General features: G+C 37.2%; 9 protein-coding genes and 1 non-coding gene across 13 annotated transcripts in view; 6 read left to right on the plus strand and 4 right to left on the minus strand.

Moving 5' to 3' along the window:
* Positions 1 to 203: 203 nt before the first annotated feature.
* LOC147862538 (transducin family protein / WD-40 repeat family protein) lies at positions 204 to 9,039 on the minus strand. The gene is made up of 7 exons (XM_087321374.1): positions 8,658 to 9,039; positions 7,385 to 7,736; positions 3,224 to 3,380; positions 2,748 to 2,792; positions 1,386 to 1,545; positions 930 to 1,303; positions 204 to 737 (listed from the first exon to the last, which is right to left on the minus strand). The coding sequence occupies exons 1-7, from the start codon at positions 8,865 to 8,867 to the stop codon at positions 416 to 418; spliced, it is 1,620 nt and encodes a 539-aa protein (XP_087177500.1). The 5' UTR covers positions 8,868 to 9,039; the 3' UTR covers positions 204 to 415.
* A 3,589-nt stretch (positions 9,040 to 12,628) lies between these two features.
* Positions 12,629 to 16,602, plus strand: LOC147862539 (putative pentatricopeptide repeat-containing protein At3g15130). The gene has a single exon (XM_087321175.1). The coding sequence runs from the start codon at positions 12,712 to 12,714 to the stop codon at positions 16,015 to 16,017; it is 3,306 nt and encodes a 1,101-aa protein (XP_087177301.1). The 5' UTR covers positions 12,629 to 12,711; the 3' UTR covers positions 16,018 to 16,602.
* A 5,206-nt stretch (positions 16,603 to 21,808) lies between these two features.
* LOC147862540 (leucine-rich repeat extensin-like protein 7) lies at positions 21,809 to 23,397 on the plus strand. The gene has a single exon (XM_087321486.1). The coding sequence runs from the start codon at positions 21,901 to 21,903 to the stop codon at positions 23,380 to 23,382; it is 1,482 nt and encodes a 493-aa protein (XP_087177612.1). The 5' UTR covers positions 21,809 to 21,900; the 3' UTR covers positions 23,383 to 23,397.
* Positions 23,398 to 26,188: 2,791 nt separating this feature from the next.
* On the minus strand, positions 26,189 to 28,354 carry LOC147862541 (U-box domain-containing protein 17-like). 2 transcript variants are annotated; one of them, XM_087321749.1, is made up of 3 exons: positions 28,220 to 28,354; positions 26,898 to 28,125; positions 26,189 to 26,722 (listed from the first exon to the last, which is right to left on the minus strand). In XM_087321749.1, the coding sequence occupies exons 1-3, from the start codon at positions 28,250 to 28,252 to the stop codon at positions 26,700 to 26,702; spliced, it is 1,284 nt and encodes a 427-aa protein (XP_087177875.1). In that variant the 5' UTR covers positions 28,253 to 28,354; the 3' UTR covers positions 26,189 to 26,699. The 2 variants fall into 2 exon arrangements, with proteins under 2 accessions (XP_087177875.1, XP_087177876.1); XM_087321750.1 differs by having other exon boundaries at positions 26,898 to 28,137; positions 28,220 to 28,350.
* Positions 28,355 to 31,234: 2,880 nt separating this feature from the next.
* Positions 31,235 to 34,487, minus strand: LOC147862542 (2-oxoglutarate (2OG) and Fe(II)-dependent oxygenase superfamily protein). The gene is made up of 9 exons (XM_087321592.1): positions 34,295 to 34,487; positions 34,027 to 34,169; positions 33,057 to 33,191; positions 32,727 to 32,884; positions 32,519 to 32,621; positions 32,334 to 32,429; positions 31,927 to 31,992; positions 31,700 to 31,819; positions 31,235 to 31,596 (listed from the first exon to the last, which is right to left on the minus strand). Exons 2-9 carry the CDS (start codon positions 34,150 to 34,152, stop codon positions 31,513 to 31,515), a joined length of 888 nt encoding a protein of 295 aa, XP_087177718.1. The 5' UTR covers positions 34,153 to 34,169; positions 34,295 to 34,487; the 3' UTR covers positions 31,235 to 31,512.
* Positions 34,488 to 40,148: 5,661 nt separating this feature from the next.
* LOC147862543 (uncharacterized) lies at positions 40,149 to 46,439 on the plus strand. 2 transcript variants are annotated; one of them, XM_087321466.1, is made up of 4 exons: positions 40,149 to 40,258; positions 40,722 to 40,903; positions 42,108 to 42,166; positions 43,592 to 44,284. In XM_087321466.1, the coding sequence occupies exons 1-4, from the start codon at positions 40,178 to 40,180 to the stop codon at positions 43,636 to 43,638; spliced, it is 369 nt and encodes a 122-aa protein (XP_087177592.1). In that variant the 5' UTR covers positions 40,149 to 40,177; the 3' UTR covers positions 43,639 to 44,284. The 2 variants fall into 2 exon arrangements, with proteins under 2 accessions (XP_087177592.1, XP_087177591.1); XM_087321465.1 differs by lacking the exons at positions 40,149 to 40,258; positions 40,722 to 40,903; positions 42,108 to 42,166 and adding exons at positions 43,201 to 43,477; positions 45,627 to 45,951; positions 46,059 to 46,439 and having other exon boundaries at positions 43,592 to 43,663.
* Positions 46,440 to 49,547: 3,108 nt separating this feature from the next.
* LOC147862544 (B-box zinc finger protein 20-like) lies at positions 49,548 to 52,846 on the plus strand. Its single transcript, XM_087320686.1, has 3 exons — positions 49,548 to 49,736; positions 50,703 to 51,425; positions 52,083 to 52,846. The coding sequence occupies exons 1-3, from the start codon at positions 49,548 to 49,550 to the stop codon at positions 52,362 to 52,364; spliced, it is 1,194 nt and encodes a 397-aa protein (XP_087176812.1). The 3' UTR covers positions 52,365 to 52,846.
* A 697-nt stretch (positions 52,847 to 53,543) lies between these two features.
* TRNAS-AGA (transfer RNA serine (anticodon AGA)) lies at positions 53,544 to 53,624 on the minus strand. The gene has a single exon. It is a non-coding gene; the product is annotated as a tRNA-Ser (tRNA).
* A 7,755-nt stretch (positions 53,625 to 61,379) lies between these two features.
* Positions 61,380 to 63,075, plus strand: LOC147862546 (aspartic proteinase nepenthesin-2-like). The gene has a single exon (XM_087320685.1). The coding sequence runs from the start codon at positions 61,393 to 61,395 to the stop codon at positions 63,070 to 63,072; it is 1,680 nt and encodes a 559-aa protein (XP_087176811.1). The 5' UTR covers positions 61,380 to 61,392; the 3' UTR covers positions 63,073 to 63,075.
* Positions 63,076 to 69,768: 6,693 nt separating this feature from the next.
* Positions 69,769 to 70,969, plus strand: part of LOC147862547 (Transducin/WD40 repeat-like superfamily protein) — a 4,696-nt gene continuing 3,495 nt past the window's right edge. Inside the window, exon 1 of one of the 2 annotated variants that reach the window (XM_087321247.1) lies at positions 69,769 to 69,851. In XM_087321247.1, coding sequence (XP_087177373.1) covers positions 69,779 to 69,851 — 73 coding nt within the window. In that variant the 5' untranslated portion in view covers positions 69,769 to 69,778. The remainder of the gene's footprint in view (positions 69,852 to 70,969) is intronic. The other variant, XM_087321248.1, reaches the window with a different exon arrangement.

Consider the following 70,969-nt stretch of genomic DNA (forward strand, 5'->3'; position numbering starts at 1 on the left):
TAGAGATACGGCTCATCGGCTTTGTGAATTATATTGTGTGTATAAATACTCTTAGCTCACCCTGGATGTAAGACTCAAAAAAAGCTTAATATTTTCTCAAAAGACAATCTGACAACTATTCAACTAATAAATAAATTCGATGGGCTTGGAATAATCAAAATAAGAGTAAATTTAGTGCAAAGTACAAAGACAAATACATGCTATAAATAAAATTGATTATATAATGAAACAAGCAAATTGCTATGAAAAAATTTCTGAAGTTGGATCACTGTATATATTATTTCTGAAGAGTTTGTTGTCCACATTCATGTGGGCACTTAGTGCTGGAAAATATAATGGGCATCTAAGAATGATATAGAAAAGAAACCTTATACTGCACAAGCAATATCAGTGATATCAGAACGTAGAGCTATGTTCAAGCAAAGTACCTATGAAGACCGATATTTAGGTCTGAAGAAATCGAAATCAGCAAAGGAAGAGTATGATGCCAACAAGCTTTAAAGACCCTCTTCTGATGTGCTTTGATGCTTTGTGATGGCTCCTTTGAGTTGTATCGTATATCAAAGATGTGAATCTTTGGATCGGTTGATCCAGATGCAATATAGTAACCATTCGGAGACCAAGTTTGGTCGATGAGAGCTGATTGTGAATCACTTGTTTCTTGCTTCCAACCAAAGGTATGAAGCTCTGTGCGTTGGACCCGTATATCGAAAAGCCGCAGCTGTTGCCCTGGAGTTCTGTCAAGTCGAACATTTTTTTTAAGGTCAAGATAACAAAAATGCAAAAATATCAAAGTTTTTGTCCTTTGTAATGGGTTTAAATTTATTGTGTAATGTTGGGATTTGAGTTTCAGGTTTTCAAATTTAAGTTTAAGGTTTGGGGTTTATGTTCAGAGTTTTTGGGTTTAAGTTAAGGATTTTAATTCATACCCAGTTTGCACCATGAAAAGATTGAAGTCTGCTGGATTTGGTAGCACCCCCATAGCTTTACTTTCAAGCGTGTAGCGGGCATCGGACCTATTATAGCGGATATCGTGTGCAACTACACGCTTGTCAGCTCCAGCTGATATTACAAGCTCTTTTTGCTGCAATCCAGCAACACCCATAACAGCTGAAGAATGTTGAGACCTATGTAAGGCCCTAGCTTTCCATTTCAGACCCTCATTGATATCTTTTTCTTCCCACAAGCATACAGCATGATCACTGCCACCAGTAACAAAAACATCGTTACCCCAAGGCAAGAAGGCTACACTGTTTATTATTCCTTTGATGTGAGGCTTATCGTCAAGGAACTTGGTCTTCACCTGCAAACATTTCATAAATGTTCAGATATACAATTATGATGCATAGGAAGTTTACAGATAGTTAAATGTGGATCAGCATTACTTTTGCTGATGAGTCTATAACTGCTACTTGACTATCTTGTCCATCTGCACTATAACAAGCAATTAAGCAATTTCCATTAGGGTGCCAAACCATATCTTCAGGCCACCTTCTTTGTTTTGGAGAAAGGCAATCTACTGAGCTAAGTGGATAGAGGTCATTCCTGTTAAGTAAAAAAAGCTAGCACTGTTAGATGAGAACAAACAAAACAAATAAATGCAACTGTCATTTCTCCATGTAAAAATGATGGAAATCCAACATTATGCTTAAAAGCATGCTCCAATATTTAATTCAGACACTTTTTTTCTTGCTCAATTTGGGATATTTCTGTTTGCACATGTAATATCTATCACATTCTTTTCTTTTATGTTTCATCTGGGACAGTTGCTATATTGGCAACAGTTACGTATATAGTGAGTGATTAGCATAAGCACTATGTACACTCTCTCTCATACAAAAGAAACACATTAAATATACTAATGGTAGAACATAGGGTATTGTGATTGTAAAGACAGTGAAAAAATAGATGTTGAAGTTGACCCCTAGTTTAGTGCTAGAGATGTACCATATTGCAACCCCTCATTAGCAAGCTGTAAGATATTAAATGCATATAATCCTAACTCACACACCATATAGCTGAGACCTCATCATGACAAGGAAACTGAATATGGAAATGACATGCTAAAAAGAAAATGTATCAAAAGGTATGCAGAATAAATTGTCTAAACACAAACCATTTTCACAATATGAGAGCTATATGTCATTGAGGGAAAAAATAGGCATGCTGATGAAATTGAAGTTAAAGTCAGAATTGGCCAGGATAATGGCATTAAGTACTGAATAGATAGGAAATAGATATAGGAACAGAATTTCCATTGAAACTGAACTTTCTTCATATTATGGCTTGAAATGTGATGGATGGAGATGCCAAATCCACCATTGCAAACTCTGAATGGTGCAAACATGTGGGAGAAACTATGAAAGCTTTCCCTAGTATAAAAGCAGCATTTTCTACAGTGCAATTTCTCCTCTAAAATAATTATATTTCATGATATAAGAACTAAAAGTGCAATGTAGATGACAACATGAGATTTGGCATGTCCAATGCAGACATCCAAAGTAATATTGTTTTTCCTTTTTCTGACAAGTACGTGGCATGGAAAAGTAATTAATGAAGTGTCTCTCTAATGAATTTCAAGCATCTGTATTGAATTTCATTGAGATGGAATACCGAAAGCCACCATACGCACACCAAGACATCATTGGAGACAGACATAATACAATCATCTAAACATACGCACACCAAGACATCATTGGAGACACCATGAAATCAAGAAATTAAACATAGGAGTGAAATCTTCATACCCACTGCCGTGGATTTGCCACAAACTGATGATGCCATCCAATGCACTGCAACAACAGAAAAACTTAGATCATACCATGTAATGTGCAAGCTCTTTTAAAATGCAAAGACACTTGGTCCAGCATTCAATCTTATTATACCTACTATTAACTTCATGACAACTATTCTATGTTCATCAATTTGCATATTATAAAATTGGAAAGTCAGAAACAGGAACTCATTTTCCCAAAAGAAGGTAACAGAATCAACCTTCTCACAAACTGATCCAGCATGGAAGCTGATGTAATCACTTAATGTATTAAGTGGCAGACATCAGAAGGTTCGCCTTTAAAAACATGCTGAGGTATATATGCTGATGTAAAATGTGTAGAAAAATAACTAATGTTTTCTCACCAATAAAAGCACTATCATAGCTTTTTCCATCACATAATTAGGGATGACAAAACATTTCCCACATCAGAAAGACATTGATAATTACCTTGTTGCACAAATCTGTTCAGAGGTGGGGTTAATAGCCAGACTTCTCAGCTTGCGTTTATGTTGACTCATAACATAACTGGTTTGAAGTACTCTTAAAGCTTCAGGCGCACTACTTCTACGAATAGAAGGGACTAAATTAATAGTTTCTCTAGGTTCTGCATAAGCAAAGAAATGTAACAAATAATATTGAGTATGCATATACATATTCCCAAAACAAGAAAAAATATGCTTATTGCCATATTTGAGTTTAAAATATTTTCATTGGTTGCCAATTTAAAAACATCATTAACGCAGAGAGATAAGAAGGAAACTTACCAAATGCAAGGTAGCAAATTTTACTACATCAATACATCTAGTGATTTATGTAGCAATAAGTTACATACATTGGGTTTTCAACAAGTTCAGCTGATTTCACTTTCAAACATTTTACAGACAAGTTGAATATTCTGATCACACTTTCCATTTTTATCTTTATTATGATTTCCAGTTTCCTTCGTCTCTTTTTATCGTATTTACTTTTATATTTACGGAGTAATATTTATTTTATTTTGATTTGTTGATTTGTTGTTCTCAAAGACGAGACAACACTTAAGATGTAATCTCTTGTTTGGTCTTATAGGCCATTTTGGCCTCTTAAAAGACGTTAATCTCTCTCTCTCTCTCTCTCTCTCTCTCTCTCTCTCTCTCTCTCTTCTACACTCTCTACTTTCAGTTTATGCCAGCATTTACTGCAACCGACTTTCTGAACCTCCCACTACATTGTCTTTTCCCTCTCCACTACTTTATCTCAGTATGCTCCTATGCATATTTTATCCCCCAACATAAATGCACTTTCTACAAACCCTGAACTCAATTTTGTATTTAAGGGCTTTGAGCCTTGCTAAGAACTACAGTTCTTGTTTCGTTTATTTTCCTGCTGCTGCTAGCAATCTTCGGCACTTTACCACTTTTCATAACAGCAAGTTCAAAAAATCAGATCTAACAATATTGATGGTTCTATTTCACATGCCTTCCATACTTTCTGTTTGCAAAGAGGTATTGCTTGTCATTTTCCATACCCAATTCTCCAGAACCAAATGGAGGGGTGGAACGGACGAATAAACTGGTCAAAGAAATGGCTCGATTGATGTTGTCTCAATCTGATCTTCCTCAGCTTTTGGGTTGAAGCTGTCCACACAGCTGTCTATATAATCACTCCACAAGTATAGGAAATCTTCAACTAAAAGAGAAGGCTTATCGCCAATAGAAAATGTACCAAAAGGCATTACATTCTTGCCTCTTGAGATTTGGCTTTTCGTGAACCATCAGTATAGGGGACTTAAAAATGAAAGAGAAGGCTAATTCCCAACAGAAAATGTACCAAAGGCATAACAATCTTGCTGCTTGACCCTTTTTGCAGCTATGATACTTTTTCATATTTAATCTCATTTATTAGCATTGGTAATCAGGTACATCATATGCATTATGTGTGTGTGACTGTGTCAAAAAATATATTCTTTAAAAGGGATTGGCATTTCATTTTGTTTCTGTGATTTGGATCTTCTTTTCCCTGTTCCAACATTGCTGTTTCCTAACATTTCAGTTGGTGTGGCAAATATGGAGCAGAGAAATATGACAAATGTCCCAAAGAGGCAATGAGAAATATATATAACTTCATATGCAAGTGAAGTTGATCACGATTCATGGTAAAGCTGGTAAACTGGTTCTTGACTTGGAGACACCAAATGAGCGGAAAGAACCCAAGGGATCATACACCACATTGGCACACAATGCAGAAAATAGGAATACATGTCCATCCTTTGATTTTTATATGCAGAGGGATATCCTCACTAGAAGATTAGATGGACATGGTCAAGAGAATTGGACAAATGTGTTCTAGCTATAAATCCCCTTTATGACAATTGCATAAGGTGAAATATATTGATATCTATTTGCTAGAGATAAGATATACATGGGGGACATAAGGCAGTATTCAATTGAATCTAATGGATAGCCAGATATAATGAGAAAGATAAGATATACATGGGGGACATAAGGCAGTATTCAATTGAATCTAATGGATAGCCAGATATAATGAGAAAGCTTATCATCAATATCTCACCCTCCAACACGGATCAATTTTTTTCTTTGATGTTGGATCTAGGTGATTTACATATGGTATTTTGAGGAAAGTAATAAATGGACAAACAGCTGCCAAGTGCAACCTCCTAAAAAATGTATCTCTAACTTAACGTTCTCCCTTACCTACCTGTAATTTTTACGCAAAAAATTATGCCTAGATTCAGTTTGAGTGACTTTATAAGGCACATCTTAACAATTAGATGCACACACCAGAATCCAATTCTAGTTGGACGGAGCACATGGCCAATCATTGGCCCTTGACTGTTTCACACTGGCCCTGCAATATTGTCTTGCTCAATTTCAAGAGTTCCAAGGAGGAAGTCAAAATAAAACAAAATAAAATCATAAAAGAAAACACAAGTAACACTTATTGGTCATATCGTTTGAACATGCCACCCGAATGTATTCACAACGTTTAAAAAAATATCTCCCATGAATGGAGGAGGTTAAGACATTGATTACAAGACTATCCAATACAACTGTGCATCAACATTTTTTCTACTTCTCTTCCACCTCCAACTACAACCTACTAATATTTCACCTATCAACATTTAGTGTGCAATTGATCATGTATATAGTTAAAGCTGACTTGTCAATTTGCCCTCACCATTTCTGCTCTCTTTTCTGCATTTCATCACGTTTTCTAATGTGACTGAAATTTTGGGTCTTTCTCTTGGCTCTTCCAGAGATTTCTGATATTTTCAAAGTTTCAGCTCCATGACTGAAAATGCCAAAAAGAGGGACACACATGTGATCAGGTATTCCATCCCATACATGTGGGTAATACTTGAGCTGACATTTGCAGATGTCTCAGGAATCTGTCCCGTATTTGTAAAGTGACATGAGCCCGTTCTAATCCTATTTTTTTATGCAATTTGCAATCGCAAATATCTACATAGTGTGACATAAGTGAAGGAATAAAATAAGTTTTAGTAGACATGTTTAAGACCAAAGAAACTTCGAATTTAAAGGAGACTCGGCAAGAAAATCAATTTCGGAAATTTAAAAATTAGCAGAACGAGTTATGAGAGATTGTTATTTGAGGAATTCGGGGACAAGACGATGGCTTGGATGAACAAGTGTGTGAATTTGCTATTATAGACAAGGTTACTGCTACCATTGAAGAGAGCTTTTGGACTTGGACAAAAGTAGACAAGCGATGTCAAACTTTTCTGCAGTATGAGGAGGTGAAAGTAAACAATTCTGAGAGTTATGGAGGTAGGAATTCTATTATGACAGCAATGAATGGATCCTTTTCAGGAAGACTTCAGTGACATCTCCAGTCAAAATACAGTGGGTTCCTAAGATAGCATTAACATTAGACGTTCAGCACAGTGAGAAGAATGGGTTGATGCTCACCATGATTAACCAAGTATCTTGGAAAGACCTCTATTGGGGCTTATATTTCCCTACAATCTTCAGGAAACGCAAAGAGATGGCAATTTTAAAGGTTGATAGTAACAATCATAGATGGAAAGAACTCTAGCGGGACTTAGATCCTCACCTAAGCTACTAAACTCACAAAGAGACAAAATTGATAGATTTTGGAACAGCGTTCATTTCAAACTTATGTGTACAATCACAGTTAGTTTGCTAAATACTATAGTGCCACTTGCTAATAAATGTGCGACTTAAAGCACTAGCTTCCTTGAGCTTCTCTAATGGTTTTCATTCTTGGGTCATTCCCAGCATGAACCTCCTTCCATATATTATGATCATTAAATTACATAACAGGGAAATTGGGAATGACTTGAGATAAGTTGTCTATATTCTTCTGGTCTGTTTCTGTGGCTCTTTTCTGCATTTCATTTTCACAAGGATGTTTGTTGCAGTTGTGTACCATCCTATACCTCTTTCATTTCCCTCGAAACTAGAGCTAATCCAATGCAGTTTTCTAGAGAATGGAGACAAATACTTCTTACCTCAAGTCCTCCAAATCACAAAGATCTAATTAAAAATTCTAGACAAAATAAATAAATAAATATATATATATATATTTGTACATGCATAATGCAAATGAGAAGGATGTTTTGTATACCTGGGCGTTTTCTTACAGGACGCTTTTCTATCAGACTCCCACTTTCACTTTTTACCACCTTCATCTTGCTTAATGTAGAAGGTTCAGTCCGAGGTGCCGCTGGTGAGGTGTGGGGCTCTGGAATCTTTTTCACCAATCCTCCTTTCACACTTAAGCTAGAGGACCCATTTGACCCAGGTACTATTAAAGATGAATTTCTATCCATCTTTTCTTTTATCGGAATGTCCCTATTTTGCTCTATTTTGACTTTTGTAAGAGAATCGGAGGTGTGAGTTCCTGATGGACTAAGACAGCTTTTTGCACTAGCCAATTGAGACTCAGCATCTGTGAGTCTCTTTCTAGCTCTTCCTAGCTGCACAAATTTGGAGTTTCTATAGATTATATAAAATCCTGAATTCAGGATCAGTCGTATAGATCAGTAGAATAGGAAATTTCCTTCACATTATTGCTAAGCTTTTTTTTTTTCATACAAATTTATTACAAGTGTTCCTCTCCCATAGAGGTTGAGGAACCATTCAATTGGATAATATGGCTATAATGCAATCCCAATATAAGTTTTCGCTGTATATTATATACTATTCTAAATTCAGGATCTGTCTTATAGAACTTTATAATGGTATTCGACTTCAATTACATTCTTGTTATGCATTTTCTTTCTATACAAACTTTTCAGTCGTTTGATCTTCTCTTTAAGGTGCTAATCAAATTGACAGGATGGCTATAATGCAAGCCCAAGACGTTCTCTTTAGATTACATACCATCCTGAATTTGGGCTCTATCTTATAGGCCACTAGACACATAGCAAACTCCAATCACATTCTTACAATACATTTCCTTCATATAAAGTTATAAACAGTCAGAAGCTTTTTCTTCACCTTTGAGATCCTTTTCAAAAGAATACTATGGCTAGTTTATGCAAGCCCAATAAGTGGAAGAAATAATTGAAAAAAAATACAAGGACTCCACTGAATAGTTTACAACATTGTGTACAATTTACTTAAAGCATCCTTAAGTTGATGAAAACATTTTATTTCTCTCCTGATTAATATTGTAAGAAATCGTTTTTCCCAATGCTATATATGGAAAATGGAATATATAATATACATATGCATCCACATTCTACTTCTCGATGCATGATGCACTTAAGCACACACACATACACACATATGCGCATAAATATGTACACGCATATACATATACAACAATTTCAAAATGTAAGACAGTATCCCAAATAATTAGCAAAAACACACGGACAAGAATGCATGATGAAAACCTGTAATTCAGCTTTCCGAGCTTCAGCTTCGGCCTTGACTAATTCAGCACGACAATCATTGACAAGCTGAGACAGAGCTTGTAAGTGTTCTGGCATTGGAATCTTCACACTTTCTCTTCCTTCATCATATGCAGTATCTCTCTTGGGTCGTTTAGGCTCAGGATTATCTTCTTCTTCTTTAGGAGAGGAAGGGGTCCTTGACCTCATCATCCTCTCTTTTCTTCTTCCTTCCTTCCTTCCTTCCTTCCGTCTGCTTCTTCTTCTTCTTTCTGGATCTGCCACACTGAAGAATGAATAGATGAATGAAGCATGAATCGATTGTCCTTGTTCCTTGGCTTGTTTCTTCTTGGGCGATTAGTTGGCACTCACAAGATGTGTTAGTCTCTCTATGTTACATAACATAACATATATCTAATAACCTATCTATCTATGTGTATGTACTATGTATGCCTCGGCATTATCGCTTTTTCGAGATCTTCCTTAGCGAACAATCTCAGATGCAAGTGAATCTGATTCAATCCACTTGCTACGTTCGCATGGGAATCTCCTCGTGCTATACTACCTAAGTTGTTGTCGTTGCTATGTTTATATGTGCATATATGTCTTGACATTATCGCCCTTCAATATCTCCCTAGAAACTCAATTTCCTTAGATGATGTCCTCTTATCTTACTCAACTTGTGTGTGTGTGTGTGTGTGTGGCGATCACCTTGTAGTCCCTCAAAGATTAGAAGCTAATGGCGATGGTCTCAATCAAGACTCAATTTACACAGGTTGAATCAACATACACAATCAAACCCACCCCCCGTCGATGGTAGAGAATAGCAATCAACAAAGAGTTCACGAGTCTGAGCATTAGACTTTGATGCAATGATCCACCTTAGTCCTTCAACTACATTCGAGTTTGCTTTCCACATACTATTACTTTAGTCCAATCCCTGTGCGTACTTCTCTTGTAGTCACAATGCCAACTCTGAACTTCAACTATTTTTAGTAAAATTCTTAAGCATTAAGAGTGACCACTCAACTCCACACATACTACGAGATAATGTTTCACTTTTAGTCCCATAGGTAATATCTGACCCCATGGACGATACTAGCTCTCTCTCTTTGGTGAAAACACACAATTATATTAATAAATGTGTGTGAAAAACATTGTAATGGTACCACAATTCCTACATGTGTAGTGGGAAAATAAAAACTCCTTTGAGGGAAGAATTTTGAATTGTTCCAAAAACTAAATTGGCCACATCAATACTCACATAAAGTTTCATAAATAAAATGCTCTGACCCCATGCCTATCAATAGACAAAAGCATTATGCACATCCCAATTATGATGCAATCCCCCATCTCTCAAAAATAGGAAAACAATCTCCATCTCTAATTTTGGGTTGAGCAATGTGAATTGTGCATTACCCAATGTCTTGGCATGACAAAACATGACGAAACATGCCAAATCTAAGAAATATAACCCTAAAATTGAGGAGCAATCAAACATTTGTTAAGGATCTATGTATCAATGGAGTAAGGTCCTCGATGTCGTGCGGGATTCGGACCGACGTATACCCTCTTGATGGTGAATCGGGCGGAGATGGTTGTCGGATACCTCCGAGCCTCACACTCACTTAACGATTAGTAAATGATTAAGCACGATATCTCTCTCACTCTCTCAAGCTCTCTCTCATAAACAATAGATCAAGAGTATAGACAATAAGAAGCAAGAGTATGTCTATTATTAACCCTCTTTGCTAAGAGGTCTATCACCAACAAGGAGAGAGATTAGTGTTCCCTAACTCAACACTTCACTAATCTCTCTTAAGTTCAAAGGTTTACAAGAAAGAGGAGAGGAAGCTCTAGCTCTAATCAATAGGAGATCTTTACAAATGGGAGAACTGTCACAAAGCCACTACTATGTGGTTTATATAGCTTTCACGTTTAGGGCATGGGCCTTTCACATTTGGCCGTCTCTTTGCTTTCCTTTCCTTTTGTCGTTTCCTCTTCGTACTACGTCCTTGTTGATGCGTTTTTATTCGTGACTGGTTGTGTTGTTATCCCAACGCTTAAAAACATTGAATCATGCATAAGAAACAATTGTTTGTTGCTAGTACATGTCATTTTAGAGCTAATCCCAAAGGTAAACCCCCAATCAATTATCAGCAAATGAAGATCTTTGCTTGAAGTGACAATTTACAATTCAACTACGTCTCAAATTCTATTACAATCCATAATCTGAGTTACATACCAAGATGCACAAGTTCCATGCAACTCTCTGTCTCTCTGTCTCTCTCTTTGTGTCTCTTTGTCTCTGTCTCTCACTAGACACTACAATAATGTACACTTGCACAAGTTTCCTTAACCAAAAGATCAAAGATGAGGAGTATCTTACATTGCCACAACCATCCAATTAATTAAGAATAATCACATCCACCGATTTCCCACGATTGATCCAATATGGACATAGTAGGCCCACCTTTTAGGCACATGTGTATACTCTTGATTGTCTTAAGCATAGAAGCAACCTTAAGAAGCTTTGAGATTTAGACATCAATACATGAGCCACATGTGGCTACAACCTTTCCATAAACAAAAGAGACTCTAATGTAACACCTTATTTGTGACTTGTAGTGTTTCTAGGCTCTTGAGGACAATAAAATATCATTTTCATGGTTGTTGTCACAATCCATTACTCTCTCTGAAGTCACTCAACTTGTCTACGAATAATATATTTTGAGCATGGAAAAGATTGATATTAATAAGGTTGATGGGTCAATGTATAATTTGGATTTTTTTTATAAAGATCCTAAGAGCAATGACCTTATCCATTGATTTTGCATTTAAATCCCCTCTATTGTGGTGAGCTCAACTGCATATCGTGTAGTGTTTGGACATATTTTGGGATAATAATGGGGTAAGGATGGAGTATGTGAAATATTAGCGTTGGAAGAAGGTATCCACATTCCATGCATATTATGAATAGGTTAGCTAAACATGGATTATTCTACAAAAGCGTGCAATATACAAGTCATATATTGGATGGCTCAAGACTTTAACTCAACCTTCCCTCCTTTGTAGTTTGAATATGTGTCATAACACATGGCTCAACATGTGTGCTTTGTTATGGGCATGGCCATATAATATCCCGTGGTAAGATCATACCATAATATTCTATACACGTGGATAAAGTGTGAGGGTTAAATGAGAGTGTAAAGAAGGGAAGGATTACTTTTAATCCTTGGAATTGAGACAACCTATTAAGGTCAAGGGTGAACTTGCATGGGGGCCTTAGATCTAAAAGAAATAAAATCACCAAAAGAAGGGGAGGTTAAGACAAGTTAATCGAAGAAAGAGAGGTGTAGGAGTGAAGGAGAGTCATAAATAAACTTCAATAGGGGAGTTGGGGCAAGTAGACAAAACTGAAAGGGACCACAACTATTTGGTACACAAGAAACAAAACTTGAGTTAGGAATTGGAACATGGACAATTATTCAAAGGGCAAGTTGTACTGACCCACACACTGCCCGCTTTACTAGATGCCATTGGAGTGTGTAGGGGCCGAATACACAATGATCTTATGGTTTGTACCAGGCAACCACAGTTGGGCATGCAACACCTGCTTTACTAGATGCCAATGGAGCGTGTAGGGGTCGAATGGGCTGAATACACAATGATCTTATGGTTTGTGCCAGGCAACCTCAGTTGTGCACACGGGTTCACATCACTACTATAGTAACGACCATATTAGATGCCACTTTGGAGTGTCGGGGTCGAACACGCGACCTTCTGATCTCCGACAATTTTACGCTACTGGCACCCGGGGGGGCTGCCTCTCCAATGTTGTTTTCTTTCTTTTCTCAAAATAAAGTGCTTCAAATAGCAATAGAGAATTCAGAATCTTCCATGCTACTTGGACCCTCATGGCTCTCTGTTTTGATGTATACTGAGAAAGTGTGTGTACTTGTACAGTCGTCTCAAGAAACAGAGCAATTCTAACACACGAAGAGATATAACAAGGGAGAAAGAGCTTACTGATCCTATCAACACATGGAATTTCTCAATGAAAAGCATTAGTGCGAGGGGCAATGCCGGCCAAATGGATGCTTTCACTTTTGTGTCCTTGGTTAAGGCATGTGCTAAGAAGAAGGATCTTTCTACAGGGTCTAGATTGCATGCTGATATCCTCAAAAACGGTCTCCTTGAGAAAAGTCCTTATTTAGCGAGCACTTTGATCAACATGTATGCCAAATGTGGCCAGCTTTCTAAAGCAGAAGGAGTTCTTAAAACTGTTCCAACCCGAGATGTTGTATGTTGGTCGGCTTTAATTGCGGGATATGTCCAACAAGGACATGGCCATGAAGCATTGAATTGCTTTGAAAGTATGCTAAGAGAGGGCGTCTCCCCTGATGCTATCACATTCACTTGCATCTTAAAAGCTTGTGGTAAAATGGGCGCTATTGATAAGGGTAAGAAAATCCATCATGAGATTGTGAGAAGGGGCTTGTTAGAGAAAGATATTGTGCTTGGCACTGCTTTGGTGGATATGTATGCCAAATGTGGTATGTTAAAGAAAGCACAACAAGTATTAGAAGACCTTCCTTTCCGGAATATTGTATCTTGGTCTGTACTCATTGCTGGGTGTGTACAACATGGTCAGAGTCATGAAGCACTGAACTGTTTTGAACGTATGCAAAGCGAGGGTCTCCCCCCTGATATGGTCATTTTTGTTTGCCTCTTGAAAGCATGTGGTAGCATAGGGGCCATACATAAAGGTAAGCAAATTCATGATGAGATTGCCAGTAAGGGATTATTGGCTACCGATGTTATGCTCGGAACTGCTTTGGTGGATATGTATGCCAAATGCGGGATGCTTCTAAAAGCAAAGCAAGTACTAGAGGAGCTTCCGTTTCGAAATGTTGTTTCTTGGTCAGCTTTAATCTCAGGGTATGTTCAACAGGGGCAAGGCCATGAAGCATTGAATTGTTTTGTGGAGATGAAACGTAACGGCATCTCCCCAGATGTGATCACATTCATATCAATCTTGAAAGCCTGTGGGAGCACATGTGCAATAGAAAAGGGAAAACAAATTCATGAGGATATTGTTAGTAAAGGATTTTTGCATAAAGATATTATGCTTGATAATGCTTTGGTTGACATGTATGCCAAATTTGGTATGCTTGCAAAAGCACAACAAGTGCTAGAAGATCTTCCCATTCGAGATGTGGTCTCTTGGAATGCATTAATGGCAGGATATGTCCAACAAGAGCAAGGGTATGAAGCATTTGACTGTTTTGAAAGAATGCAAAGGGATGGTGTGTCTCCAGATACAGTCTCATTCATCTGTATCTTGAAGGCTTGTGCAATTGGTAGGCTGATGGACAAGGGAAAACAAATACATGAAGAGATTGTCCATATGGGCTTGCTAGAAAAGGATATTGTTCTTGGTAATGCTTTAGTGGATATGTATGCCAAATGTGGTATGCTTGAAAGAGCACAACAAGTTCTGGAAGGTCTTCCTGATCAAACTGTTATCTCTTGGTCTGCATTGATTTCAGGATACACCCAACAAGAGCGATGCCATGAAGCACTCAGCTGCTTTGATCGAATGATGAGCGAGGGTCTCTCTCCAAATTCTGTCACTTTTATTTGCATTTTAAAGGCGTGTGCCAAAACGGGAGCGATAGACAAGGGCATACAAATTCATGATGAGATTTTGAATAGAGGATTATTGGATAAAGATATTGCCCTTGGCAATGCATTGGTGGATATGTATGCCAAATGTGGTTCACTTTTGAGAGCACGACAAATGCTTGATATGCTTCCTGTTCGAGATGTAATCTCATGGAATACTCTTATTGCAGTGTATGCAAATAGTGACCAATGCGAGGAGGCACTGAATTGTTATGAAAAGATGCAAAGGGAGGGCCTCATACCAGATGCAGTAACCTTCATTTGCATCTTGAAAGCTTGTGGAAATGTTGGGGCTATAGATAAGGGCAAACAAATTCATGAATCAATTGTGAATACAGGCTTGTTGCAGAATGATGTTGTACTTGGTACTGCATTGGTTGATATGTATGCTAAATGTGGTATGCGGTCAAAGGCACGACAAGTACTCGGAGACCTTTCCGTACGAAACACAGTGTCTTGGAATGCTCTTATGTCAGGATATGCCCAACAAGGTGAAGGTCATGAAACATTGGATTGTTTTGAGAGGATGCAAGAGGAAGGCATCTTGGCAGATGCAATCACATTCATTTTCATTTTGAAGGCATGTGGCATCGTGGGTGCCATAGACAAGGGAAAACAAATCCATGAAGAGATTGTAAACAGGAACTTGCTAGGGAAAGATGCTATACTTGGTACTGCTTTGGTGGATATGTATGCCAAATGTGGTGCATTGGATAAAGCACAAAAGGTTTTGGAAGAGCTTCCAGCTCGAAACATGGTATCATGGTCTGCCCTTATTGCAGGGTATGCTCAGCAAGGGCAAGGTGATGAAGCATTGAACTGTTTCCAAGAGATGCTGTGTGAGGGACACTCTCCAAATTCAGTCACATTGCTATGTGTTTTGATTGCATGTAGTCGCTCAGGGCTATTGGAAGAAGCCCAAATGATATTCAGAGATATGACTGAAAGATATGGTATAAGTCCCGGGATAGATCATCATACAAGTATGGTTCTTGTTTTCGGATGTGCTGGGCAATTTGATAGGGCGATGTCAGTGATAAGAGTGATGCCATCTTCTGACCATCCAGAGGTTTGGCTTGCATTGTTAGGTGCTTGTAGAAAATGGGGAAATGTGAAGCTAGCAAAGTTGGGATTTGATCAAATAATCCAGCTTGATGATGCTGCTTCCCCAGCTGCTTATGTCCTTATGGCTAATATCTTTGCAGCTGCTGGTATGCAAAAAGATGCTGAAAATGTCGAAGCACTGAGACGAAAAGACTTGGCTTTGAAGAATGAAGGAAATAGTATCTGGGTTGATGCAAGTGGAAAAATTCATTCATTTTCTCACAGACATAAAAGACATTCTCAGATTGGAGATATAAAGGCCAAGCTAGAAGTCCTCTCCCTTAAAATGCCACACTATGGATATTTCCCAACTATGCATTGGTTATCGAAAAGCATTTCAGGTCATGGAAAAGAGGTGGGATGCCAGCATAATGTATTGTTGGCCATTGTGTGTGCCCTTATCAATACAAACCAAGGTGAAACTATACATGTTACAGATAATTTGCATATTTGCAATGACTGCCAAATAGCCACATCAGCTATATCAAAGATAGAGAAACGAAAAATCATGGTTAGGGGTCTAAACTGCTATCATGGCTTTGAAGATGGAAAATGCACTTGTGAACATTAGCGTGGAATACTTTGATCAATCAATCATATGTTACATGTTGAAATGCTGTTAAACTGCTTTCATGGCTTTGAAGATGGAAAATGCACTTGTGAACGTTAGTGTGGAATACTTTGATCAATCAACCATATATGATATGTTGAAATGCTGTTTGATAAGGCATAAATGCCAGCATGCATCCTTTCATGTGTGCTTTTCTGATCGAGATCAAAGTCCTGGACTTCAAAAAATTTATCCCATTATTATTCTTTCATCTCTATCCATTTATGAGGCATTTGGTCTGAAGATTTGACAAAACGCAAGTCTGGGATGATTCCTGAAGATCTTGATTCGCATCCAAAGTCAATCGACTAGAAAACTGCAAGCAAGGGTAATGGGATACTGAAGGAAGTAAGAATTATGCCATGCCATAATAAACCTGATTTCAAAAGTGATGCTTACAGAGAAAATGAGGGGGTGTATGACATTCTTAGAACGGCCTTGCACATACATCATCATATTTGGACAAGTTGTGGGGAAAAATTAAGTCCTTGCAACCATATACATTATCCATTCTTTGAATCAATATTTGTCAAACTTCACTCTGGAGTGGAAAGTGCAAGAAAACAATGTGGGCTCTTGATAACATAAAAATGTCCACCATCAGCTTATAAGCCCACGGTACAGTGCCAAAAAAGGCCCAGAACTATTATTTTTGCCATGTTGACCATGCACACACACTCCTTTGAAGCTTACTATTGTAAAGAAAAAAAATTCAAAGTGATTTCTATAATCTCATGCATGGCAATTATTTGAGAGACGGGCTAACTTTGATTGCAGCCTGAGTAATAAGTTTTACAGCGAACTTTTTGTACTAGTGATCGTGCTATTATCCAATAGAGATTGTGCCCATTGGGTTATGATACCAAGTATTATAGAGGACAAAAATTGAGGATTCCATTAGAAACCTACATTATTAGCTACCTTACGATAAGGTGAAGACCCACAAAAAAGTGCATACGCGTGAAAACCATTTTTATGGGACCATTTTCTAGTAGTAGGCATTCAATAAAGACATGCTTGAGTGCAAACAAATTGTGTGTTTCAAAATAATTTAGAGCCAAGCTGGCAAGACCAGTATGTAAATGATTATGTTAGTTTGCTTGACACGATGCGACACGCCATGTCTTCTATTTGTACATAATAACATTTGAACCCAAGCTGGCAAGACCAGTAAATTATTATGTTAGTTTGCTTAGGATGATGCTACACGCCATGTCTTCTATTGTACATAATAACATTTGGACCCAAGTTGCCAAGAATAGTAAATCATGTCCTAGTTCTTTTGGGGTGGAACTACATGGCCCATCTTCTATTGTACATGATCACACTTATAATGAATTCGAGTTTTGTTAATTTTTATTAATGGTCTCTACAATGGATGTTTTCTTATAAGATTGGTTCCATTACACTAATTCTTTCTCGTTATTTTGATTTAGTCCTAGTTGTGAAGTTTGATAGTAAAGAATTCTATTGGCTCTTGATAGATGAATTACAATCGAAACAATAGTCAAATATATAATAAGATCCTTCGGTTACACATTTCATGATTTTTTTCCCCACATAAAGCTCTCGTGCTTAAAAATACACTAGGCCCTATGGATGAATATAGTAGGTCCAATGTATATTATATTGATGATGATAATGTATTCTCTGGATCCCATATCATGACCAAAGGAACTTAATGAAGAAAAACACGCATTAATAGGATTATACTTTGATGAAGCAAAGGGAGAGTCTTTGTCACTCATATGTGATTCACAAGTGATTGTCGTCAAGATCTATGTGATTTGATGTGAGAGAGGGATGTTATTATCATCATTGAAGGTCAATGTTGACATGTCAAACCAAATGTGTGTGGATTTGATGAGTGGTTTTCTAATATTCAAGGACTTCAACAAATTCGAATGTTGTAATTAAGATTGTATCTTTAGGAGAGAGAAGTGTGTGTAGGATCAAGCCGAGGATAGAAAAGTATATAAAGCAAAGGCTCAAATGTGATCAAAAGTGGAGCATCATGTCATACTTGGAACTCCAATCTTTGAGTTCTTCACTGGTGCCCCAATGCTCATTTCTCATAGCAAAGAATGTGAGCTAAGTCATAGGAAAACAATGTTGTAGGTAGCGGACATAGAGAGAAATGTAATTGAAAATGTTTCCAAACTAGAGGTGCATTTCGTGTGCCTAATTGTGCTCATTCTAATCAAATCCTCTCTAAAAATAACAAAGTATATAGGGATTCACTATTTGCACCTAGATGCAAGGAAAAAAAGACAAATTTCGTTTTTTCCCCATAGATGAAAAGTTTTCAGAACATTACAATTTCTCAACATTTTGACTTGAATATATTATTATTTTACCAAAGTTGCTCTCCAAGTACCTTGTGTGAAGATTAATCTTCTAAGTTTGTTACTCGTTGACTAGGTTAAGTGAATCATTGCACATGCATAAAGGCTATGTAACCATTATTCAAGATCATTGTGCTACACAATAGTTTAATGCTATCAACCATTTCATGCAACAATAGAATGTGTAAGTTGTTGGGATGGGCATGCAAATTCCAACAAAAGACACTGATCACTTAATAAAATCAAGAAGAATTAAGGGGTGAGAAATAGAGAGAGAGAGAGAGAGAGAGAGAGAGAGAGAGAGAGAGAGAGAGAGAGAGAGAGAGAGAGAGAGAGAGAGAGAGAGAGAGAGAGAGAGAGAGAGAGAGAGAGAGAGAGAGAGAGAGAGAGAGAGAGAGAGAGAGAGAGGTTGCCCAGATGGATGTAGCTCAATTGGTAAGGTTGCCCAATGGAGACCAGGTGGTCATGGGTTCAACCCCTACATTTCACAGTGGCATCTAGTGAAATAGAGATATGAAGTATATAATAGAGAGGTGAGGAAATTGGGTTTCGAACCCAAGACACAGTGCTTGTAGTGTTATCGACTTACCAATAGGGTAAGCTAATTACGATAAAAGAGAGAGGCATTTACTTTCAAAGAAATTTTAAAAAATGGAATCTTTATGTTCATAAGCAATTTGGTTATTCGGACTTGTCTTATTGATAACATGTGTTACATCCACAATGTTTCCAACAACCAACCTCTTGATGTATCTCCTCGTAATGTTCTAATTGTTCTCTTATTCCTTAGCTTTAATATCTTGGGTTCATATATTATGCCTTGTTGTGTATTTACTCCATTTATAATGAGCGTTCCTTTAAATTTTGAATGTTAACTTAATTTATGCGCAATTTGGTGTGCTTTTGCTCCCAAATTGAATAATGAATTTCAATTACATTTGTTATGAACTTACATTAACCTCAAGTAGGTTTAGACTCTAGAGGGATTAAAGATAAATCTCAAGTTCTTTATGTATTTGATTCATGAGTCTTTAAGTATGGACTTGTATAAGCTAAGCCAAATTTTTCATCAATGCACACACACACACACACAACATAATACATATAACGAGAAAGAAATCAAATTTGAAAGAGAATCATGACACTAAGACATGATTGCTTGGTAGGTGAAATGTTGTTATTATGTGCACACAAGTATGCCTTTGACTAGTAGTGGCATTGTCACTACTACATATATTGGACAAGAAACTTAATTTTTAAATGATAAATATACCTATTAACTTTGAGCCCCATATAATATTTAAGTCCAAATGTGTGGATAAATGAATTGTGTAAATGAATGTGAATGCTTATCTAGAATCTTTCAAAGGAAGGATGGAATGTGTTATTTAAGAGTCTAGAATAGAACGAGTCCATATTTTTGGATATTTCACAAAGTACGAGCAATGCCTTCATTATTCCTCGTGCTTCTTTTAGTTGCATTGTCTATGAGAGAATCTTTGCTTAAATACGCCAATGGATTAAAACCCATGAAAATGAAAGATGCAAGTAGAACAATATGTTTCATGCTCATGAACATATCATCCTTATTACCTCACTATGTGAGGAAGAATATGGAAATCTTTCACCATCCATGAAATCCAATACAATGCCAAACCCGAATGCATGTGCCCATGATGTGGCAATTCATGTAGGGGCCACCCTAGCTATAAGTAGAGTCCCATGGCAATAAGTAATCCCTAGCACACATGCTTGTCCAACATATTCCCATGCAACATGAATAATCATGTCATCTATTGTAAATACAAACTACTTTGGTCATATTATGATACAAATTTCTAAAGCTAGGAAGAGTCTATTGGAAGAAAATGACTTTTTTGCAAATACATTGTACTTCCAAAGAAATCAACCAAATATTACTCATACCATAAACTTTTCATAGCAATAGCCAAATTTGGGAGGTTTGCATCTAAACAAAATTGCTAGAACTTGACGGTTTATAATGCCATGGCTTCTACTCACGACACTTGACATTTGCATATAGAAGGACAAGCCAAAGACCCCTTAGAATGGATCCAAGAAACAAGTTGAAACATCTCTCCCTTTCTCTATACACATACAAAATTTATCATTAGCCAAAATACACCTAAACTCTTGTAGACATCCTTAAGAGGTTTATATGGATGCTTACACCAAGTTCTTACATTTGGAGTGGAAATTTAATGCTTACATTTGATAGAAGAGACAAACATTTTGGCCCTGTTAATTATGTATGAGGGGGCCTAGAGAGCATGTTTGCCAGTGCTCACATCTAATTGTTTGTTGGCACTTAATGTATGTTGGTTTTAGCAATGGGCACAACACTTGGCATGCTAGGCAAGTGGTTCCTAAACCCATCATTTCAATGTCATATCTCCATATGTTGTTGGGAGGTAGCTTCTTCATAGTGATGTACGTTGTATTCATATGAGCCAACCAATACTTTCTAGGAAGTTGGCTAACAAGACTTCCATTGTATAAATTCATTTGGTCCCATATCTTATCCTTGTAATCCCTACAAAGTGAAAATTGTTCCATACATAAGGACGTTGCAAGTGTTTGTGTATATATTGTGATGATTAGGTTCATCATTGTACTATGTTAGGAGAGGTGTGTCATCATTGATGAATTCAATGTATAGGACTAGGGTGTTTGTCTTGAAGAAGGAAAGTTGTCCCTATATTTTGTGACCAAGATGCCATCCTTTCAATTTTCCTCCATGACCTAGATGAATTGGTAGTGCTCATCTCGTTATTTTTAGAAATGTATGCTACAATCATTCCTACTTCTTCGGATGGCATAGTTCATGTGGTTGCAAAAGTGATGTTTGAGGGTGTTATTCTTATTCATTGCAAAGGAAAAATGGTCTTCTGCCTTGGTCGTGTCATTAAACTAGCTTGGATAGGATGGTGCAACATAGTTGTTTTCAGTGACAAGGTTGTGTGTGTATGCGTGTTAAATGTGCATGTATGAATACACACGATGCTTCTCGGGTCTTGAATTAACCCAAGGAAACACAAACACTTGATTGCTAAGTTCAAAGGTTCGGCAACAACTTGGATTGTTCTCGGTTGCAATGAATGATGCTTAGAAGTTGGTTTTCACGGCCTTCCCAAATGTAGAGACATGATCTTAGTGTAAAATCAAAAGAGAAAGAAAGTACGCAGAAGACACACACATGGATGGCATTCTAACCGAAGAGAAGTTGACATAGTTTTATTAAGTATCTTCTTTGCATGAAAAGAGAGAGTTAAATAAAAAGAAATTGCCTATTCAAGATTAGAGGGAGTCCTTTGCTCTCTTTTGTTGACTACGTCTTAGATAAAAAGGGCATAAATCCATCTATATAAACCTTTTTGCCATCACACAACACAATAACACTGCATTTCTTCCTTCCTTCCTTCATTAACCTACTGAGCTAACAGATTCAATATATTGGTTATTTTTTGTAACCCTAGAGATGAGACCACCCAAGCTAGCCAAGCTATTGTCATCTATTATCGTCTTCTTTCTCGTTTTCGTAGGCGGTTTCGGCATAACTGGATTCGTCGATGCCGGTATCGCTGGCTATAAACCCGAATTCTCATCGGCCCGAACTTTGTTAGGGTACGATGCATCTCCTCCTCCACCTCCACCACCACCACCACCGCCACCACCGATCGATAATGAAGATGGCTTCCTCAATCCATGCTTAGAGGATGCATATAAGGGCTTACAAGCATGGAAGCATGCGATTGTCGATGACCCCAAGAACATTACTGGCGATTGGGTCGGTTGCGATGTGTGCAACTACAAGGGCGTGTTTTGCTCCCCTCCGCCTTCGGATTTCGATTCCAACATTTGTAGCCTGGTCGTTGCGGGCATAGATCTCAATAAGGCCAACATTAGTGGCCAGTTGGTGGAGGAGCTCTCATTCCTCAATTTCTTGGCCATTTTCCACATCAATACGAATCGGTTTCAGGGGACCATTCCGAACTCGATCTCTTGCTGGAGATACGTGTACGAGTTCGACGTGAGCAACAACTTGCTTAGCGGCTCCTTCCCGCTCGTGACACTCGAGCTTCCGAAGCTCCTCTATTTAGACGTCCGATTCAATCGATTCTCGGGCACCTTGCCCAAAGAGCTCTTCACGAAGAAGCTCGACGCGCTCTTCGTGAATAGCAACGATTTCCATGAGGAGATCCCTGACACTCTCGGGAACTCGCCCGTCTCGGTGGTCGTCTTTGCCAACAATAACTTCACGGGCAGCCTTCCGGAATCGGTCAAGAACATGTCGAACACCTTGAATGAGATCATTTTTCTCAACAATCAAATCACGGGGTGCGTGCCGCAAGGATTCGGGGTTCTAACGAAGCTCACGGTGCTAGACATAAGCTTCAATGGGCTAAGTGGGGAGATACCCTCCTCCATAGCTTCTTTGAAGGATTTGGAGCAGCTGGATGTGTCCCACAACAAGTTCACCGGGATAATACCCCAAGACATATGCTCATTGCCCAACCTCCTCAATTTCACGGCGTCGTACAACTACTTCTTCGGGGAGTCTTCGAGCTGCTTGGCGCTCGAGTCGGACGGGAACGACACCACGGTGTTCGACGACACCCAGAATTGTATAGTCGGGCGGCCGGATCAAAGGTCGGTCGGGGAGTGTAACGCATTTTACAAGGAGAATCAGGAGTGCCCGGCACCGAAGCCGCCCCCACCGCCTCCTCCTCCTTCTCCTCCTCCACCTTCTCCTCCTCCACCTTCTCCTCCTCCTCCTTCCCCGCCACCGCCATCGCCACCGCCACCGTGTCCCCCGCCCCCGCCCCCACCCCCACCCCCGTGTCCCCCCCCTCCACCCCACCATCACCATGAGAGCCCCCCACCCCCACCCCATTATTATGATGAGAGTCCACCATCTCACCACCAAGACCATGATAATGCTCCCCCTCCACAATCCTAAATTACCTGAATGCCCCCCCCCCCCCCCCCCCACCATCCCATCCCAAACCTGGTATTTTAATCAAATTACAATAATGCCCCTACATATTATCACTGTATGTTGTTTATTACTATTATTCAATAAATGATAATAATAATAATACTAATAATACTAAGGAAGGAGCTACATCCCACTCCACCTCCCCCCCTTTTCAAAAAAAAAAAATCCAAAACACTAATTTTTCTCTTACATGCTTCAAAACTTTCTCTGTAAAATATTGGTTTGTTATTGTAAAGCTTACGCCCACCTTTCTTTCTTCTCCCTTTGTACAATTCCAATTTTCTAAAGTGTTTTGGTTTTGGAATAAGAAATTGAGAGATCTTTTGCTCCTCCATACATACAAGAAATTGAGAGATCGATCCATTGGGTTTTTTGTTATATAACACATTTGTAGTCTGGCTCCTTTTGGATCACAAATCTTGTAGTTTTTGGGATCAATTCATTTGGTTAACTCACTCGCACTCTTCATTCATTTGTTTGATTAACACCATTGGTAGTTGTTTGATTAACACCATTAGTATTGTTTGATTAACATCATTATTAGTATTTGTTTGATAACACCATTAGTAGTTGTTAGTCTAATCGTTTGGTCAATACCACAACACACTTGGTAGTAGTTTTTGGTTTAATCATTTGATGAACATGCCAATGTAAATGTCGAGTTGAATCTTTTGGTTTTAAACACACGCGTAACCTTGCATAAGATGAATTGCTCCATTCAATTAGCCTTTCATAGAAAGATTGAACATCAAAATTTGCGTCTTATCATATGAAACTTGAGGAATCTCATTTTAATACGTGTGATTAATGAAATACACTAATATTTGATGGTTTCTTAGAAGAAGCCGTCTAATGCTATGAAATTACATATGAACATACAAGGAGAAGTTGCTCTTATGAAATGTTTTGGGCATTTTCTAATGCTATGAAATTACATATGAACATACAAGGAGAAGTTGCTCTTATGAAATGTTTTGGGCATTTTCTTGGGTGCTTTCGAGGTGGCTTCCTCTTATCTTTCCCATAAGGATATACTTTAGTTGCATTATATGAAATGAAGGGATGTGACTCCCCTTACCTTTCCCATAGGGATACTTTAGTTGAATTAATATGAAAAGAAGGGATTCACGTGAGTGTTGTATAGGGGAATTTCATTGTTCGTATTGTTCATGGTTTCCCGTAGTGTGTTGTTTGGCGCAATGCTAAAATGAATGCCACCTACCTTGCTTCACTCTAACATTGGAATGTTAATGAAGCCCATTTACATTGGATGCACAATGAATGTTTATTGTCCATATGTTACTATAATCCATTTACATTCGATGCACAAGGAATGTTTGGAACATACACATGAGTGCGGAAAATATGCATTAACTAGCACACAATGCTTAGGTTTTCATCCAGCATTTTTGGAACATACACATGAGTGCGGAAAACATGCATTTACTAGCACGTAATGCTTAGGTTTGAATCCAACATGCTTTTACTAGCACACAATGCTAATATTTGGAACCAACATGCTCTTACTAGCACACAATGCTAATATTTGGAACCAACATGCTTTTACTAGCAACACACAATGCTTATATTTGGATCCAACATGCTTTTACTAGCAGCACACAATGCTTATATTTGGATCCAACATGCTTTTACTAGCGCATAATGTAAATGTTTGGAGCCAACGTGCTATCATAGTATTGGCTTGCCCTAACATTCCTCGCCTCCTTCAACCTTTGCTTATGTATGGATTTTAAGGTCAAGGATTGTCTTTGTGTAGGAGACCAAGAACTCTTGGGATTTCCTATGATTTGGTGAGACACATATCTAATGTTGTTGCTATGGGATGAACTTTATGTCTAAATTATTGTCACAGCTCAACCAATAATTATTTCAGAATTACAAATACGTCGTACATATCAAGACAATTATGATCATCTCAAATGTTGTTGCTATGGGACGAACTTTAGGTCTTCTTAACTATGGACAAGCCGTAATTATCTCATAATTACATTAAGACATCTTCATATTAGCATGATTATTATCATCGTAAATGTTGTTGCTATGGGACAAACTTTAGGTCTTCTTGACTATGGACAACCCATAATTATCTCATAATTGAATTAAGGCGTCTTATACAACATGTATGACACTCTTAAAGGAAAAAACTAGAAATGTGGTCCTTTGAACATTTGACATGGGTAAAAGTCATCCCTATGAAACTTCTATCCTATCATTGTAAAATTGTAGAGCATGTCAAGAGACTTAAACAAATTTATTCTACATTGATGCTCATTCTTATGAAAATTTTATCCTATCATCATAAAGTTGTATATGGCATGTCAAAGTCAAGACCCGAGAGAGTTCAATAAACTTATTTTACATTATAGTCACTCCTATCATCATAAGGTTGTATATGGCAAGTCATGAGACTTCAATAAACATATTCTTCAGTGAAGTCATAAAACCTCATCCTTAACGAAAATTTTATCCCACCATCATAAAGTTGTATACAGCATATCAAGAGACTTCAACAAATGTATTCTATCTTATAGTAATCTACCCTCATTTTTGCCTCAACTATTTCAAGATTCTCTTTGGCATGGAGCAATACTTGGAATGATAAGCTCCTTGTCATGACCAACATTATAAAGAGAAAATGATAACATTGATGTGATTTTGCAAAAACAAGTTATGGTTGGCATAGTTGCTTTATTCATCAAAGTTCATAATTGAATTCCTTTTCACACAACAAAGAGCAACACTTGAGTCACTAAAATAAATGGGATTTAACATAAATAAATTTGTATCATTTACATTATCAACATGTATAAACTAACCATGCATAAAATGTACACTAGATCATACAAAAGATTTTTCACAAATTGGCACGGGCATTTCCATCAAATCATCTTGATCAAAGTTAAGGCCAACAATACGCTTTCTTAATACACTCATCAATATTCCCCACACCAAGTGAAAACGTTATTAAAATGTTGGTTTTAGCAAAGCTCCATGGGATATCAGGCCCATCCTATGTGCATATGTTTGTTTGTATGTAGTGTTCAAAAGCGTGAACACACTATCCTCGAGCGTGTGTATTTGTGGATATATTCGAAGAAGAGTACATGAGATCCGGACGGAATGACTTCCATACAAGTCCTAAGAGATGATAACCCAAAGGTTCTTAAGGATCCGCTGCATGGGTCTACTCGTTTGCGCTTTCCGATGTAGAACACTCGAATCTTCTTGTGTTCGAGCACACAGGGTGCTCACACGTTCTAAGCTTTCCGGTTGGAGATTACTATAAAGAGCACAAAAGAGGCGACAAGGGACAAACAAAAGTTCTATCAAGTGACCTAGCTTGTGAAGCAGAATGTTCTTTTCTTCTTCTTTTTTACCGAACACACACACACATGAGTAGTTCTAATTATGGGGCTTATGGCCTCGACGGCCGGCCTAGGTAGAATTACGCTTACCGATATTATTTAGGGAACGGATGGCTCGGGCGAGATATTTGTTCACGGACTTGGGAATGCCTTCGGGTTTATGTAGCCGATTCACACTTGGAGCTGATTTGGTGGGTGGGCACAAACCTTCCATGCCATGGAAATTCGAAGGCGACATCGGCATGGATGAGGCCGAGGCCGGGCCGCACAAAGAGGCGGGCGCCGACGATGCCCTATGTTGTTGGCCGAGGTGAAGTAGGAGGGCGTCCGCCTTGCGTTTGGCACGGGGGGAGGCCGTGTTCGAGGCAGCGAGGCGGACGGCGGAAACCACAGCGGAATCGCCTTCGGCCAACAAGGCCGCCACAGCGGGCGACCCTCCGCTCTCACAGAGCTCCAGCAACATAGCCGCCGCATTCTCGGCAGTGCGCGGGGGCATGGACGAGACATGCTGGTCCATGGCCCGGAAAGCCAGCGGGAGGGCCGTCGGATTCTGGACTATCGCATCCACGGCCCTCGGATCGCCCCGCGCTATCGCGGCCAGCAGCCCGAAGCACTCCTCGGCCAGCCTCGGCTTCCCATAAGCCACCAATTTCAGCAACAGGGAGATCACCCCTTCACTCAAAAGCTCCTCTTTCAACAAACCCCCCTCCTCGGACCTAGACGCATTGGCTTTAGTTATGGCTTGGAACAAGGCATGGAGCGCATCGCCTTTCGCTCTCGCGCCGCCCTCTTTGAGCAATTTCACCAAGGATTTCGCAAACCCGGGGTACGCGGTCACCATGGCCGCGGTCGCCCCACCAAGGCTACTGTCCTCCATCAAGCTTTGTAAGACGGTCGCGGCGCAACCCCGGGCCTCGTTGCCCAGCCCGTCGCACCCGACCGCCCAGATGATCGAATCGAGGGCTCCGGGGGTGCGGACGATGGCCAATTTGTTGGGAGGATGGAGGGAGAGGTTAAGGAGCGCGATGATTGCCTTCTCGGAGAGCACCAGGAAACAATCATTTGTGTTGGTACCAGAATTGGTGTGGTGGTCATTTTGATTGCCATTCTTGGCATGGATCAGTTGCACGAGGAGCGGGATCGCGCCCGCCTCCGCCAGGCTCATGCGATTCTGATCGTCCCATTTCGAGAAGAGCCGCATCTCAGCCACCGCCTCGAGCTGGGCTGATCCGCAACCATTGGCTAACTTTTGCACCAAAACCTGAGCAGCTCTTAGCTTTGGATCCATCTCTGGCTTCTCCTCCTCCTCCTCCTCCTCCTAGCATCCCTTCTCATTCACCGAAACACACAAAACACATATTAAACCCTAATCAAGGGAAAATATAGAAATAAATATTACTTGATTTCCTTACTAATCTTATAACTAAGTCAATGTATGCATCCATTTTTATTATGAGGTTCAGGCCCACTTTTGTAATTATATTTCTTGTATTGCTTTCCCAGTCAAAATCCGTTGCTAAAAACAATCAACCCCTAAAAGCAAACACCATCCCATCCATTTGCCTCTATCATTCTCGGAGTTAAAAAGACCCGCATCACGTCTACCGCATTTCGTCATTCTCGCTCACTTCGGTGTCCTCCCATGGCCTTCGAGGTTTTTGCATAAACCCATGGGACCCAAAAGTCCCTCACCACATGAAGTGGGGCATTATTTCCGAAGAAAAGAATGACATTTCGAATGATTACTCCAAGTCTTTCTTCCTCCTTTTCTTCTTTTTCGTGAATAGTAATTGCAATATGTACAAATTGTATAACTACGATGGGTGGGTGTGCAATGTCCAAATGAAACCCATCGGATTCCCCGGATTGACCAATTCCTTTGTGTTACCAAACGGCCCACATGATTTCCTATATGTTTGCTAACATCCCTCTCTATATAGTGACTCTCTCCCCCTTTTTGCTCTCAGACATCTACAATATAGGAGAAACCATTTATATCTGCTCTCTATTTAAGCATAGAAGCGAGCCAATGGAAAATACATTTTCGACTTGTGGCTGGCTATTCACTTTTGCACCAAAAGAGGAGACTATTTCGCAATGCTCTTTTTAGGTTCGAAGAACGTCAATATATGATTGTCATTGTCATCATCTCATTGAAAGGTGGTGTCCCATATGATTTTTTATTTGAAGACCTATTTCTCGAGACTAGCAACTCCTTCATGTGGAAATGCTTCATTTTAAGTCTTATAACACGTGATATTTCTTCAAACACCATCACATATATAGTATTGAGAAAAAAATTCGAGCATGTACGACTTTTCTATAGGTTTTAAGTTATTTTTCCAAACTAATAACTCCATCAAGGTCAAAAGATCTCGTTTTAAGTCACATAACACAATATTTTGTCAAACTTCATCATATATATAGTATTGAGAAAATATCTCGAGTATGCAATACTTCTCTATAGGCATTAACATAAACATACAATTATCTCTTCAAGTTGCATTGAGGATGCAATCACATCTACATAGTGCTTCAAGACAAAGTCAATTACGTGTTTATTAAAAAGTTTACAAGTTGTGGTTGGGGCTAATTAAACGAAATCAACTAAGTACAACAAAAACATATCACTTTTGTGCTATATTGCTATCATTTTGTAGTATTTTCCGAGAAATTCTTTAAGTTTCTAGTGGAGCAAATGGATAACTAACAAAGGTATTAATTACTCAAGAGATCATTCTCGAAAATATTCTCCAAGCAAAATGTGGTTTAAGACATAAGTGTCACAAAATTTTAACAATTGCATGTTTCCCAAAATGTGGCAATCATGCTGCTAACCTTTTGCACATAATGAATCCTACAATAATATCAAAACGACAAGAATTCGTAACAGTTTCATTAAAACTCCTCAAATGTGGAAAAATCGCACACACGATGACTTTCTTTTGTAGATAGATTGAAAATACACCCACAAGTTAGAAAAGCTGGGGACATAATGTTTAACCATGCCAATAGCTTTTTAATCAAAAAACCAATTTTCAAAAGTTTTTACATGAAACAGTTATTTCCATTCTTTCATTTTTATGATATGAGATTGTGTTGATGGTCTTTTGCATCTCTATGAATTCTCGAAAAAAATTTATTGCTATCTAAAAGTTTTGCATTAATGGTCAACTTATTTCAACAAACATTGCTATCATTGACCTAAGCACCATGCCTTGAACTACAAAAAGTGATATTTTATTTTGAATTATTAATCGTATGAATTCAAGATAAGTGGACATATAAAGGACTTCTTAAAAATGAGGGGAAATATTGGAGAGAACTCTATCACTAGATCATTTTAGCCTCCGCGTAATATGCACTAAAAGGATGGTCAGTCCAAAATATCCCATGAATGGTACCACCAAAGATGATGGAAAAGAAACATGAGGGGAAGACATGATCACCTTGACCAATCAAGGTGAGGTTCCCACATCGTCAAACTAGAGAATTATTCAAACAACAAATACATAGCTTCATCACACGATCAATCTAGAGAAACGGAGTCTTCAATGCAGCATACATGTACACAATGACTCATTTCTACTAAATAGAATAAACTTATAATAAATAGTGTTAGTTTCATCTAAAGAAGCCTACAAGAAAATGAACACAAACTTGACACTTAATCACAACTACATTTTTGTAGTCTAAAGACACTTACAAGAAAACGAACACAAACTTGCCACTCAATCACTACTACATTTTTGTAGTCTTTACGAAGTTCAAGAGCACGTATGATCCTTCTTTATTATGTTAAAAGTCATCAAATATCTAATTCTACAATGAATGAATGTTTTAGTAATGGTAAAATCGTCACTAACATGATGGGTTTTCATTTGTTTCTTTCATGATCATACATGAAGCAATCACAAAGATTCTAAGAACAAGTTTAACGAATCAACAAGTAACACATCAAAGACTTTTATAAACACTAATTTGTTCTCAAGCCTACACACCTAAATTTGAAATCCTCCTCTCTAAACCGGCACCAATGTAATTATTCAAAAAGTAAATCCCCCACATCAAGAGTAAGTAAAACTTTGTGAAGACCAATTTACTCTCAAAGTTATGAATGGTAAAATTTGCAACCTCCTTCAAACTGTGACAATGCAAAAAATTCACCAAACACATCCACCATGTCAAGATCAGATAATTTTGTCCAACCAATTTACTCTCAGGTCTAAGCGCACATAAATTGGCAATCCCCATGTCAAGGTCAAAAAATTTGGCATCCAATGTCCCTGCTTTATACTACTTTGGAAACATTTGCAAAGGATGCTCTTATTTAATCAAGAACAAAAGTTGATAAGACAGTACATACATTGTCCATTGATGCTTTCATCAATCGAGAACAGAAGTTACCAGACTGAACGAGAATCACATTCATAAGGTGCTCAAAACTATCATAATATATTGTTTGTTACAAAGAATTCCAAATGTTAGTAATCCTCTCAAACTGGGCTGATTCTTCCTCTAAGAGTCTTTTGCAATCCAAGCTGTTTTTTTCTTTCTTTTATCTCACATACAAAAAGACGGCATGATCAATTTATATTGGGGTAAATACGAGGTAATACTTAAGAACTGGAAGAGAATTATCTTCCACATACTATACAAGTTAGCCTTTTTAATTTGAAGTGTAATAGAGTGTTGTTCTTCGAGTTCACCATCTATCTTGATCTCTAATCCACTTTGTCGCAACCCACTTTTCGCCTTTCACAACCGGGCAACTACCATGTAAAGATGTCTGGATAAAGAAACCTTTCATAAGAAATAATGTTTTTGGCACATATGTCTGGATAAAAGAACACCACATGCGAGATAGATATAGATTTTTTAATAGGTTTTACCTTATCGAAAGTTCCATTGTTGAACATCGAATAAAATAGAAGAGCATCTCCTCTACGAGGCTTCACTTTTAGACCAATACATTGCTTGTAGTCATAGTTGATGTTCATGTTTTGGTAATTCTATAAGTAAAGAGAGGACAAAATCATGCAATCAGCTGTGGTATGTTTACCCAGGTTTCACACTACATATGTTAAATTTTTTGACAATACTAGGATTTTTACTTAACCTCAAACGGAAACATGGTCTCTCCGCCCTCCTCCACATCCGAGAGATACAAAAGAAAAGATGCCATCTGTGAAATAATTAATATTTGCAATGTCTTAATGAAAGCGACTGTTTCCAGTTGCATCGTACTTGTAATGAATTGATTTGAAACAAGCAGCATATAACAAAATTAAACTAATATTTAGCATATACTTCTTACCCACACTATAATACTTACTAAAACACACTTATGCATTTAAAAAAGGGTTTAATATGAGAAGGTTCCAAGGCATCATTTGCAGTCATATGAGAGTAATTTCCATTAATATATGTGTGCAAATCAAGTATTTGTCTCAATTTTTTACTTCAGACAGTTGCAAAACTACTAAAAAAAATGCAAAAAAGTGTCGTGGAAGATTGATTGCTTACTCTTTGGCTCTTTTGAGGACCATATTCCTCAGGATTGAAGAAATCATAGTGGCTGTTGTACTTTTGACCTATTTCATACCGCAGCACATTGAATGCCTAGAATAATATATGAACCCAAAACCATATTAAATATTTCTGCGAAAACGAATACAGATAGGCAAAAAGTCCAACTGATAAGTAAATACCTCGCCATGAGAAACGGGCACCATTGTAGCTCTTGCCATCTTTTCCTCGACCCAAGCTAGAGTTCCTGTTTTGTCTTGTTTCGCAGAGAGAAATGTACCAGAGCTGAAAAAATAAAAATAAAATTTGGATCCCCTTATTACTAACCTCTTCATCAACAGATGAGAAAATTTTACAAAAGAATGTAAATAGAAGCATAAAAACTCAGACCTTGTTCTTGTTTCTTTGGTACTTTCTTCTGTCTCGCCTTTTCGAAGTGCAAGAGCTGAAGGTCTCAATTGTGCACGTGCTAAGGTGATGATGGTTTCACACTGCTCCTTACTTGCAAAATTTGGAAACAAAAGTGCACGTGGATGCCAACTAAGCACCTAGCAATTGAAAATCAATGCTGAGGAACTCTTTGTACTTCACTAAACCAAAAAACAAAAGCTGAATACATCACGTATACTGCAATCTCCAACACACTAACTATAAGCAGCCTTATACGCTTTAACATGCCTCATACTATATACACATTGATAACAATAGGGAGTATTTTACTTGGAACTGTATGTCACTAATGTAGTTATCACCAGTCTCGCCGTGATCAAAATTATCTGAATCTTTTCCTTGAGGAATCTCTAGTGACTTTCTACCGTGCTGAGCATTAGCTTGTGAACCCTCAGGCAATAGTTTCTGCAACGGAAGCAGATACATAGTTAGTTAGTCATCTCCCATCATTCACAGTATAAAATTCTTTGGCACGACATTATAGACCATGATGCAACATTGTTCGATATTAAAAGGTAAAAGATCCATAGCCACTTTAGCCCTGGGCATGGTATGCAATGACATGAATAATTTTTGGGGTTCCAAAGCTGAGGAAAGAAATATCCTTTTATGCGAGCATACACAAATGTGATCAGGGGGAAATCTTCTTTTAGCTTTTCAGAGCAGCACAATCCATATTTGTTTGGGTTCGTGGCACATCAAAACTGTCATCAATGGTGTTATATTATCATTGAAAATATTGTCATAAACTCATCCTTAATTCACAATATCTTTACCATAGCATTCGGCTACCATTCAAACTACCCTTGGATATGCAGATTGGCATGGCATCAGATATGGTATAACATTTATTCATTTAAGATCTTAATTACACACCAGTCCTTTCACTAGATTTAACTGCTATCACATGGTTAAATTTAAGCCCCTCCTGGAATTATAATATCAAAGGATCTTTTAAAGATCTTTTAGAATGATATATTTTTTCCATAGAACAGAGCCCATGATATATTTGCCAAAACATTTGGCTATTCTTCAAGCCTAGAAGGATTTGTACCATCGAAGGTACTCTATTACCCATTTAAGATCTAATAGTAGTAAACAGATCCTTCATACGAGATTATGATCCATATATAGTCATCATAACAAGACCTTACAACAATCGTATCCTTGTCTAGCTTTTTTTTCTAGGTAGAGTTGGAAGAAAATGAAGGAAAATAAAAGATGGAATCATCAATAATACCTGGTACATAAATGCGGAAGAGCCATAGAATCCTGCTAAAAAGCAAGCTAAACAAAGAAGAAGAACAATAGGAGCAGAAATCTTCTCATAATGAGGAATCCAGCTGCTTCTGCTTTTCACCTTCATGCTCTAGAGTTGAAGAACTGATAGAAACCCAAAAACATCGTCAACAAAAAAACAAAACATTCAATTATTTAATCATTTAATCATTTAATCATTTAATCATTTTAATTTTGATGAACACGATTAGAGAGAGAGAGAGAGAGACCTGAAAAACAGATATTGGCAAGTACCCAACAGATAGATCGGTGGGGAAAACCCCTAAAAAAGAAGGAATACAGAGGAGATCGAAATTATCTGAGATGAGAGAGGAAATAAAAAGGAAGTCTTGGAGAGAGAGATGATGAAAGTGAATGCGATACAAGTATCTGAAGCAACTGGTGAAAAATCGGCAGGATTTCCTGAATAAAAGGCAAAAATTAAAATTAAAACTAAAATTTTAAAAATGAAAAGGTAAGAGGGGGGGGGGGGGGGGGGGGCAGAGAAAAACAGAGCAGGATGAATAGATAATGAGGGAATACTTGGATTTGTTCTGTAAACACAAAAAGGAAATAAAATTAGTAATACTAGTAACTAGTGAGAGTAGTGATAGTAGTAGAAGTAGAGTCTCATAATAATAATAAAAGGCTCATTGTATGACATGAAGATTGATTGATGGTCATTGGTAACAAAAGACTAAGCAAAAAATAAACACAAAAACGTTCTCCGGGTTTCTCTTTATTTCCTCGCATGCCCCTCAATCCCCCGCCCGACCCTCGCCTCCTCCTGTGTGTCCACCCTTATCCATCCGCTTTTTAGAGAATGTTCCTTCTCCTTGTTCCTCGTGCGCACGCGCGCAAAGTTCGACGAAAGAGTTCCTTCACCTTACGATCAGTCTTCTTCGTCACGAACCTGAAGGGTTCTTATGGTATATTGAACCTATTACGGGCTTTAGGGAAGAGGGATGTCATTGGTCCCATTACACAACAATTGGACATCCAATCCGACATGTTTTCATATTCATAAAGTTGGGTTTGCGTAAAAGTAATGTAGCCATACTAGCAGCAAACCATGGCTTATCCCTACAATTTTGAGGATCTTACGGCCAGGTACATCCCCTATGTTGTTGTAACATAGCTTACATAAAGCCAACCCTCGGCAAGATAACGTGTCAACTCAGTTACAATAACTACAACACCTATTTCTTTTTAGGCTATGTACTTTGTTGTATTCCACAAGGACTAGATCATTACATAATACACCTTTTGTGTACTCCATTTATACCATAAATCCCAATATCTATGATAGTCAAACACAACCTTATACAATGGGAAACACACGGTTTTGACTCCCCTAGCATAAACTTACTAAAAGGTCAACAAAATCACTCTCTCCCTCGTGATACTCTATTATTGATGCATTGAAACACTAAGAGAGAAGTCTAATCGTTGCTTCTCTTTAATTAAGTTTGATATCGTACACTCATCTTTGTTTTTATGTTATTTTTCCTTTTCCCTATATCGAAATTTGAGTTTCTTATCTAATAGATTACATGTAGTTCCTCACAATTTTTGTTAGTTTTTTTTATAGAAACTAGCATAAACCACATGTAGTTGATGCGATGAGCATATATGTGTGCACTAGACAATACTTAAGCTCAAAGTTTTCTACACTAATGTTGTGCATTTAAGTGACAGGGTATGAAACATGCAAGGTTACTTACTACATGCATAATTGGAGTGATGATGATATAGAGTGCGCACAACACTCTCTTAATTATGAACATTACTTCCTATAGACGATACTACATTGCAACATGATTCGATATCTCCTGAATGTTTGAACCAAGTGAATGAATATGTCGTTCTACACCTACATATATGCTTACTTCCACTCTTTATAATAAATAAGCTCCTTTTGAATAAACTTTTTTTCTAGTTTTTGGAAACATCTTCAAAACTAATTGCTTTCTCTTCTTTTAAGACCTCCCTCTAATTAACCTCAAATTTGGCATAATAATATATGAAAGACATATGTATATCATTGTATCAACTATCCTTCACATGTCCACCAAATTAAAACGAAACCTTAGTCTCTGAAAGATTCAATGCTTTATGTGACTTGCAACAGCTCATGCAATGGAACAAATAAACCAGAATATTCTAAGAAAACCAAATAAGTAGATTTCCACTAGGTCTCCATTATGTAATGCTCGGGTTGTTTTCAACCTTTTTATCCACTTCGATGCCTCGTTCAATATGTAGAAACACCCACATGAAATTAGCTTTATGTATAGGCTTGATTCTTGAATAAAGAAATGAGCGGTGTAGAAACATATTTCAGATTCGAAATCACTTTTACAAAGCAATGACTTTTAGTTTCTTTTGATGCATACACGTTTTTTATTTCCCCAACAAATAATACCACCATCTCCAAAATCTCAACCATTTGAGAAATGGTTTACATTGCAACATAGCTCAAGGTTTTAAACAAAAATCCAATAAGTTTTTCTTAATTGAGTTCAATGCTATTTAGAATACCACTTTTGTATTTACGCAACCAATAATACAACAATCACCAAAATCTCAGCCATTTGAGAAATGATTTACATTGCAACATAGTTCAAGTTGTAAAGCCAGAAACCAACAGGTTTTCCTAAATTGAATCCTTGATAAGCATCAATTCTAGAGATATTCCAAACTAAAATGCAACATTGTGCCATTTATAATTGACAAAGTTTATTACAACAATTTCGATCCTTTCCAATTACTTGAAGTTAACTACGTTTGTGTCACTTTGTCATAGATGTCTCACACAATATGATGTATCTACTCTAGAGAGAGTGAATCCCAACAAAACAACTCGAGTTAACCTTGCATATAGCCAATATAGTGCGAAAAATAACATCACAAATCCACATTTAGCTATAGTTAGGTGATGTTATATAATGAGCAAGAGAGCTCATTCTCAAGTTAGGTGATTTTGGCATGGAGTATCCATGTTTGTTCAACAAGTGGAATCATGGGGTAGTGAATAATGAGGGTGCGTGGAAGGCCTACAACAACCAAGGTGACATGTTGTGGATTGTAGACTCGCCATGCCGAAACTCAAGGATATATCACAAGACGATGGACAAAACACTCATGAATCAATTCAGCCATGGGTTGTATGACCCTAAATTATTTTTCACATTATGGGATTGAGTCTTGACAATGGGTTTTACGTGGTGCTTAGTATCTTCAATATAGTATTTTTCAGATCGTGCATGTGAAGAGTTTGGCTTCCTAACAATGGCGCTATAGCATTGCCATTATCATAGTTTCCATAATGAGGTAGCCTTTGCCACAAGTGTGAACAAGCTAGCATCCCCTTTAAATAAACCATTTAGCCAATATTAGAAACCTTTGAATCATGCCGATTTGGAGATGGAAACAAATATTCCCATATTGTAAACTATACATCACTTCTATTGCTTTCAAATCATTACATCACATTTCTCTCACTTTTGTGCAAGTATATCTTATATGATTTCATCTTACCTTAATCACATCATACCTCATTATGTTAATAAGCTATCACATCACATAACTTGATGCTAAGAAAAACCTACTCTTTGAACCAATAGGAAAAAAGCCTATGCATTGCTTTTCAACTATTTATGATGATTGTGGTATTATATATGTAATACTGATGGTATGTTTAGATATTCATGACAACTATAAATGTATCTCAATCCAACTTTTTTTTTCCAAAAACACAAAACTCCTTCCATTTGTTATAAAATTATACAGCTGTGAATGTTATATACAAATCCCAAACGCGACTTGATAGTTCCATCTTATGTGGAGGCCAATAATGGTGCCCGATGCATGAGTTTATTGGAGAAGACCCACCTACACCATTGTTTCCATAGAGTCCATAGTGTTATTGGGCTAACCAATCCCAACACGACTTGATCTTTGGCATTGATGGGAGTTGAGTGAACATTGTCGGTGGTGGAAAACAAGACCTCTTGTGCCTTTATCACCAATGTCATCCCCCTGCTCCTAATGTTTGTATCTGTCAATTGGGGCCTCCCACGATAACCGACATATCAAAACCTTAATATTATATGAGCACAAATAAACTTTGAAAACCTTAATATTATTTAAGCATGAACAAAACTTTGAAAGCCCTTATATTATTTGAACATGAACAAGTTACAATTCAATTGCAATTGCAATTGCATATAAGGAAGCTTAGGTTAATATATGAATCTATAAAAGAACTCTAGAAAACTCCACCCATGAAATATAGCGTACCCAAAGCTTCATAAAGGATTCAGCTTCCAATGTCGGTACAAATAATTTCCATGGTGTTTACTATTTCAAATATATGTGGCTTGAAATTAAGTGTGATATAAAACAGTAATAAAAAAGCCAAGTTTATTTTACTAAAGAGGTTAGGGGTTTAGCACACATATCTATTTAAATGTTCCATTACTTCCCCTCATTTAACCATTGGTTGTTCTAATTGCAACTCTATTTGGTTTGGTGGGAACCTTTATTAGGAAATGCAAGATCATAGCTAATATTAAGAATGTCAAAGTTGTGATATACTCTCATTGTTTATAGTTGATCACCTTTTGAGGTCGATTGTAAGGAGTTCACGATAATGATAGAAAGGTTTGGAGAGTGTTTGTTCCATTACAATAAATAATTTGCATGGTTGGTGCAAACGTGAGCAATGTAGAAGCCACAATTATACCCTATTTGGTTTTTCAAAGACTGATTTTGGAGCATACATTGACATCATAAGTTTTAGTTGAGTGATGTATATTGCTGGAAGTTTTTGTATGGGATTGTATAACCAAAACCCGTGGGGGGATGTTTGGAGCCACAATACGAATCATTTCTCTACCGTACTCAAACGAGCTTTTTTATTAAAAGAAATCGAACACACATTGTGCAATTGGTGATATGAAGGAATCTGAGGTGGGGAAGAGTGGGGCCGAGGGGGGGATCGGATTACGGCGAGAAGGGTGGCGGAGAGATGATCGGAGAGGGATATAATGATTCTAAATATTATGAAAGAAAACAAGGGGGAGAGAGAGAGAGATCGTGTTTCTCATCGCCCTAATCTAAAAGCCTAATTGGTTTGTACGAGAGGGCGGGCGACACACATGAGCGAAAGAAGAGACCGGACAAGAGTGCGTTCACACACATGGGAAGGGGGTGAAGGAGAGACTCGAGAGAGGCTTGTTTGTTTTTTGGGCGAGGTTATCAGCTGAAACCCTCTTGTTTTTTTTGCTTTTTTCTTTTGCTTTTGGCTGTCAGCTGAAAGTTCGTTGGACTTCGCATGGGAACTCAAAATAGAAGAAGAAGAAGAAGAAGAAGAAGAAGAAGAAACAAGGAATAGCGCGCATGGGCACATTCATCGTGCATCCTTTTTTCCTCATATCCCTTTTGCTTTCGATCTTCTGTACCATCGCTATTACAGAATCTCTCTCTCTCTCTCTCTCTCTCTCTCTCTCTTTCTCTCTGTGTTGCGCACACAGACACAGACACAGACAGACAGACAGACAGACAGAGAATCCATGGAGTCTGCTTCTGATCGGACTCAGATATCATTAGCTACGTCCTCCCCGCGTAACTCCTTCATGTTTCTGCTCCCTCTCATAATACTTGTCATAACACCTGCCTTCCTCTCTGCACAGCCACACACCTCATCCGCCTCCCTTCTTCCTGTTCCTGTTCCTGTTCCTGTTCTTTCCATCCATCCAAACCCTCTCTTGGCCACGGTGAGACACCATTATACATTAATCTCATTATGTATGTATGTATGTATGTATGTATGTATGCATGCATGCATGGATGTATGTATGCATGCATGTATGTATGTATGTATGTATGTATGTATGTATGTATGTATGTATGTATGTATTTATGCATGCATGCATGCATGTATGTATGCATGTTTTATACATCTATGTATGTTTTCTTTGGTTTTCATTTGTTCATGATCAATGTGCTTCTCTTTTCGAGGTTCCCCCCCCCCCAAGGAAGGAACTGATTGATTTTCCCATTTTATGTAGGCCCGCTCGATCAAACATGACGCGTTTCGAAGCCCCGAGATGTTCCCGCGAAGGGATCCCTTGAACTCATTCCAGGTGTATGTTGATGGCTTCAATATAAAAGATCAACACTATTGGAGTGTACGTCCCCATGTTAACTCACCACTCAACCTTGGTATATATGTATGTATGTATGTTACAATGTCAATTGAGTATATTATTTAATATGACGGGTTTTGGGGCTTGTGGGCTTTTTAGAAACCGTTTAACCACTTAGTGTAAGAAACATATTCTTAATGAGTTTAATGTTATGTAACCAATTAGACCTAAGACAATCTCTGTGCGATGACGTTTAGTGGCCGACTTCCTCTATATGAGTTTCAAGTGTACATTTTGTGGTTTGAAGCACCACATTATCCTTGGGAAATCCCATATATGTTAGCATTATTTTGTGGGGTTTCTCACCTCAACCCAAAATTAATTCCCAATTGGTAACATACATTATTACTCAAATAGAAATGTTTGCGTGGATGTATATGCATGTTAAATTAATAATATGAATACCAAAACCTTTTATGCTTTGTATTTAGACTTTGGTTGCCAGTCTGTTATATTTACAGGGATATGGGCTTTTGCAATGGCATTTATATGTTTGTCATTTGGAATAGCAACATCAATATGGTGGTTTTCAGAGGATAGATGTATTGGAGCTGTTTTGCATTCCCATTCCAACTTTCCATGGCGACTATATTATGTTGGCATTGTCCAATTCAGCATCATAGCTATGTGAGTACGATTGGTTCTTTGTTTTCTGTGAAATTTATGTGAATTCGGCAACATAACTATGTGAGTACCCTTGGACTGAATGCTATGTAGTTTATGCCACCTAGTTGACTATTGATAGATCAAAATGACTTCAAATGGGGTTTCCTTTTACGACAAAAGTAAGTCATTTAAAAATTGACAATTGTCTCCTGAGTTGATGATTTTGTAATATAGATTTGTGATTTTTAGGTCAACATAAAGGTGCACCATCCAAACTTACATGAGATATTGTTTAAACTTTAAATGCATTCAAGTGCCTTCAAGGTATTGCTTGTGTGGACAGGATTTTGAAATCCATATCCATATCATATCATGTGGTAGCGCTTAAGATGACATTAGCACGCTTCCCTTATTCCATTTATTGCTTTAGGGTGATATTCCTTTCAATTGTTCAAAAAACATAAAGTAAAATATAGGATCATATAACTAATGTGTGAGGTACAAATGACTTGTAAAACATCTATTTATTAATATTGCAATACTATTACATGACATTATCAATAGAAGACAAAGAAGAAGAAGCCAATAGGAATGCTTTGGAAACCACACAGGAACAAATAAATAAGATTGCATATCACAATATAATAGAAGACAAAGAAGAAGAAGCCAATAGGAATGCTTTGGAAACCACACGGGAACAAATAAATAAGATTGCATATCACAATATAAACACTTAACTTCGAAAACAAAAGTAGTTACAAAATTTCAATATTTTGTTACATGTTTGCCTAAAGGATGTATGGGTTATCTGCATTTCCCACGAAATACAATGAAAGCATTCCTTTTACTACATTTTGTTTTTTATATTACAGTACTAGTGTTGGAGTAATATATTGGGGTAGCTATGAAAGTAACAAACAAATCAAAGAGTCAACCGATGTCATTCTATCAAATGTAGATCAAGTGATAAACCAAGTTGAGCATGCTATTGATACAGTTGAAGGTGTCACCTCCCCATTGATGAGTGAAAGTCTTAACAAAACCATTAATGATGCATGTGATAAGATGAATAGCACCGCGAAGGAGTTGCAATCACATTTTAGAGATGGGAAAGCAAAATTCAATAGAAATTTCATGAATATGTATGCCTTTCCTTGGTGCTTGTCATGAGTAATCCTACATCAAATTTATTTTGGCTTGATTTATATAATTTGTTTCACTACAGGAAGATATTGTTGGCAAGCTCTGCTACAATAATACCAACAACTATCTTTATAGGGATTGGTATGTTTCTATCCAAACTAAATAGACTAGAGACGATTGATTCATCATAATCTTGCAACCATTCAAAAATTTGATGTCATGTAACAATTCGAGATTGAGTAATTGTGTAACAACTCGACATAGAGATTAGGTCATTGCTAGAAAATTTAGCTTTCAAGAATTTAACGCATACATTATCTTGGTTCAAAAAAAATGACAATGTCTTAATGGTCTAAACTTTTTTTAAGTTCTAACAAATTTTAGTTGGAGCCTTGAAATTTTGACATTTGAAAATCATGCATAGCATATCCCCACATGGTTTTAGGGTTCTTTTTGATGTGGTATTTTTCAAGCAATCAACTTTCATACTTAGATACAATTTCCATATATTTGAGATATGGCAAGTAACGATACTTAACTATCAAATCAATCAATTTTATTCATTGAGGCTAATTTAAGTGCATCTCTTAGCTATTGCAGCCTTATCATTAACTAATACATTTTTTTCCCTTTCCCGGGACATCAATAACATGATCAAAATATCTCTTTTGGGAGGTGTAAGAAACTTAGACATTTTTAAACATCGTTGAACTCTTGTATATAAAACAAAACTTCCCATTGCATTATACAATATTTCATTATAGTTTTATGTGAATCTCTCTTCTCATTTTCATAAGACAGAAGCTTTTTAAAGATACCATAAACAACTTCAAAGATAATAAATAATGATAAAACAATATTGTATGTATTTTACTGTCGAATGATCGACTAGTTTTAGAACGTTACGGTTTAGTTGTTTAATGTTACGGTTTAGTCACTGCATTTCAAGGCATATTCTAAGGACTCTAAGTGAAATAATAACAAGATTCACATCAAATTATCTTATGTAGCAAATAGTTTGGATCTATTCTTTCTTGATAGCATAATGTCATTGTTTCTATTGGCATATATATCAGAATGTTCGAATAATGTTAAAGATGCGTGAAACTTGACCATTTTAGCTTGTTTACAACCAGCTTGAATTCTTCTCAAATGAGACAACTCCATGATTTTTTTTAAAATAATGTGTCCTTGTATATAGTATGTGCACATGAATATCATCGATATGTTGTTACGGTTACTATAGAATGGAGGTAAAAGAATTCAACTTCACACCTTTTACTTAAATGTAACACTACCAACATGACAGGATATATAAATAAAATAATGATTATATGTAATATGAGTAGAATCATTGATAATCTCATAGTTTTGTCTTTTATTATCATTGGATGTCTTGATGACTTCGGTTGCAGTTGCTGTTTTGAAAGTTTGGTGCAAAATACTTAGAATGTAAGAGTTCCATATCCTCACATGCATGTTTGGAATGGTACACCATAATCATAGCGCTTTCTCTTTTAAAGACACACAGGTTAGAATAATCTAACTCTTTTCCACCTTCAACAGATGTTTTCTTACGATGGCAGTCGTCTTGTTTGTTTCATGGTTCTTAGCTGGAATATGCTTTGTGCTTTCCAAGTATATACCTTTATCTCTAACTTTTTGATGAAAAAAATTTATGTTAATTATAGTAGGATGTATACAAAAAATTGGCAAGTTCCATTTTAGTGTATAGAAGGTTATGTTATTGGCTTCACTACACACTTAATGGTTTAATGCTTAACATCTCGAGAAAAGGTAACATTGACCTTGGGGGGTATCCATAAGTTATATGAAAAAAGAAGACAAAACTAAAATAGCAATAACCTCTACAACTTAACCTTTAGAAAACTTCTCAACTAACCATCATTTGAACGTAGCTACAAAAGGTCTAGGTATTAGAGAGATTCCAATGAAAAGTAGCGATAAATAAATATAGTCAATTAGGTCAAAGAGTGGTCTATTAGATTATGGATAACAAACTTTAGTATGTTATTGTTTGATCATAGATGTAATGAATGTAGGGTGTGGAACCCTATTGTGCAACTACTTATATTTATTTGAGGCAAACGGGTATGGCTTTCCTATGAAGGTGCATTGCCCCTTCCCGTGGTAAGAGTGTACTACTAATGCATGCTCTCCCATTGTAGGGAACATAGTCGGTGGGGCATAGTCTGGTTTGGTGGAAAATCTAATATTTAGTTAACCTTAATCACGTTTTATTAGCAAAAAAGTGTGTTGTCCTCCAAGGCCATTTTGACCACAAGCCCAAAAATGTTATACCAAGTGAATTTAAGAAAGCCATGCCTTAATGTAAAGAGATTTGGTTTGTATAAGCCAAGGTGAACCAAAAACATGAAGACTATTCTATAATCAATCATGTAACATGAGATCTGCCACTTTAATGTATTACAAATATCTCTTCATATTGTGTGTAGAAGAATAAGAAGAAGTCTATTGATGTCTCTAAGATGTCAATGTTGCATTTGAGGCAAAACTAATGTAGTTGCATAACTTGTTTATGTGCTTGAGAAATGAAAATTGAAACAAATACTAAACAAGATAAAAAGAGGGAAATCAAGGTTGGTAAATTTGGCCCATGCTCCACGAGACACATGCACCTTGATTGTACAAGAGCCTTGAGTCAAGCTTTCAATGTTTCCCAAATGATGACTCTTGCCTAGTTATCGGGTAGGTGTCTCACTCAAGTCCTAGGTTATCTTTGTTGTCTCTTAAACACATAGATATTGAATACTCTTCAAAGTGATACCTTTAGGTGAACTCATTTGCCTCCCATTTACCCTATTTGGGCTTATGTAGGTTGTGGAGCTTGTGCTATATCGAAAAGTCAAGTTAAAGGTGTTGTTTATGCCATTTCAATAGGTGTCAAAGTGCTCTCTATTGTATCAACATCATCGATATAAAACACTAAATATTGACATGGCATCTACATAAAGATCCATGACATGATATTTGTAAAACTTTTGGTTCTCAGATTTATTGCACATGGTACAATGGCCCAAACTTCTCTTAAAACAAATTGTGGTGTTTGTCTGTGATATATCCTCCAATACAATACATCTTCAAATGTCATATATTGACTATATTTCCATCTCAACTATTTCAAGCTTATGTGAGAAGGTTTGTACTCATCCGATTAGCGACTTGGTTGAATGATCTAAAAAGGGAAAACATTATTTGACATATAAATGCAACGCACCTTTCAAATTCAATGCATTTCTACATGTAGTGTTCTTGCCACCTACCATACCAAATTTCCTACTCCGCCCAAAATTGACACCAATGGTGGTCCCAACAAAGCCTTTAAGCCCCTCCTAAGTATTTATACAACTAACTTATGTAACAAGGCTAGCTAAATATATATTCATAACTTTCTTAACCATCGAATTAGACACATGTTTATATGAGAAATTTGCACTCATGGCATAGTCCAAGATCTCAACAGGTGTACAACATATGCTTATTTATGTATAAGTTACAATAAACTTAATTTGCTATCTTACTGCTTTGCATTTGAAACTCTCTATTATTTCTCATGTAGCATTGCTACAGATGCATGCCAAGCTATGAGAGACTACAATGAAAATCCAGAAAGTTCAAGCTTCTCAAAACTTTTGCCTTGCTTAAATGCAATAGATGCCAACAAATCTCTAGACTTAGCAAAGTTTGCGATAAAGAACTTGCTAAGCCAAATGAATGGTGCCATTGACATAATCAATGAAAGAGAAAAAATGATGAGAGTTCTACATCCAACAGGTCCATACAACATCACGCTCAAACACTTTTGTGATCCTTTTGGGCCACCCCCTGATTATCAAGATATTCAATGTTCACCCAACTATAGCAACTTTTCAACGTTTGAAACGGTAATGTTTTTACTTAACAATCATAACATGAAAACTATCATTTTATGCCAAAGTACACTATATTTGAGGTAAGAATGGGCTAACCTAGGTTTTTATTGTTTTTATAGGATTATATACAATATCGTTGTGACGAGGATATTGTTCGACATTGTTTTGAGAAGAATACTCCCATACCTAGCACCTATTATTCTCAATTCCTCATCTCAATTTCTACATCACAAGAAGTGATAAAGAACTTCCCTTCTTTGTACGATATAATGACATGCAACTTCATCAAAGTGGCTTTCCAAAGTCTTACAACCAAGCATTGCAACAAACTCCAAACCACATTTAATACTTTATGGATTGGTTTTGCCATTGCCTCCATAGCTATGATGTCCTTGCAAATAATATGGTTTGCCATTCGGAAACACTTGGCCATTAAAAACATTGTAAAATTTGACTTTATGTGTTATTCATTTGGATTATTATAAATAAAAATTACATGATGCTCCTTTATATTGTGCACACAAGGCATGCTCTCTCACAAACCCCAAGTACACTCTTAGTTAATGTAAATAAGATTAAGATTTTTGCATAAGGAGAATAAGATTAAGATTTTAGCCTCTCACTCATGTGTGCGCGTGGATGTACTCTATCACTCTAAATTAGTCTATTAACTACTTATTTTAAAAAGCGACAATAGTGCCAAATAGAGACATCACTAATGTGGTTTGTATTGATTCCTTTTCTTCCAAGCTACCTTACATCACAAGTATTATTTATTTATTCATTTATTTCAACATTCACAAATAAGTGGTGATGCATTGTATCGTGCTATGCACGAAAAGTCTTGTTTTATATGAGATCGTCACATAAGAAAATCCATAAGAACATGGGGTACATCCATACACGTTGAATTTAAAGTCTTGGAATAAATTGTTTTGCATGTGAGCTTTGTTAGAAAGGATTTATTATATTTGGTAGATATACACGTCATAGTTACATTGGATGTAATGGGAATGAATAATGGTTCTTCTTGAAAAACAAAACATAAGACATGTGACACTCATCACACATATATGAAACAAACAACTCTACGGAGGCCTTTTAAAATCATGACTAAATATTTAGAAATTGATTTCGTCGAGACATCCCTAAGTGGAGGATAATGTTGTCCGTTTGTTTATCCTTTTCTTCTTTCTTTAAGGTAACAAGCACGCACATTGTATGCTTGTACATGTGCATGTGTTGCTATCTATTACTTACATATTACATAATATCACTCCCACATAAACGATTTAATCTCAAAGCAATTAATTGCTAAACATGATCTAACTAGTTATGTATGTTTTATGCACAAACATAATCAACCCCACATAAATGATATAAATCTCTCTCATGTTTCTTTGTATTGGATTTTGCCTTAGTGGTGACCCATCATACCGTGTTCAAATGTCAATACACAACACTATCGATAATTTTTTTGTTTGCAATTCATAATGCAATAGAATCTGATTAGACAACCATTGTATTGTAGTTTTATAGGTATTGAGTAGATTTTCATGATAATCCAAATGGCAAAGTTATGGAAAAAATTAAAAAACATGAACTACCTACATATGCATGAAAGCAACAATGGTTTTATACCAACAAGGTGGATGGCATTCAAGACAAACAAAGGCTTTTTGGTACAGTTCACAAAACATCATGAGAATCGTAAAAGGATGCTCCCTATCACTTGCTTGATATTATCTTTGTATTGATCAAGTTAAAGGAGTTTTCCAAGAAGCCTTTGTGGAAATATATGGAAAAAACAAGCATTGGATATTTCAAACATTGCTTTGAATTAATACAAGCACTGTTGTATTTTGGCACTTTCGAAGCTTAGACTTCTAAAGCTTTTAGATATGGTAAATAGTGTCCTAGCACTCAATATGAGTATAGACCAAATGCATGACTTGTTGGGCTTCATTCCAAAACATGTGTTCCAAATATAGGACCTTCTAATCTCTATATGACAATCTTACCTATTGAGCTTTGGTCGTTTAAACCAAAAGTTTCCTTGATTCTACCTCTACATTAAAAGCAATTAGAGTAGGCCAGGTAATAACAATGTATAGTGCACATATACCACACCCATCTTGACCACAACATCGTCACACTTATCATAGACAAATAAAGGTCCGTTTCAATCGGCAATGTAGGCAATTTCCTAGCTTTCAAACATTTAAGCGCTATGGCAATATGATTCTCTTTGTACCTTAGGTGGATCTACTAACTTAGTCATATTCATTCTGGTTTGTTGTTCTCAATGGTGAGACAATATCTTAAGATCCAATCTCTCCCTCGATCTTATAGGCCATTTTGGCTTCTGAAAAGATGTCAAGATACCCTTTTCCCATTTCTTTTTTCGCCTTTGCAATCAACTCATACAGGGAGGAGAGGGTGTACGAGTTCCCCGGTGGCTCTCGGATTCCAAATCGGCCGCAACATTTACCATTGTTCCCTTGATATTCTCGTCCATCATTTTCGAGAAATCCGAAAGAAGAATGACTCGTTCCACTATGCTCGTGGGCCCCTGCTCGTTTGGTCGGAGACATTCATTCCATTTTGGTCGGGCAAGGGCAAAGGGGCCAGACAACAACGATTTCTTCTTCGCGGACACTCTGGGAGGACGGCGCATTAGCTATGGTGTTGGGGATATTTTGTTTTTTTGTCCACCCCTTTCTTCTGTTCTCTTGGCAATGATTGATAAGATTTAGTGGGTAGGATGAGTGAATGATTTTGGATATTTTCTTTTCTTCTTTTTAACTTTATTTTCCTTCCATGCTGAGGAGAGGAGCATTTCAGACCACTTCTGACCCAATACAACCTCCATCAATACAGAAACAGCGCAGACTGCATCAACACACTCTGAACCATTCATTCATTGTCTCCTTTCCCATTTCTGTAAGCTCCCCTCCTTCCTTTAAATCTCTCTTCCATTTCTTTTGCTTCGAAAAAGTCAGTCCCCCCCCATCAAATCTTTGTTAAATCACAAATTTCTAAAGGAATCTATGTATTTCGGTGCAGGGGCCTTCTCATTGTGGTTGGGTTTATTTTTTCCATTGTTTGTGTGGATAGGGTGGATTAGCGGTTTTCATTCTGTCTCTTGTTTCTTCATTTTGGGGGGGGGGGGGAGAAGAAAATAGTGTCATTTACCCTTTGCTGTATTTTTCCTGGGAATAAATCGAGGTGTTAAATATTGTTTGTGTCTTTTTTTCGCGACGGAAAATGTAACATTAGGTGTGCTTTTGTTTTCTTGAGATGAAGGTGTACTCATTTTGTGTCTTCTTATTGTGAGGATGAAATTGTGCTCAATTTTGTGACGAAGAAATTGGTGTTTTGTGTTTCTTTTTTTTAAAATTTTGCGTGTGTGTTTGTGAGGAAGAAGGGGTATTCATTCTGTGAGAGCAAGAAATTGGTTCTCATTCCCATTTCGTGAAGAAGAAATTGCTGTTTATCTCTTTCGTATTGTGTTTGTGAAGAAGAACTCTGTATTCATTTTGATATATTCCTGTATTTATTTGTTAACAAGAGGTCGGGCGAAGAAATCTGGACTGAAAGTAGGTGAAATGAAGGTGCAATGTGATGTGTGTGAGAAGGCACAGGCAACAATATTGTGTTGTGCTGATGATGCAGCTCTATGTGAGCTGTGTGATGTGAAAGTTCACGCTGCGAACAAACTTGCGGAGAAACACCAACGAATACCCCTTATCTATCCCTCTCCTGATGAGGAGCTTCCCCGATGTGACATTTGCCAGGTTTGAATCTGTGCAACCGTTTTGACTTATGAACTTGGTTTCATCATATAACGTATTAATGCACGATCTTTATGCAACCGTTTTAACTCACCGAATTGGTTTCATCATGTGCTTATTAAGCTCCATACAATGTGTTGGGCAAATCTGACGAGCACATCTTCTATGGATAATGATCACTCTTTTTTACATTCAAAATGGATTGACCACAAGATATTTGGTGCCAGGTTTCATCCAATACATAGTGATCTTTGTGGTCCAACAGGGCCTATTTTGTTTCATTCAAGTAGATCCATCATAGAATATTTGGTGCCCCTTTATTGCTGTCATGATTTTAGCACGTTATTGTGTTCTGAATTATATCATCTTACAATGATAACAGAAGGAAGGGAACAAATCGGCATGGATATAAACATTGGTGTGTTTGCGCTCTTCTTATTCTCACTCCTGTAGTTAAAAGGTAGCATGTCATGGTATCGAAATGGCTCATGCAACTATAGCTAATGAACATGATAATATAGGTGTTATTAGCAGAGTAGATTGTGATTCCCTGAGGAGTCCAGAAAGAAAGAATTCTGAGTAACATCTCAAAGTGACCATAGTAGCCTATGAGACCAAACTGTTTATGTTAACTCATCAACATGAGTAAGCAAAAGATAAATTTCTTTTAGTAGTAGCTTCCAAAAACTAAACAGCTAATCATGGTGGTTTTGGGGAATGGTTGTTATATGAAAACTGTAACCCATTGAATATTTACATCCCAATACATTTTGGGAATCAGTGTTAGGTTGTCTTATTGTTAAAATTAATAGTTTGGGCTACTTGTACTTGTGGCAGCCTCAAAGCAGGCAGAAAACCCACGAAAGAATGTTGATGTCCAGGATTCGTTATAGGCTGTATCAGGTTATCATTTGGGTTCTTTGCTGCTTCACATATGTCTTCTAAGAAATATGCTTTGTTTTTCACCAGGAGAAGAGTGGGCACTTCTTCTGTTTGGAAGACCGAGCTCTACTCTGTCAGAGCTGTGATTTCTCGATCCATTCTGGAAATGCTTTAGCAGCAAAGCACAAACGTTTCCTACTATCTGGGATTCGGGTACCCCTCCACGTCATCACCACAGAAAGCATCAAAGGACCATGTAGTGAATCCAAGCAAACTTCACCCACTATAACGCAAAGCCAATCTTCTTCCCCAAGAGTTGTGAATTCGACACCCAAACCATCCAAAATGCCTGTTCAAGCTCCAAATATGAAAAGTTCAGGGTTTAAAACATCCAACCCCCATCAACATTCTCCTTCTCATTGCAAAAGGGCAGCAGGAATTGATGGAGAAGATCATGATTTTCCGTCTTGTGTAGCTCAACCACCTTTGAAGAAATCTAATAATAATATGGGTTCTTTCCCGCCTAATATTGTACCCTTTTCACCTTCACCGACCACTTCATCTCCTGGAAACCAACAGCTTTATTTCAACGCAGAACACTCGCAAACAGATTGGGATATATTGGATATGATAGATATGCAGTATAATGGCATGAATCCAAGTGGGGCATCAAGAGGTGGTGGTTTCGTGAGGAGAAATAGTGCTTCAGAATATATGAATGAGACTATGCCAGGATGGAAAGTAGATGAACTACTTAGCTTCCCTGATATGGCAACAACTCGTGGTACTGCCGAACGTGGGTCTTCAAAGGTATAGGATGTTTTGTCTTTGGCAACATTTGAACTTCTCATTTTTGCATTGACTTTTTGTGCCAAATGATATGCCAGAAACCTGGAAGCTTCAAATGTCAAGTTATGTATAACCATCGTAAAAAACTTGAATAAAGAACATCGTAAACTAGCTCATTTGGGAGGATAAAGCCATGTATTGCCCCATTCTTTTTCTTTCGTGTGTTTTATTTTCTGGAGGGGCGATTTTGGGAAAACCTGATTTGATACACTGAACTCAATTCATTTTTTGATTTGTTTTGAGCTGATTATTGTTTCCTTTTTTGGAATATTATGATAATAAGGTTTCATTGGTAATGACTCACAACATTTGAACTCTTCATTTCTTGCTGTTTTTATTCCAATAACTTTATGAAAAGAAACTTGGGTTTTTTAAGAACTTTGTGATTTCATTGAGAAATGCTCTAAAGCTGTATTTTTTTCTGCTCATTATTAATTAAGAGCGATCAATTTTAGGATTCAGCACGTTCAAATGCTAATTTTTTGAGTAAAAAATGTTAGTCTTTCAGTTTTCTCTGAATTATGCTGCTCAAAGTTTTTTGGGTTATTGTTGTTCTTTTGTTTCTCGATATAAAAGACTCTACAAAGTTCAAAGGGTGTTTTCCTTGTGTTCATGTAGGCTGACACGTCAACAAGTTCTGGAGATATAGATTGGCATATAGAATGCAATGCTTTTGAAGATTTGATGGTGGAAGAGATGGTTGCCGAGGTGCCACTAGTACCATCCCCTCCGACAACCTCGGGTCTTCCAAAATCAACTAAACAGTGGAAGTCATTTAAACAATCAGATTTAGTCTTCGCTCAAGGATTTGATAGCCCTCTTGTTGTTCCTGACATTGGCAGCGTATTTTCTCCACCAGCTTCTCCTAATTCCCCTCCTGAAAGGCTGAAACATCAATAAGAAAGATATGCTTTGGTATCTATGAATTGACACTTAGCACAAATCTGTCTTATGCACTACAATAAAATGATCACCTTGGTGTCTGCTCGAGATGATCATGGTACGAGCACAGTTGATTGTGGATGTGATAGAAAGTGTGAAATCATCAAAAAACGTGATCTGTATGACTGAAAAGTGGGTATTTACTAACTACAGCAACAGTGATGACACTCCGTGGTAAAGAATTAGTTATATATTATAAGGTTATGTAGGTACATTTCAGGAGCTAGCTTTGGCCCCTTATCAATCATCTTTTTAGAGGAGTTGACAACATATACATGTTAACAACATATACTAGAAAGAAGAGAATATCTACAAGCTTTTTTAGCATATTGTATTATACAACATGGAGTCCAGTTGTAACAAAAACCAGATGATCAACTTTTAAAAAAGTGATTGTATCCAATGCTTTATCTTTATGAAGAGATCCCAAATTTCAATCATGGATTTATAACATGATGGAAACGGTTCAATATTTGATAAGAATTCTTAGCATGATGTATTCAACAAGAAACCAGTCATAATGAAGCCTTTCCAGTCAATTTAAAACAAATGATTATTTGCGTTTATGAAGGCCAATCGAAACACTGTATGTTTTTAACGAAAATTACTTTGATCGTTACACTGATAGTATGCATCATTCTGGAGACTGTTTGTTGTTTATTGTGAAAATGACTCAATTCCCTGTATGTCTGCTTGTGATTCAATGGGGCCATCTATCAATGTGTTGTATGAAACCATTATGGAGACTGTTTATTGTTTGTGGTTAAAATGACTCAATTCTACGCACGTATGCTTGTGATTTGATGGGGCTATCAGTCAATGTTCTGTGTGAAAGTTGCACAAAATTGATTAGGAATGGCTTGATCTTCGTGCTGGTTGTTTCCTGACTTGCGCTATGAGACATTAAAACCTAGGTTTCAGTATCCTCACCATTAACCAAACTAATGGTTGTGAATGCCTCCATGGAATAGAAAGAGTGAGCATGTTAGCCATCAGTTGGATGAATACTTAAAACATACTATTGACTTTTTTGGTCGGTGTCTTGTGTGAAGATGTCGTCGGAAGCAACCAAGTGGAACGTGATGAAAATATGAGATTTACACAAAAGGAAACAAGGAGAAATAGAAAAGTCTAAAACGTGGACGGCAGGATTCGAACCTGCGCGGGCGAACCCACATGATTTCTAGTCATGCCCGATAACCACTCCGGCACGTCCACCTTATATTGAAGAACTCAATACATATTCTATTTATTGTAGATAGAGAACTTAGTAACAAACATGATCAATACTGAGAAAACATAGAAAATTCCTCTTGGCATTGTCCTGCCACCAGTTGAGACACTCGGAAACATAATTTTCCACATTTACTCCGTATACAAAAGGTACTTGAGATCCGAAAGATAATGCCAACTTTTATTATTATTCCAAGGTTGTTTCACATTTTGGCCCATGGGTATACTTGATATTACTCTATATACGAATGGTATTTAGGGTCCTAAAGATAGGGCGCCAAATGTCTTTCATTCGAAGGTCGTTTCACATTATATTAATATTACGAGAATATTAATCACGTTCCAAAATTTTATAATGGAAAACTTTTCTTTTGCTACCACGGATAACGTTTCACACACAATAATAGGAAATGTCAATATCTCCTTGATGTGTATTTATGAAATTATGTCTCTATGTTTTTCCAAAAGAAGAATATACTCCATTAGTTAAAATGACATACAATACACAACTTTAGACATTACCTACTTCCATATGGACTACATCACTTATTTATCTTACACTAAATAGCCCACATGTTTGTTCTCTATGTTTTCTTTCTTTGCTTTAGAAATGGATGTCTCATCTATCTACCCACGATATTTTTCTATGAAAGGGCAATCAATGCCTAAGCACGAAAATGTAGGACTTAAGGTCAAGAAAAAAACTTCTTCAAGATAATGTGAATTGCAAGAGTTTTGATTGGGTTAAAACAAATATTTACATTCTTTTGTCATTATGTTGGAAATCCAAAATTGATGAGAAGTTGGAAATTTTATGTTTAAAGTGCATCCATTAGAGACTTTGTTATTGATGTTGAAAGTTTATCCACATACCATTATTTATAGTGAACAATTTCACCTATTTTCTTAGATCCATTATGTGCAAACCATTATGATACCTCAATTCTATTCTTTAATGTGATTTGGCATATATCTTACAAAGGTTGGTGATAAAATTACTCACGTTGTGATTAGTGGAAAAGAGCATTGTAAAGACATTTTTTAGGACAGAGACGTTCAGGAGCTTGAACTGAAGTAAAAAGCTTTGAGATTATTGCGTGGAATGTAACATGAGGCCCAAAACTTTGGATTTGAAACCACGACCTATAGCAAACTTTGTTTATAGTTATGCTCTCTAATGAATGTTTACACGACATATGCTCCAAAATATTTCTTTGCCAAGCCTCATGGGTTGGTCTCAACTCCTAGCTCCTTTGCCCTCCAATCCCGACTAGGCTAATATAATTGTGTCTTGACTTCTCATCATTATTCCTTATTTACCCAAACATTTCTACAGGTGATCTTTCCAAAAACTCAATAAAGGCAAGGAGAACTCAAGGTCAAAGTGATGGTGCCAAGTTAGTGCAATTTTTCAGGTACAACACGAAAATCGGGAGGCAAATTATACTAAAACAAGAACACACAGATATTGCAGCTCGTAAATTTTGGATACAATAGGGCATTAGTGAAAGGAGATTAGCTAAATTCTGGAAAATGATATGGCACGACAATGGTGACCGTTAGATAAGGATGTGCTTATGACTTATTGTGCATAGAGCCTTGTTAGTAGGGGTGTGGGCGAAAAGCCCCAATGTAAACCCTAGATGTAGTGCATGTGGACAACTAGAAAGCATTTCTCATTGTCTCTGGGAATGTCATGAGGCTACGGCTGTATGGTGAAGGGCATTACGATTGCTTTGCCATGCCTCTAGCTCATTTACCCTCAATTGGGGACATGCTTGTTGTAATTGTCTTGATGATGACGTAGAGAAATTTGACAACACATGTACAACTATGTACAAAGGGGAGAATGGAACTACTTGATTGATCACTGGTAACAGTGCACCTACAAGTAATGCCCAAAAGCAGAAAATTGGAGATCTATGGATGTTGCTAGCACCCATCATCATATGGAACATTTGGACTGCAAGATGTAACAGGGTATTTTAAGCAAACAAACGGCCTCCAACAGAGTCTATTAAGCTAATATGGCACACATTAATAACTACATTGAGGGCCCAATATGAGCGGATTGATGGAACAAATGATGCTTCAGAATTAATGAGGCTGAATTTCAAAAAACGATGGTGTACTACACCGATGGCTGCAGAATTTGGAGTGGATATACGATGGCAGTACGTAGTACCGAGATGGTTGTTCCCCCCTCCCATTAGATGATAGTGGGGCGTGAATGACATGAGAAACATGGAGAACAAACATGTGGGCTATTTAGTGTAAGATAAATAAGTGATGTAGCCCATATGGAAGTAGGTAATGTCTAAAGTTGTGTATTGTATGTCATTTTAACTAATGGAGTATATTCTTCTTTGGAAAAAAGAAAAAAGAAACTCAATAAAGGCTTTAAACTATGCTGACAATAAGATCCTTCTTTTTTCCTCACAATTCCTTCCATACCTCAATGTGACCTTGAAGTACAATTGGTATCAATATATTTTCCCACATCTCAACTAGATCCTTGTAAACAACATCACACGAATTTTCAAAGGGATATGTTGGACACTAGGAATGATGCATTTTACATTGTTATTTACCACAAAATAATTGTAGAGAGAAAGAAATTTTATTATTGTCCTTGGAGGTCAACGATGAGCTATGGAACCAAAGTGAAACCATTTCACATAGCGGGTGGAATTGGGAAGTGATTCTCAATGTTAAAGAATTTTACTAACAAATTGTAATTTAGAGAGCACATCATGGTTGAGTGAGGAATTTGGGTAGATATATTTTAGGTTTGATAATGTTTTGAAAGTGAGAGGCTTAGTTATATGGAATCAACGATGCAAACGGCAAATAATGATATGAGCTCTCATTGGTATGATTGCTAATGGGGTTTGCTCATTTTGAGAAGAAGAGTATTTCTTAGTTTGGTGCAAAATTTTATCCTTATTGTCAATTGAGCATCTTCATAGCCACACATGGAGCTAGTCACTCTCTACGTACAATTCATGCAATAATTTTATCACACGAAAACTATCATCCAATTGTTTAAATTGTCTATATCCCTATCTTTATGTAAGCATTCCAAATTCCAATTGTGCAACCGATCCAAGCATGGTTTCCCTTCTTGGCCATTCAAGCTTGATACGTTGACGCTGTCTTGCCTTCCCAAAGTGGTCAATTTCTTACGCCTTTAGTATATAGTGAAGAAGGAATCCATGCATACTACCAAAGCACAATACCATATTCATCCTTGCATTTGATTGCTTATATTGGTTTTCACAATGCATAAGTGCATAAGATTTGAGTTTGTATAACTCTTGATTGATTCCCCTTCTCTCTGTGTTTGTCCAGAATTTGCCACATATGTGTGTTATGTTTTTGCAACATCTATTTTCATCCGGTACTTTTGGGCTTGTTGGCATTCCTTATCAACCCATTTCTTCTTTGATGAACATTTATTGATGCCATGGAAGACCTCTCGTTCATACCAAAACATATTCCTTTGTCCATGGCAAATGACTTCCTTGAAAGCTTCATATTTGTATTGTATTGTTGAATAATTTTGAAGCTTTGTCTTTTGTACCATCTCCTCAACCACCTTAGCGTTATATGTACTCTCTAAACGTTTATCTACAAATATGGTTGTTTTGCATCATGGTCAAATTGTACATACTTGAGTCCTTCAAGATGAATCATCATAAACCCTCACATTCCAATTCCAATCAATGGACCAAGAAAAAATTTGTGTACCAATCTAAGACACCTTCCTAGAATACATTCAACCAATCATATAATTCCCATTGTGTATTCTACATATGGAAACATCAACATCACTCCATAAAGTTACATAATTTGCGATGAGGCATTTTGGCCACAATTACACATTTAAAAGTGGATTCCCAAAATTTTCATTTGATTGTGTTTAATCCCTAAAAGTTGGACCATACATGTGTATGTCCTCTCACATCCGACATATAGGTGGTGTGAAATATTGGCATGTGCCATGTTGCAAAGCTCTCTTACATGCATTCATGTCACAAAAGATAATAGTTGTTTTCCTGATTTGGCTTTGAAGTAAACAAGAGCAATCTTCTAGACTATCTAATCAAGCATAAAAGTCAACATCATGATCACAAATGTTGCATTCAAATACAAAGAAGGAATATCATCGGTGCCATTATTTTGACAATAGAAACATATTCTTTCAATGCCCTTAATCAAACATGGCGTCCCTCCTTCTAAACTTCATGGTTTGGATTTTTAATCCATATCGAAGTTTGTACAACGCTCCTTGTACATCGCCTCCCTCCTTAACTTTGTGGTTTGGATTTTTACCCAAACCTAAAATTCATTTAGCTAGCAAGTGACACTCCCAAGTATAATACATTATTCATTGGTCGTCCCCTGTATGCCAATCTCCACATTCCATGGGGAGTTGGTTGGTATAACTTTTGTGTGCCTACTTGTTCTCGAGGCCTTGCTCCTCAAGTATCTTTACATCTTTTAGTAGATCTTTAACCTTTCTTTTTATTCCTCATTTGCTCTTCTTGAAGAGCTTTTTATTCATCTAAGATTACAATCTTGGCACACAAACCATTGTGTAGCTTTGAGGTAAATCTTGTTATTGTTTAGATTGATCTAATTATTGCGTACAACATATATTTGTCTGGCATGAAGGTAACATGAGAGAGGGAGAGGAGCTTGGTGCCAAATTAGATTTCGATCCATATTTATTATTTAGGTTTCCCTTTGAACTATCCCACTATGTTTCTCATGATATTGACAAGCATGCTTATGCATTACTTTTTCAATCTATCTTGGTGCACATGCTCTTTGTGGTTTTCACCTAATGGTGAGGTTTCACCCATCCACCTAATGTGTTACTTAAAAGTGTTTGTGCGTGTGAGCGTGCACACACATAAACACACACATTTCTGTAGATGTGCTTTCACAAAACACCCACACAATTCATTCACATTATATTAGTGTTTTTTGAATGAGATGTAAACATTTAGAATCTCCCTACCATGTGAAAAGGAAGCGCCCATTTTCTTTTCAATAGAACTGTTGTCAAAGATGGACACTATTTTGGATGTATTACCTATATTGAATAAAGTGAGGGTTATTGACTTTCATTTTTAATGTTTTGAGTACAAGCATCCAATCACCGCGTAAAATACTATATTTATGTGTATCACCTTAATGCACTTGATCTAAAGGCTTGATTTGTTTCCTTGATCTTAAAGAAATTTAGTTTATGAGATCCACAATTAAGATATTATGTTTATTCGAGGCAAAGAATGATTGTGTTTGAATTTCTCATAGAGTGGGGAGTTGTAGAAGCTCATCAACACTCTATTGAAGTTCATGTCTGCCACTTGGTGAATGTGGTATCAATTGAACATTGACCTTTGAGTCAAAAAGTTTAGAATGAAAATTTGATAAATGAACGACAAATTGATAACTAATGTAGTTAGAACCGAGACATTGGATGAATAGGCACAAGCTTGGGAAATTACAAGAAGTCTCTTCTTTCATCTTTATCATATTCTTTCAATAGTCTTGGAAGCCTAATATCCAAATCACAATAATTGTGTGAATAGTAATGATATCGATAATGTGCTATGTCAAATAGCTTCAATGAGATCGAGACAAATTTCATATATGGGACAATATAGTAAGTTGAATGCAAAAGTGAGATTTCTCATTAGTGTAGCCTAATTGATTAATTACGATGTTGATGAACCGTTGATGAACCAAACGTATGGGGACACCTATCCACCAAGGGGTTAAACGACCAATCCAACATCTTGTTGTTAGCATGCATCTAGTGCATGGACATTCACCTTTGCATTCCATTGCTTGCTAACACCAACATGTTGGGTACATAACAATGTACCAATGGGGGGCTAAGTTGCTACAAAAACTCAATCGATGTCCACAATCAAGATTGCAACACATGGTGATGATTGGGCAACATCACGCCTTATGGGATCATCTAAGGCATATGACTAAATTCTAATGCTTCATTGTTTATATGATAATCCTTAAAACCCTTAGCTTTCACATAAGTATTTTTGCACGACATTGCTTCATATCATGATATGTTATGGAGCAAATGTCACAACTCTTCCCAAAACTAGCTCATGTATTGTCAATATTTAATAAGTTAGCATTCACATGTGATAAATCTTATGAAATTTATGATTTCAATGTGAAAATATGAGCTGACATGGGGTGATAAAAATGAAACTCTAGTTAAAATCCTTAACTTAAGTAACATGTGGGATAGAGAATGGTTTCAAGAACCTCATTACAATGCAAAGATTTTGTAAGCAATAATAATCACTTATGTGCATGCTAATCCAAAACTTTGAATGCTTATAGAATAACGAAATGATTTGTTTATGACTACAGTCATACTATATATTTTGAATAACCCCAAAGTCTTTGATTGGGTGGGTGGTTGTTGTGTGTTATTGACAATTGTAACGATTCCTTGGTAATTGACTCAAAAGTTCTTTTATTTCGTGAGAGTCCCTGCATTATTTAATCATTTGAATTGAAATTGGCAAAGGTCAAACATAGGACAAGACCCTTATTATTTCCAACTTTAGTGTATAAAATAGATGTATGCTACATTTTAATAGTGTATAAACAATTTACCATTTAAGTGTGTTGTAGTACGTGCTTTCAATACTTTGCCCTACTTTACATATCTACTCAATGCTCGAGAAATATTCTTGTTAGACTGCCACACGTACTAAATCGATGATGATTCTTGTTAGCATTCCAAGGCTTTCAATTGGCAAGTAAGGAACCCAACTATTCTAGTAAAAAAAGGTCGCAACTTATGACAAGTCTTATTTCTTGGGTTGGACTGTTTCAAAGTTTTAGTTCGTCAAATACACCAATGTGAAAAGGTAGAGGGATGAAGCATTGTATTGAAAAATTGAAATATGGACTTTTATGAGAATGGTAGAATACGAAGTGGTTTCTATGAGATGATGAGGTGACCATATGAGGGGTTAGAAAGGGTAACCATTTTGACACCTAGGAATTTGGAAAATTTGGGGATTAGCTTTGGAAACACTCAATGGAAGGGTACAACCATGACAAAGAATGGACAATGCAAGGGGGTTCGTTCGAATAGTGAGCTTCTAAACACCTCAAAATTTGAAAACTTGGGGTTGAACGTTTGGCAATGCTCACAATACGGTAACCTATAATATAAAATGACTAGTGCAATATGATGTTAAGATCACCGAAAGAGCATATGAGATTCACCTCCCAATGACCGACTTTTCACAACATACCCAGTGACATTGGCAATATTCAATTGGTGGCATTCACACTGAGTTACTGGTTATATTAGCTATAGTGGTATTCACAACGAGTTGTGCCAACATGTTGTCGGTAGATAAGTAGTCTTAAGGCATTTGTCATGACATGCATTTTGATGATAATATTTTGATGAAATGATGTCCCGACCACGAGAACCCCGATGAACAAGGTTGGAGAGTACCAATAGTCCAAACATGGTAGAGCTTGAACCCCCCTCTCATTTATTGCTATAACATTAGAGAGTACCAATAGTCCAACAAAGGGCATTTTAGAAACCATGGTCTTGATTTAGGTTTGAAAATGCCCAGCCATAACATTGACTACTCCGCCCCTCATTTCTTTCTATAAATTATCTTATCATTTCAAGTTTCAACCCACACAAGCTAAGTAGTTTATCACTATCATCAATATGTTTGCCAAAATCACTAATCATCCCTCTAATTACTCCCTAATCCTCCTCCTTATTTGTGCTCACTTATGCCCTACGCCTAACCATGCTCTGACTCCTCTCATTCTTCTCAATGATCATGATCCACACAGCTCAGACTCTCTCATAGTGAATCAGGCTCGTCATCATAATGAGAACGTACTTGATGCAATTAACAGTGGCATTAAGATAGATCCTCGTGCACCCAACAAATTGTTAACATCTATTGATGAGAATTTCCATGGCATAATGAGAATCTCCATGAAGCACAGGGATACCCACCCTCTACACAAGAACCAAACCAAGCCACAATCCTTGCATCGGGCGATCCGGAGGGACTCGGCACGAATTCGTGGGCGACACCTTTTTCGTATGGGCATGGAGTCTTTGGCGGGATCGGCATCAACCGAAATGACGATGAAACCAAGGGCATCATTGGTGACAAAGACCACATCATTATTGACAACAACAACAACATCACGGTCGGCATCATCATCGGAGGTGACTACGATCCAGAGTAGTGTGGAGTCAGGTGAGAGCCTTGGGTCGGGCGAGTATTTCATGGATGTGTATGTGGGCACCCCTCCTAGGCACTTCTCTCTCATCATTGACACCGGAAGTGACCTCATTTGGACCCAATGTGACCCTTGTAAGAGCTGTTACTCACAACAAGGTCCAATCTTTAGTCCCAACACTTCATCCTCCTACAAGCTCTTGACTTGCTCCCATCCAAAGTGTAAGCTTGTCAATCACAAGGATGATAACTACAATGAAAATATAACTTGCAAGCATAATAGGTCTACTGATGCATGCAAGTATATATATACCTATGGAGATAAGTCCAATTCGACCGGGGATCTAGCCCTCGAAACCGTTACCCTTAGCCTTACTAATGGGGAACCGGTTAGTTTGGATGACATTGTCTTTGGGTGTGGACACTCTAATGAAGGTTTGTTTCTAGGGGCAGGAGGCCTACTAGGACTTGGTAAAGGCCCCCTTTCTTTCCCTTCGCAAATGCGTAAACAACTTGGCCATCACAAATTCTCTTATTGTTTGGTTGATCGGAACAACAATCTTAGCATCAATAGCACCTTGACCTTCGGAGATGACATTTCCCTTGCTTACCACCCTCATGTCCAATATACCAAGTTCCTCACAAATACATCCATGGACACATTCTACTATTTGGGTATAAAGAATGTGTTAGTAGGTGGAGAGGATGTGGAGGTTCCGTTAGAGACTTGGGTCCTTGAGAACTCCCAAGGAAAGTATGGCACTATAATTGACTCTGGAACAACATTAACCTACTTTGTGAAAGATGCTTTTGAGAGGATCGTCCTTGCCTTTGATTCTCAAATCTTGTACCCTAAGGTAGAATCTCCTATTCTCAACTATTGTTATAATGTGAGTGGCCATACCATTGTTGAACTGCCTGCCTTCTCGATTGTCTTTGTTGACGGGGCTATTTTCACTCCCCCGTTAGAAAATTACTTCATTGAGATAGACTCAAATCCAATGCCTATTCTTTGCCTTGCAATGCTTGAAGCCCCCTCTTCAAGTCCTTCTATCTTGGGAAACTATCTCCAACAAAACACCCATTTTCTCTATGATCTTGACAATGACAAACTAGGATTCGTGCCTATGAAATGTGATTCTGTTTGAAAACTAGTGATGATCCATGGAAACAATTTCCCTCAAATATATATAAATCCCTTTTTATTGCTTCTCAATTTTGAATATAAATGAAGGCCACATTGGCCATTTCAATTGTTGCAAAACTACGGAGGCTTCTTACACATCTAGCCTTTTAAAGAAATCCATAGCCCTTCAACCTTGACTTTGAAAATGAGAGGAAAATTAAGCGAATGTAAACTAATTGTACAAATGAAGGGTTAAAAACTTGTAAAATGAGGGTGTTACCTCACAACTTATTTATATTGGTCTTATCATTGTTATCCACCTCTATACTTTTCCTAAGCTAGGGTTATATCTATCATCTACATTACGTGTAGAAAAATATTTGGTGATAAACGTCTGAGCATCTTGCAAGCAAATGATGAGAGTTGACTAAACCCCAACAAAAACAAAAAGCAAAACCCCAAAACAAATCAAACACAAAAAAGCAAAAGGCCAAGTCCAACCAAAAAAGCATAAAAAGGAAGAAAAGGCTAGATCTTCCCACATATTTCACTTGAATGTAACCTTAAGTTTTTTTGTTTTAATACGTTGTATACAACACGCTCCTTTGTCTCACCCCTCGTAAATAAAGAGAGAGCTAAAGGATGGTTTGAAAACATTCCCACTGCATAAACAAATTGCTCAAATTAGTGCATATAATCGCGTGAGGGTAATAGGGCGGGGGGTCGACCAAAGGGCATTTGGAGAAATAAAGAAATTGGTAGGGTGAGTTGCACTTATTATCAAGATTCCCGTGCAGAATGTGTTGTTGATATAGTGTGCAAACCATGGAGAACTACACATGTATGTACCTATAGGGCCACCGATAGCAATTTGGGAGAAATCGGAACAAAATGCTAGCGGCAGACATGTTCCATGATTTTTCTCATAGAACATTGTCATGAGTACAATATGAATGCTTGGCTTACATTGCGTGTTTTGTACTTACTTTTCTTTTTGATGTGTGGCACCTACTTATAGCAATCGAATATGTACATGGGTATGAGCTTGTCAGGTGATGCACATGTATGAAGACTCGATAGGTATGCTTGTGTAAGGTAGTCGCTACGGTAGTTGCATGCATCATAGACATGTTTGCTTCATCATAGACAAGAATCTTACGGAATTTATTCTTCCATACTTCATTTTAACAAATTTGTGAGAGGCAGTGTATGCATTGCGTACCCCAGTTTAAGGTTGTGGTGTGATTGGGAAGGGGATCGTCATGCACTTGAATAAACCGTTGATTCTTCATGGTTCTAGAGATCGGGCGAATCATAACATGGGTACAACAAATGGGCTTAGAAATTTGAAGAAGCTAATAGATGCCTTGATCGTAGTGTGCATTATTATCGTTCATCAATATGAATCACACAAACTTGTCTCGCCCCTATCTAGAGTGTATGCCTTGTGTGGGCGACCCATAAACCAGACCCCATGCCATTCATTCATTCTAAGAGAAACAACAAGAATTTTATGGGCATTTGGGGGAGGGGTCGTTCCTCATAGAGAGATTTTATTTGTTTCCTCTGTTTTCATGCATCTGAATTGCATATCAGAACAGGGGAAAAAATTCCCCTGTTCATTTTGTATATATTGTTGGCAAAATTTTGTAGATGAATGATATAGAGAAGCTAGAGACAGTGAAAAGATCATTTAGTAAAAGAACACAGGCACAGACGGAGTGGAGTGTGATCAAGCTTCTCAGCTCTCTTCTACAGGATGGTATCAACACCAGAAACATTGATGTGGGCAGAGAAACACATTGCCTCATACTTCAACACGACGATATTGATGATGGTGAGTGATGGCTCACTAGAAAGAAACACTATAGTAGGGAGCTACCTTATACGCCTCTTCTAGCTCTTGGCTCCTTCTTCCATAACTGGTGGTAGTTATTGTGGTTATAATCTTCTAGAAGCAAGCATAGTCTTTGCAAAACTACAGTCTCCCAATGTGTTTGCATGGAGTGGTATCGTCTCGGCACTGTGTGAAAATGGAGAACCCAAGCAAGCAATCCATCTCTATGAGGAGATGCATTGAGAACGCGAGAATAACCCGAATCACAAGGTTCGGCCTCATGGGCATGTATATGTTGCTCTTCTCCTCAAAGCTTGCTTGAGCCTTGAAGATTTGCACAATCGCAAACGATTTCATCACGATATCGTTGGATCCTCTCAAGAATCCGATATCTTCATTTGTAATACTCTCATTAGCATGTATGGGCGATGATGTGGAGCTTCAAAAGTGAAACACTTCAAAAGCCTGCATACCATGTGGGTCAATGTTAAAATGATGGTAATCTTGCAAGTTCGATATAAGGAATGATGTTATTTCTATGCAGAACACGTATTGTCATGTGTACAATTAGTCAACACAAGTGAGACACATATTTACTTGCGATTAACTTTATTTTTTATTGAGTTTAAGAGATTGATTACATTTCTTTGAGTATGATCATACATTTAAGAAGAGCTATTTTGAATTCCTTCAAACTTATGTTAAGAATTTGTATACACCAGAGTAAAGAACAATGTGAAATTTTTATTATGCACAAGGTCTAAATCACAAACAACTTCCCTTATTGAATACTTTTCATTTGCCAAACTCCTATAATCATGTCATCATATGGGATTGTTGAGAAATCTATTGTAAACTAGGTTTGCATTGCAAACAATGTCCCTCATTAAATTCCTCCCGTTTGCTACAATTGTTTGATCATGCCATTGCATGAGACTTGAATAATTTATTGTACACAAGGTCTTCCATAATATATAAACCAATCTATTTAAAAACACATCATCTATGTTATTCCTTTACAAAGTGGGCTTGAATTGTCCAAATAGTAGGTTGACAAATATTGTGCCACTAGCATACAATGTTGTTTTCAAATGTAGAAATTCATATCCAATTTGCTTTCCTTCAGTCATTTCAGGGGTAAGGCTGTAATATTTGGAAAGCAAATTTGTTCAAAGCAAGCTGATTATAACCAACTAATGCTTTGACTTTTAAGGACAGAATGTTCCTACTTTTCAAGCTTTTGATTGCCTAACATTCAATCATGTGACAAGTGATTCACATTCCATGTACCCAATAACATTGCAACATGTTCATTGAGATATTCTTGATCATAAAATGTAGTATATTGAAATGATATGTCACATTATGGAAGTTCTTGGTGGTTTGTTGATATAATCATGATTACTGCTTCACATTTCCTTAGGATCACTTTACTTCGCTTCTTTGTCCCCTGTGTTTTGGATAGGTGTTGTGTGTGAAGGCTAATGAATAGAATGAGCCAAAGAAAATTGGTCATTTCATTGTGCATTTATTTAATTTTACTTTTCCATTTCTATTGGTTGACTAAGCTTCATAGTATGTGAACTTTGTCATCCTCACTTGATTACATCCAAAATTGACTATTAAGGAGGATTAAAGTATTGCTCCCCCTTACTTTTGTACTTTTCCATTTCTATTAGTTGACCATGCTTCATAGTATGTGGCCTCGGTCTCATGTAAGGAGTGACAAGATGGGAAATCATCAACAAAATTAAGCTTCCATCAGTCTACATGGTTAATTAGGCTAAATATGCTTCATTTTTTAGTTAAGAAAGTGATTAGGGTGACAAAGAATGGTTTAAGCTCTAGCTCTAGGATTATAATGATGAAGAACCCTTACAAAAGGTTTATAGTTTCACCTTTATATTTATTCCTTAACCTTATTACAATTATGTTCCTTTTGCACTTGGAGGGTATAAAGCTTTATTCATATTACCTTTATTCCCAGTTATAATGTTTAGCTCATTCCTAAATCTCTAAGGGACATTATAACTCATTCCTAAATCTCTAAGGGGCTCCAACATCTTCGTGGCATAGGAGGTGAGAAGTCTAGTGGATACTAGATAGGTTGATTCATTCCCTCTTTCTTATTTGTGCTATTTGTGTAATGACGCACTTTATTCATCCCCTTATAATTCTCTTTGTTAGGGTTCACTAGGGGCATTTGGGGAGATAACAAGATTTTAGGGACATTTAGGGATGGATAAGGGAATTTTCTCCAATATCAATACCCAAACCATATTCTATCATTTCAAAAAATCTTACTTTTACAAAATTCATCAATGATATTAAAAGAGAGATGAAATTAGACAAATTTGCGGATATTAATTGTGGGTTAATTTATAGTTACCTGATAATTAATTATGTTGATAGCAATTACACTATGACCCAATTACATAAGAGAACAGATATAGGTTCAAATGTGATAAGCATTGTAATTGATGATTATGAGAGTGCAATAGTATGATTGACTATGCATTTATATACATCAAGTGTTAATGCAATTTGGGTGAGTACAGAAAGGGGCTTGGAAATAGGCTTGACATGTTTTGCTATTATATTTCAAATCTTAGTGGTTTAATATGCAACATGGATAAGTTTGCTACTACATTTCAAATATAAGCTTACCAACTATAAAAGTTAGTTGTGTTATATAATATATAAATTGACTTTGAAGATCAATATGGGTAATGGATGTTTATGGATAGGTCATGAAGACACACAAATTTTAAGTGCTTATTGATATAGGCCAAAAGTTTGCTTTCATAGAAAAAAAATTTGCCTCATGAATTAGGAAGCCTTGCCAACAATAACTTGCTTGCAAAAGGAATTCCTTCAGATGTTGAGAGAACAATTGAAATTGTGCTCCTTTAATTTTTTTGAAATGATGATGGGTGGTCGGTCACCCAAGGGTTTCTGGGTTCTTGAACAAAAGATTGTCATTTATTTTCTCTCATAATTTTTGTTAATAAAATCATTGAGGATATGCTTTGAGCACACGTAGCTAAGAAACCTACTAAATGGGAACAATATATTTCCTATTTTGGAGTTTGCTTTAGAATGGCTCTAAAAATACAATAACTAGATATAGTCATTTTACGTTGATGGATAGTTTTTAGCCACATGCTCGATCGATGTCAACATTCAACGTGATGAGCTACAACAAAGTACACAAAATTTTCTAAGGGATATGAACGACATGTTGCATATAGCTCGGGATAATATAAAAACAGATAGAGCTCGCTTTTATGCTGACCAACATTGACAACCCTATGATTTCCCCTCAAGACAAAAAGTGCTTTTACATGTGCCTGATGATTCTATAATGTTGTCTATGGGTAAGTGTGTTAATTGGGCCCACACTTCAGTCGACCTTTCACAGTCATGTAGCATATAAGTTCATCTGCCTATCCCATGACCTTTCAGTTGGCATCAAAGTCCATCCTATCTTTCATGTCACCCATCTCAAAGAGCTCTTAAGTTCTGATGGTAATTCATTTTTCATTAAATCTCTGGTTACTCTTGAGGATTTGCCATCCAAACTTCATAAGCCAAAAGGAATTCTCAATTAAAAAATTAAACATGCACGTTCTAAGCATATTCGAGTGTTTAAAATCAAATGCATGGATGGTTTGATTGAGGATGCTACTTGGGAGCAAGAAGATGCTCTTAAAGCAAACTTCCCTGACTTCTCATTGCAAGATTGCAATATTTTAGAGAGGGGGAGTATATTGTGATCATAATCATAATTGTAGTTGTGGGCTAATTTGTAAGGATGATCGGGAAGGATTGAGTTACCTTAATCTTACAGTGGGAGACAACTTTAGAGTGTTTCATCAATTGGCTACTTTTTATAAAAAAACAACTAACTATGAAACATACAAGGGCCTAGGGTTTGAGCATGTATAAGAAGGCTAGCGATTACCTTCATAAAAGGAGATATCTTTTCTTTATTTTTTTGAGATAGAGACTATGACTATGTGGCGAAGCTCTAGCTTCATACACGTGTGCCTCCTTCACCTTCAAACCCAAGGTACGATCTGTTACGAGCATTACCATACTTTATCCTCGTGTATAGAATACTACGGTACAACTTACCACAATATAAATTACGGGCATGACCATAATTTATCCCGTGACAAGTTGTATCGTAGTATTCTATACACGAGGATAAATTATGGTCATGCATGTAACATGATCCATATTCGTACACGGTAATATGGGAGACCGGTAAGGGACTTGGATATGTTTCTCACCTTCACTAGGAGGGGATTGACACCCTCCCTTCCTTATTTTCCTTGTTAATTTTGCTTAACGTTAATTAAGATTCTAACAATTTTGGAGTGAATCACTTGCAAATTGCCAAAAACTATAGGAACTAAGGCATAGTTAGTAATTGGATAAAAAAGAAGGGAAGTTGATAAGTAGCCCAAAATTTGCAACAATTAAGGAGGTAGTTACTTTAGTCTTTGCCCAAGGTGAAATTAGGAGAAACTATTCATTTAATTGCCCAATTGGTTAGTCTGGCAAAAATTCTTGATTAGGCAAGAGAAAACGAAGTGATAGGTAATGGGCAAGCTTCGTGATCATGAGATGACTAGTGCTAATGACCACGCAGTTAGTAGCTATAGGAAAAGGTGTCCATGGATTGTGCGGCCGATAGCTAGCAAGTGGCTGGTTAGAGGAGAGTGGTTGCGAATGGTAGCCATAGCCATTCTTGACTAATCCGTACCATATCAAATTTGCGTGTGGACGCGAAGGTCAATGTGTGGGGTGTATGTAGTTTGGGCCTGAAAACCTAGGGGTATTGTATGTAATTTTGGATTTCTAAAATTACACGATTACCCCTGCCATGTATTTCTATAATGACTCTGTCTCTCCTACAGAGAAGGAGATCCAACACTCGAAGGTTCGTCTCTGTCGAGGTATGCTCGAATCTCTGTCTCTGTCTCTGTCTCTGTCTCTGTCTCTGTCTCGGTTATGTATTTTCCCGTGTTTCTTCTGCTTCTTAAAATTCGGTTCTTTTCTCCATGCTTGCCGCTCTTATTTTCTTTCTTACTTCCTTTAGTTTGCTTTGCTATTTCTCCCCTGCTTTTCTGGATTTAATGCGCACTTCGGTGTCCACGACATGGTAGGAAATTTCGCAGAGAGCTTTTGTGAGTATATGAGCTTTAGAAGTAGAAGAAGATCACTGATTGGATGGGTTTAAGGTTAGCCTCTGTTCATCGATCAGGGTTTAGTTTGTGTTTTAGGTTTTAAGGGTCTGTTTTTTTTTCTTGGCATGCACATTCAAATATTCCTGAACACCATATTGCGGACCATTTCCATATGTCTTGAATCCACTAGAATGAAAGATATGTATTTTATTTGTAATTTCTCTGTGGTAAGCATCCTATTTTCCATGAGATTGTCAGTAGGGGATTTCGAGGCATTATCAAACAAACATACAGAAGAGAAAGACTACACAGATTAATGCTAGTGTTGCTAATGGTGCCAGTAAGGTGGGGTATGCTTCCAATTACCTCCCCAAAATGAGCGCAACGAGTTCGAAACACTTGCAAATGCCTGGAAAGGCACATTTTTAAGCATGAAAATACTCGTTTTGAGAAACTATTGTCAGGGTATATTGATTGACTGGGATTTATTTGTTCCTTCCTAGAAATACCTACTGTATCCCAAGCACAGAAACACGTGTTTTCCCTAACTATTTTGATCGTACACATGCATTTTTCTGCTGGACTTTCAATCATTACAGAAACTATTAACAATGGACTTTCACTCATTCCCTTGATGCAAATGTTGTTGCACAAAACTGTTGTTGCCAATTACGATCTCAATGCTGACCAAGTTATTGGAAATTTCCAGTCTAATCTTTGACTTGAGCAGAGATTCTGTGGGAGACCGTAAAAATGAACTCTCAAGGATTCCCGAGCTACAAGACCACCTAGAATTGTTAATTGGACAAACCACCTGACCATTATCACTGTTCAATGGCTCCCCATCCTTCTGCCAGGGAAACAACCATGGACAAGGGATGTATGTC

This window comes from Azolla caroliniana, unplaced genomic scaffold, assembly GCF_043228905.1.
Source record: "Azolla caroliniana isolate FFs.n. ecotype wild unplaced genomic scaffold, voAzoCaro1.0.p SCAF_6, whole genome shotgun sequence".
Lineage (NCBI taxonomy): Eukaryota > Viridiplantae > Streptophyta > Polypodiopsida > Salviniales > Salviniaceae > Azolla > Azolla caroliniana.

Coding starts and splice junctions, on each gene's coding strand:
- LOC147862538 (XM_087321374.1), bottom strand. CDS start 8,867: ATGATGAGGTCAAGGACCCCTTCCTCTCCTAAAGAAGAAGAAGATAAT. Junction 7,737..8,657: donor CTCGGAAAGCTGAATTACAG/GTTTTCATCATG, acceptor AAATTTGTGCAG/CTAGGAAGAGCTAGAAAGAG. Junction 3,381..7,384: donor TCCTGTAAGAAAACGCCCAG/GTATACAAAACA, acceptor TTGCTTATGCAG/AACCTAGAGAAACTATTAAT.
- LOC147862539 (XM_087321175.1), top strand. CDS start 12,712: ATGAAAAGCATTAGTGCGAGGGGCAATGCCGGCCAAATGGATGCTTTC.
- LOC147862540 (XM_087321486.1), top strand. CDS start 21,901: ATGAGACCACCCAAGCTAGCCAAGCTATTGTCATCTATTATCGTCTTC.
- LOC147862541 (XM_087321749.1), bottom strand. CDS start 28,252: ATGGATGCATACATTGACTTAGTTATAAGATTA. Junction 28,126..28,219: donor TTGACTTAGTTATAAGATTA/GTAAGGAAATCA, acceptor AAGGGATGCTAG/GAGGAGGAGGAGGAGGAGGA. Junction 26,723..26,897: donor CCGTTCCCTAAATAATATCG/GTAAGCGTAATT, acceptor TGCTCTTTATAG/TAATCTCCAACCGGAAAGCT.
- LOC147862542 (XM_087321592.1), bottom strand. CDS start 34,152: ATGAAGGTGAAAAGCAGAAGCAGCTGGATTCCTCATTATGAGAAGATT. Junction 32,622..32,726: donor ACCAAAGAAACAAGAACAAG/GTCTGAGTTTTT, acceptor TTATTTTTTCAG/CTCTGGTACATTTCTCTCTG. Junction 31,597..31,699: donor ACAATGGAACTTTCGATAAG/GTAAAACCTATT, acceptor TTCTTTATCCAG/ACATCTTTACATGGTAGTTG.
- LOC147862543 (XM_087321465.1), top strand. CDS start 43,425: ATGACTTCGGTTGCAGTTGCTGTTTTGAAAGTTTGGTGCAAAATACTT. Junction 43,478..43,591: donor TGGTGCAAAATACTTAGAAT/GTAAGAGTTCCA, acceptor CACCTTCAACAG/ATGTTTTCTTACGATGGCAG. Junction 45,952..46,058: donor ACTTTTCAACGTTTGAAACG/GTAATGTTTTTA, acceptor TTGTTTTTATAG/GATTATATACAATATCGTTG.
- LOC147862544 (XM_087320686.1), top strand. CDS start 49,548: ATGAAGGTGCAATGTGATGTGTGTGAGAAGGCACAGGCAACAATATTG. Junction 49,737..50,702: donor CCCGATGTGACATTTGCCAG/GTTTGAATCTGT, acceptor GTTTTTCACCAG/GAGAAGAGTGGGCACTTCTT. Junction 51,426..52,082: donor CCGAACGTGGGTCTTCAAAG/GTATAGGATGTT, acceptor GTGTTCATGTAG/GCTGACACGTCAACAAGTTC.
- LOC147862546 (XM_087320685.1), top strand. CDS start 61,393: ATGTTTGCCAAAATCACTAATCATCCCTCTAATTACTCCCTAATCCTC.